We start from the raw sequence: 70,827 nt of genomic DNA on the forward strand, positions 1-70,827 counted from the left end.
AAAAAAAGTGACATCCAAGGAAGGTTTTATCCTCTTGAAGTACAATCTGGACTCATGTTAACCTCAAATTGATGATTTCAATATTTTAGGAACTTTGTGGAAAAAAAAATTAAAAAAATAAAAGAAATTAAAAAATATATATATATACTTAAAATAAAACAGGTAGTACCTCACTTAGAAAAAATTATTTCTTTGTGTTGCCTCAATTTACGTAACACTCTTTCCGTTTTAATTAATCACAAAAAAAAAATTAATCTATTGTTATATTCGGTATTAATTTGACTTTAAACTTCTCTGTTTACAACTCCCTCCTTATTTATAGCCGTAAATTTTTTAATGGCTTATTTTTCTCTTAAATTTTGTATCAAGTCAAACATCGTAACGACATTGTTTTTATAAAATAAATGTTCAAGGTTTTATTGTAGTTAGTATATATATATATTATAAATTTCTATATTGGGATTTTTGCCATTTTGCAGTATACAAGTATGGAAGAAAAAGAAGTTTCAGGTAGAGAGGATGTTAAAAACCCACTCTCCATATTTTTCAGAGATATAAGGTAAAGTTTTTTGCCATTTAATTTTATTTTTATCTTCTTGGTGAAAAAGTTTAAGATTTATCATTTAATTTAAAAGGTTTATATACACACTTTACATGTAAAGAAATTATAAAATTAATGTGTTCTTTTTCCTCATTTATATCCTTGTGTCGTACCAATAATATTGCTCAGACTCTTTAAAAAATGTTGCCGCACTCCTGACAATCCTCAGAAACTGCAATACTTTAGGAGGAATCGACACACATTCTATGGCTACAAGAAAAATTATAGGATTTTTCGTCGCTAACCCATAGATAAAATTCTTGTAACTAATAGATTTTTTTAGATAATCCATAGCTAATCCGTTGCTAAATGGGATTAGTCATGGATTATGGTGTTGTTATTGTTGTTTAGCTATAAAATTTTGTTCCATTGCTAATTCCTGATATTTTAGTAGCGATATTTAAAGAGTCTGAGTAGCATAGTCCTGTACGATATAGAAGAGAGGGCACAGTTAAATAATAGCAGGCAAATGTATAAATTTTTTGTATATTAATATATAGACATAATACATAAATCTGTCCTTTAACATTGCCTCATTTTATATTTACGTCATTCAGTTTTGAGCGTGCGCTAGTAGACATTTTAACTTGTATAAAATTGAACAACTACGCACATGTGTCCTATGTGGCATCCTACATGGCAGTTTACGTCCTACGTGGTGTCCTGTATTGTGCTACATATGACTAATGTGTCTATTTGTTCAACTTTATATAAGTTTTAGTGTTTATTTGTACACATCCAAAGTTAGAGGATATAAATATGAAATGAGGTTCAGTTAAAGGGCATATATATGTATTATGCCTGATACATAATATACATATTTTATACAAAAAAAAATGTATATTTAACTAAATGAATGTAATTATTTTCGATCGATCGGTCAAATGTGTAACTTTATCCCTTTTTTTTTTCCTTTGAGCAGATCAATTTTTAAATTGGATGAACTTGGACAAGAAATAGGAAGGATTGCTCTACCTGCTGCACTAGCTTTAACAGCAGATCCAATTGCATCTCTAGTTGATACAGCATTTATTGGCCATATAGGTATCAACTTCACAAAAGTTTATGTTTCTCTATTGTCTTGCGATTATAGGCGGAGCTGGGATTTTTAGTTCACGTGTTTCGACTTTTGGATTGCATTTTTGTTTCTCTCACTGGATTCTGAATAGATTATTTGTACAGATTAAACAAAAGAGTTAATGATCAAAAGTATCACTTTTTTACGAGTTTTCTATATGAACTATCAGATGTTCATTTTTTTCTATCTGAACTATCATCAACTATTTATCATAGGCATAATACATAAATGTGCCCTTTAACTTGACCACATTTTACGTTTATGTCCTTCAACTTTGGATATGCACGTAGACACTTAAATTTGTAGAAAGTAAAACAAGTAAACACACGAGTCCTACATGACACAATACACGTAGGACACCACGTAGGGACAAAAAATGACACGTAGGACATGTGTGTCTATTTATTCAACTTTATACAAGTTTAAGCGTCTACTTGGGCACACCCAAAGTTGAAGGATATAAATGTGAGTTGAAGCGAAGTTAAAGGACATATTTATGTATTATGTCATTTATCATAACACATCTTAACCATCAGTTATTCCCTTTTCCTACGTCATTTATGTAGAGGTGTGTTTGATAAACGTTTTTTGATGCCCTAGCTTAAGATTAAAAGTCCCACATTGGCAGAAACACACGAGAGATGTTGGTTATATAAGTAAGCAGACCTTACCAACTAGTGATGAGTTTTAAAGCCGTGCCGGCCTAGGTCCAAACCGGACAATATCACTATCGGATTGGGTTGTTACACATTTGCTGATAGTTAATCTAGGAAGTTCGTAGACCTGATATCTCAGGTATGAAACTCGAAATATCAAGATACTTGAGGTGTAGTTTTGACTCATCAACACAAATATAGAGTGAGCTAAAGTTACTGAATTCTGCCGAACACATTAGTAGTATTGTGGCACATAAGCTAGACTTATAAACTGAGGTGGATGTTGAGCAAAACAGGTTTAAGATCATCAAAAATAAACTCGAATTTGGTTCGAAACAGGTGCGATTGAGCAGGCTGCTGTAGGAGTTTCAATTGCTGTATTCAATCAAGCATCTAAGATTGCAATATTTCCCCTGGTCAGCGTAACAACTTCTTTTGTCGCGGAGGAAGATGCAATCACGAATGCAAACGAAGACCTTCAAGATGACAAGTGTATGGAGAAGAATGAAGGAGTTGATGCTGAAGCATTTGAGACCGATTCACCGTCAAAGAGTGAAAGCAAAAGCCTAATACCTAAAAATGGTATGTTTTGGAAAGTGAAAAATCAAACGCTTTTTAAGCAGTTATGTGTTTGGATAGAAGTGTTGAAACTGAAACTAAGTTAGCTATGTTACACACTCGAGAAATGATTTCACGTGCATGTTTCCGTTTCTGCTTTTTGATAATGACACTATGTTTTCAACTTCTCGTTTTTCCTTCAGATTCTACAGAGAGTGTATGCAAGTCCGAAAATCTAGTTACGAGCTTTGAAATAGTGCAATGTAAGCCTGAAAAGAGACACATTCCATCCGCGTCATCTGCATTGATCATTGGTGCTGTTCTTGGCATCATCCAAGCAGTATTTCTTATCGCTGGAGCAAAGCCGTTATTAAAATTCATGGGAGTCAAAACTGTAAGTTGATCTCTTCGTATACAGAGAGGGAAGAGTACGTAATTTCATACTCCCTCCGTCCCAATTCATGTCAAGACGTTTGACTGGACACGAAGTTTAAGAATCATTTGGAAACTTGTGGTTTAAAACAATTCGTAGATATTTGTGTGTCTATAAATGATCTCAGCAAGGGTAAAACGGGAAGGACAGAGTTGAATTGTTATGCTTTCTAGGACGAACTAAAAATGAAAGAGTGTCACATGAATTGGGACGGAATGAGTAATTTTTTTTTCCAATTTATATTCTTGTATCCTTCTTCCAACTCTTTGGTGTTATTTTCTTTTACTTTTTTTCATCTCGTTTTTTCAGATATAGGTGAGGCTCTCATAGTGTCAATTTCCGGTTGTATGTTGATCATTTTACAGGGCTCATCTATGTCGAAACCAGCACAAGATTACCTGAGATTGAGGTCACTTGGTGCACCAGCAGTTCTCCTCTCATTAGCTATGCAAGGTGTATTTCGAGGTTTTAAAGACACGAAAACTCCACTATTTGCTACTGGTAAGTAATTAGGGATGTGTGAGATGTGATACACATCGTGCTTTCAGATTCAAGCGTCTTAATCTTAATAAAAACAAACGAGGCCCTAAGTCTGAATTCGCCTTTTTCATTTCCTGTGTGTGTTTTGACATATCATACAGTGGCTGGAGACTTGGCAAATATAATTTTGGACCCTATATTCATGTTCGTTTTCCATCTCGGTGTCAGAGGTGCTGCAATCGCTCATGTAATTTCTCAGTGAGTAGATTCTAGTCTCTCCTCATGATAAATAGAAATCGCGAGGCAACAGTTTTACTGATTAAAGAGTTCGTGATACTTGGAAATTGATATTATAGGTACCTAATTTCAGTTATACTGTTTTGGAGACTATTGGAGAAGGTCGATGTCGTGCCTCCTAGTCTCAAGTATCTTCAATTTTCTCGATTTCTTACGAATGGTAAGTATTTTCTTGCTTTTGTAAACTACTATTTGTTGCCTCACTTGCTATTTTGCTGTCATATTTTCTTGCTACTATGTTTCGAATTCTTTTCCTGTCTGTCGAGCCGATGGTCTATTTGGAAACAACCTCTCTACTCCCGCAAAGGTAGGGGTCCTTTAGACAGATCCGACTTGGAAACAACCTCTCGACTCTCTATTGGAAAGATGTTTTCTGAAATGTTGAACCATGTCTGTTCATCAGATTTCGTTCTGTTTTTTCTGTCTAGAAAGGAATTTTCACTTGAATGCCAATTCTAAATGTATACCTTTCGTACTCGTATAGAAGTTAAACTGATTTTTACTTCTTTTTCTCTCCGAATTTCAGGCTTCCTGTTGTTAGTGAGGGTCATAGCGGTAACATTCTGCGTAACATTAGCTGCATCGTTGGCTGCAAGGTTAGGACCAACGCAAATGGCTGCATTTCAGGTCTGCTTGCAGATTTGGCTAGCTACATCTCTTCTAGCTGACGGATTAGCTGTCGCTGGGCAGGTAAGACGCGTAAAATGTAATCTCCCCCATCAATACTTTTCGGCTGTCTAAGCTAAAGAGACAGAGGAAAAGACAGAACGATTTCTAACCAGATCGATGTTATCACATGTTTTCGACAGTCAGACCTCTCTATAAAAATCATCTACTCGAACAACATTTCACTACAACAATCATGTTTGTTGTGGAACCGTTCTTTCATCTTATGTTATATTATAAGCTCGCGATAAAAGCATTTAACTGTAGCTGCCAAAAAAAAAACTGGACAAACGATGTTGTTATACAGACGTTTGACTGAACATTAGTACTTACATATTTGCCACCACGAGAAAGCATCAACGTTCATCATATTATGTGAACGAACTTCAACGTTCCTTTTCCCTTTTCAGGCGATACTCGCAAGTGCATTTGCTCAAAAGGACTTCAGTAGGTGTACTGCAACAGCATCAAGGGTGTTACAGGTACTAAAAAGGTTATTAAACAGCAGAGTACTCATATACGAGTAGCTATAGTAACGAACTAGTTCCTGAAAACGTGCAGTTGGGAGTAGTTCTAGGACTGGTACTAGCACTCGTTCTTGGAATTGGTTTACACTACGGAGCACGAGTATTTACAAAAGATGTCAATGTCCTAAACCTAATTGGCATTGGAATCCCGGTACACACCATCTATACACACGTCCTTGAAACATTACAAATCTTTTACAATAGAACGTGGTTCAGAACTTATAACCATTTCTTCCGATTTCAGTTTGTTGCAGCAACTCAACCGATCAATTGCCTGGCTTTTGTCTTCGATGGTGTAAACTTTGGCGCGTCTGACTTTGCATATTCTGCATACTCGATGGTAAGCTCACTCGAAACATTCATTTCTTGCTGTCAACACATAATAAACACACTATGCTCACAGTAGGTATGAACTTCCCTTTTACATTGTAAAATATAATAGTGTTGCCACATTAGTCTCATCTCTCAACCTATGTTGTTCTGACTCTTCAAAAATATCGAAGGGTGTGTGTCAGATGCTTCAAAAGTAGTGCATTTTTCGAAGATCTGACAACATTTTTGGAGAGTTTGAGCAACAGATAGGTGTCAACTGCATTTGAATCACTCACACTCGCACTTCAACTCAATAAATGTCCTCAAACCACCACCACTCCTACTCTCGTCTTCACACACAACCACGCGCTCATTTCCAAATAGAGAATTACTTTCTCGAAGAACTCTTTCCTCGTGATGTTTTGAGGATAATTTATTAAACGTTTATTGACATGAACACGTTTGGTTTCAGCTGACGGTGGCTCTTTTCAGCATTATATTCCTTCTCATTCTTTCATCGAGTTATGGATATATCGGAATTTGGGTAGCTCTAACCATCTATATGAGTTTAAGAGCTTTAGCTGGCTTCGGAAGGTAAGCATCCGAAAAACCAAGACTTGTAGATTGTTTGGTCAAGCTTCCAAAATCTGCTTTTAAAAAACAAATTGGATGATAACAGTTTGTGTTTGACTAATCAATTGAAGAACACTTTTGCAATAGGCATAATACATTAACATGTATTTTAACTTGGCTTTAGCGAGCAACTATGACCTTTAACTTTGGGTGTGCACAAGTAGACACTTAAATTCGTATAAAAATGAACAAATAGACACATTTGTCATACATGGCGTCCTACATGACAATTGTGTGTCCCATATGCCGTCCTATGTGTATTATGCCACGTACAGAACGTGTGTCTACTTGTTCAATTTTATACAAGTTTAATGTCTACTTGTGCACACCCAAAGTTGAAGGGCATAAATGTCGAAGCCAAGTTAAAGAAGGGCCTTTGCAATATTAACACAATAGTTTGTGTCTAACCTAGGGCTCCAAAAGTTCTTTACTTTTTTTTCCTAAAGGCTTAATCAAACACGTCAACTCTCTGAAATAACCGCTTTTTGTTAGAAAATCATCTTTCGCCTTTTTAGAAGATTGGTCAAACATGCTATTAAGGCGACCGTGGGATTTAGAAGCACAATTTGTTTATTTTTTGCTTCTTGGTTTGCAGGATAGGCACCGGGACAGGCCCTTGGAAGTTCCTCCGGAGCTGAAGATAGTTAATCTATATATATATATATATATATATATATATATATATATATATATATATATATATATATATATATATATATCCAGTGTAATTCTACATGTAGGATTGGGGCAAGGTAGATGGACGCAACCGTTAGCCCTACCTTTGTGGGAATATAGTAAATTTGTATAGTAACCTTAAATTCCTTATAAGGACCAAAAAAAGCATAAGAGGGACCTTATAGGGCAATTTTTGTTAAATGTTGTATCATAAAGTAGCATTATTTCATTTAATTCAATCAACACTTTGTAAATGTATAAATATGTCCCTATTATATTGTATTTTATTTGTCTCGATTTATTTAAACTTTTTTTTCAGTCATTCTCAAAAAGAAAATAATATATATCCCTGTCTAATAGTAATCTAACTTCACTATTTTTCATTTAATTTTACCTTTATTACAAAAAGATAGTGCACGAGTATTACATAACGATATGCTAATATCAAGGGTCGATACAACTTTAGGTTCACAGAAATTCAATAATTTTTTCTCAAATTCTATTAATTTATTAAAATATTTATAAATATTTGATTGCAAACTTGAGGGTCAGATCTTAATGTAGAAAGAAGCTCTCAAGTTGAGGCAGAGAAGAAAGCTTATGATTCTGTAACAATGAGAGCGGCTGAAGGAATCTACTTGGGTGACCCTATGAGGAAGTGTTGCTCAGTAAATTCAGCTTCAAACTTCCTGAATTATTATTGTATATTAACTTAAAAATTGTTGTATAGGAGGACAAGGTTGTAATTTAATCAAACACTTTATTTTGTTTGGGGTTTTCCCACGAATCTCGATGTAATGACCCAGAAGGCTTTTTTTTGAAAATTTAAATTATTTGTGTAACCGAAGTTATTTAATAAAGAATAATTGTAGATAATTGGATTAATTCATAGTTAGTGGGCAAAATTATCCATTTATTTAAAACTTTATACTATTAGGGTCAGGTATTAAAAGAATAAGTTAGTGGATTTTATCAGTTTTAATAAACTATTAATTTAGAAAAGAGAAAGAGAGTGTCAATCTGTTGAAAGAAAATAAGGAGAAACGAAACGAAAATTGACCTGTGGCGGCGTCGATCACGAGTGCAGGTATGTGCTTTTAATAAATGAAAAATTTGGATGGATTACCTGCATGAATACACAATATTATAATTATATATATAGGAATGTTAGTATATGATGGGTAGAAAGAGAAAGAAAACTTAATTACCTATTTTAGAATTATTAATTATTATTTTGTAACTATGTAGTTGTTGTTAAAAGAAAAATTAATCATGAGTAATGATTGTCTGGGAATATGAACCAATGTAAATGGAAAATATTGTAGGTAATTATTATTATTTTTTTGTAGATTTCTAATTGCCACATTATTAAATTAGAAATTTAATGATTTGTTTCGAGGGACGTATCGCGCGCCGTGACAGTTACTATTATCGAGAACGTGTCTTACGCCGCGATAGATGCATGGACAGATATGTCCCCCATGAGTCCCAGACTGAGAGACAGCGGGTGTGTATCGTTAGGGAAGACATGCATCACTATACTTGACATTGCATCTCATGGCATTACACACGTGTTTTGCTGATTTTGTTAGTGTTTCTCTGTGAAAATTGTGACTGTTGAATATTGAGTTGTTATTGAGAATATGTAAACTAATAGAGTGTGGTTATTGAGTTGTGTGTTTGGTAAACTGTGAGTTGTTTGTAGTGTGGAGGTTCATATAGGGTGTAAGGAGTACCCGTATTTTGTTCCCTTAACTTATGTTTAGAGGTTTGCTTGTTTGGTACCGCGTGGTATGGTACTTACCCCTTGCTTCTGTAAATTTTTGTAGGTTACGAGTCCGAATTTTCGTGATACATTCTATTCTCTTCGTTTTCGAGGCATCTTGTGGAGGATTGTGAGGTAGCTGCTTGTCATATCAGTGAACTTTCCTACTCCAGTTTATGACTTTGTTTTTACTTGAAAGACAACTTCATGTTAGACTCGTATTTTTATTTCAATTCTAGTATTTACATTAGAGGCTTGTGCACACGTGACTATCAGGTCTTGGGAATTGAATTAAGTTGAATTGTTTCCGTATTAGTAATCATTATCAGACTTTGATTTTAGATCTGCATTTTATCGAAATTATTGGGTTAGACTGACTTGTCTTGGTGGCATAAGACGAATGCCATCACGCCCATTTTTGGATCGTGACACTCGAGTGAAATCATATTTATTTATTTGATATTAACATCAAGCATGAATTAAAAAAATCTTCGATAGAGAGCTCACCTTTAACTTACCAATGAATTTTTAAAATTGAACATTAGGAAAAGATAATTAATGAAAGAACATACAACTGAAGAAGCAATTAGTAAAGTTTAAAAGGTTAACTTAAATTTAAATTTGTCAACTAATACAATTCAACAACAAAGAAATGATTGAAATACAACATTGTAGGGGATAATGCACAAGTACCCCTCAATTATATTTTATTAAAGTTATTTCTTTTAGTAAATTATAAATGTATACCTCACACTATAATTTCATTATATAATATAATTTTATTTTGGGATAATGCACAAGTACTCCTCAATCTATGTCCGAAATCTCAGAGACACAGTTATACTATACTAAGGTCCTATTACCCCCCTGAACTTATTTTATTAATAATTTTTTACCCCTTTTCGGCTTATGTGACACTATCTTGTGGGTCTAACACTTGTTGACTTTTTTTTAAGCTACGTAGGCTGAAAAGGGGCAGAAAATTACTTATAAAAAAACTTTAGGGGGGTAATAGAACCTTAGTATATTATAAGTGTGTCTATGAAATTTCGGGCATAGGTTGAAGGTGTACTTGTGCATTTTTCCTTTTATTTTTTAATATGTAACAATTAATTTGGCTACACGTGCAAAAAACGTGTCCAGAGACTATTATTCACATAAGATTGAAGAACAACAAGCAACTCCATAAAACATAAAAACAATCAAATCTAGCTAGGATTGAACATAGGAAATATTATTTACCATAAATTCAAGATAATAAAAAAAAAGTGGGAACAAACATTGCTATATAAATCAAAATGTTATAAGGCATTTAACTATTCAAATATTAAATTGTATCATTTTAATTAAATGTTAATAACATTTGAACTTCTTTTGATTAATTCCTAATGAAATATCTATATCTTTAAAATGATAATAATAGTGTTAATAATAGCTTAAATTAGCAAATCCAAAATCTTGTACATAAATTATTCAAAATTTAAAAGTGTGCAAAATGGAAAGACATAATTTCCTATTGTTTATTTTTTTTTCCCCTTTATTTGCTGTAATATTCATATTTTATAATTCATATCTAATTACATATTCAACCGGTACACTCTTAATATCTATAACTCTCTTCTTTTCATATTCACAATATCCAAATTTTTAATTTAAAACTTTATGATATTTTTTATATTCCTTCGTTTTTATCTATAGAAGCTCATCTATATTATTTCATGAAATTCCTACCCAAAGTTATCATTTTTATTCTATAGTTAAAGTAGATGAAAAAGACTCTTGAATTTTAATTGAATACGAGGCAAGGAGTCCATAAGAACACGAAAAAATATGTACTAATTTTGTATTTATTTTTTAATCATTATCAAGGTCTTAATGTATACATCACACTATAATTTTATTATACATTATAATTTTAAATTTTAAATTGTTAACAATATAATGTAACAATGAATATCGGTTACACGTGCAAAACCCGTGCTTAGAGAATAAGAAAAATTGTTTTACCATAAATTCAAAAAAATCAAAAAAGGGGGAATAAATATTACTAAATTAAAAAAAAAAAAATTAGGGGGGAAGCAAAAAGAAACTTAAAATGATCTGCATATACAAGTCTACATCTCTAGCATAAACATTAATACTTACTAGACTGAACTGAACTGCGAATATATATATATCAAAGTTAAAAGTTTAATTACGACTTTACTCTTACTATAGATCAAAATGTTATAAGCAATTAGTTATTTAATAGTTTAAATTACTCAACTTTTCATAACTTTTTTTCGTAATTCCTCTCATTATTAAAATAAATTATATGAATAAAGTATTCTTTTTTATGAGTCCTTTCCTCCATAGGGTTACCAAAATCTTTCAAATTTTACAAATTTTTATAAAGACATGCATGCTTTTATGAAAAGAGATGTAAATGATTTGAGGATACTTTGAGAGGAAAGTATCAGTTGTTGTTGTGAAAGATTTTCTCACATAAGGATTCATGTGATTGAAATTTTTTACACCTAAGTTGAATCATGTTTTAGGAGTTATTGTAAATAACTTTAGCTTGGGTTAGTTGCTAAATTGTGTCTCTCCATGGATGATGAAATGAATATGATTAATGACTATTTCGTGATATTTTACTTAGCACCAAGAGAATATTGATATAGATGCTTTTCCATTAGTAGAGGTCGGGTATCTAGGATAAATCTTTTTTTCTCTAACTACGTGCGTCGTAGGATGTCTTAGCTAGTGGATCCACATAAGCTAGACGTTTATGGTTCTTACCTTGTCAAGTAGGACATCTCTTTTCAGTATAGGATAGACACCAGATTTCATGTTTTATCTCACATGGTCTATGTCGGTTAATGGTAAACATCCCACAATAATGAACTATATTACTCTCAAAGTATCTCACTAAGGGTTTTAAATATGTTAAGCTTGCATTGATCATGATGATAACCTGTGTTTTCTAACCTTCTATCTTATGATTTAGCTTGGTCATTGCATTTCATTTATGCATTGCTATCATACTTAGTACATGCATGTACTAATGCATACTTGTGTATACATTATTTCACTAATGTAGTGTCTGGTGCTCCTACCTCGCATACTTGTGGTTAGTTGATATCCCTTGTTAAGTCGAAGATTGGTGAGTCCTCATGGTCCGAGGACCAAGTGACTTTTATAACTTTTCTTTCTTTTTTCAGTTTTCAAACATTGTATGTGGTGTATGAGTTACGTCTCCACCACTTTTTTTGATTTATTAGATGACTTATTGAGAGTATGTTAGACTTCCTCTTTGTATGACGTATGCTTAGTAAATTGTCTAGGGTGTCTCAGGGCTCTGTACGCCATATTACACATAAGGTATACTTTGAGTTGTGACAAAAGAGCAATACTAATAAGTTAAAATTAGAATGGATTAGGTTTTAAGCAAAAGCAGGGCACACATCTTACAAGATAATAGAAATAAATATTTCATTCTAACTTTAATTTTATCATCTTAACTCTCTAAAACAAGTGTTTGTAAGAAAATCAGAATCTCGAGCGAACTCATATTTATTAATTTGGTATTGAAAACAAGCATGAATTAAATAAAATCCACGAAAGAGAGCTCATCGTTAACTTGCCAATGAATTTTGAAAATGAACCTTTATAAAGGGTAATTAATGAAGAACATATAACTGAAGAAGCAATAGGCGAAGTTTATAAGGTAACTTAAATTTAAATTTGTAAATCTAACATATACAATTCAACATTCAAAGAAATATTTGAAATACAACCTTGTAGGTGGAAGAATTAAGTCATAGCATCCTTTTCTTCGTCGCCTTTTTGGTTTTCTCCACATTTTCTCTTACCACCAAAATCCTTTTTGCTACTTGAATCTTCTTTTTTCGAGCAGTGCATATTGGAATCTTCCAATGAATCTTTTCCCCTTGAAAGATTCCAATTATATTCATCTTCAACAAGTGACATCCTGGTAGTACACTGTCGAAATACATGAAAACTATATGAGACATACTCAAAATAAGTTTAGCAATTTCTCTTTTTGTTTTATCAAATATTTAAGTACGAAAATTACAGAAAGAGAAAATTGTTGTGTTCACCAACGATACTTAATGTTTAATGAAAGAAAATATAATAGATGTAAGGTGTGTATATGAATTACCTTATAGAGGTTGCTGATGGAACGGAACTTTGTACTCCTTGGTAGCCCCTGTGTGATGCGATAGTTTCCATTATTTTCATCTCTTGCCAACAGCTTTGAGCCACAATTGACGTCATTGTCGTTTGAAAAGTGATAAGACTTACTAGAAAGATTGTCTTCACTTGTGACTTTGTTGAGCTCAGGCTCACCTAAAGATCGTGCATAACCAAATGAGAGGGTGCGTAAAAGTTTAAAATCAAAATGAAATCAATACAACTTCAAATTTTTTTTTGAATCAAATCACGATTTATAATCAATATAAGTTTAGCATCTTAAGCTACTAGTACTCCACCCTATGCCATTTAGGTGGAGAGTTACTATAAAAAAAAGATATGTCATTCTTTTTTCATGGATAAGATAGGATAATGTGATCAATAATACAAAAAAATTAGAATTTTTCGCCATACAAAAAATTAACACAAGTGTCAAATTTTATGAGATGTAAAATTATTTCTCAAGTACCTATGATGTTTTGTTGTTGTTGGTCAGGTAGTTCCTTGTCGATAGAGTCCTCTTGATCCTTTCTTGTTTCACTTTCATCGCGTTCTTCAGTTATCTCCTTTTGTACTACAACCTATAAAATTCACTTTTTTTTCTTAGAAATAATTGTAAAAGAAACATTTATTGTGGAATACAATGAGCGAGCTCATCAAAAAAATTCATATTGACAAAAAATAAATTTATTTTCTCAAAATTAATAGTTTAAAGTTTATTTTTTACTTAAATAAAGTAAATATACATAAGTGATTATTAATCAATTACCTCACATAGGTTAACAAGGGATTGAAACATAATCCTCTCTGATATTCCCTTATTTAAATGGTCTTCTTCATCTTTATTCTCTTTTGGTGAAAGATTTGATCTATTATCACCAATGTTCTCAAACTCACCTGTTAATCATTAATAACCAATTCAAAAATAAAATAATTAATAGTATAAATAATCAATTGTAAGAATTTTAAATAAATTGATTATTTACGTACCATGAATAATATTTTGTTTTATTTTGTTAGGTACTATCTCCTCGGAGATATTTACTTGATCCTTTTCCATTTCACCTTCATTGTGTACTTTAGTTTTATGGTTCTCTAAAGTACTTGTATGCCTATATTCCTCTTCGGGTGGTGAGAGTCTCTTTGTATTCTGTAAAATAAAAGGAAATTTGATATATAAGCTAACCAAAATTAATAAGTATATACAAGATCGATGTACTGAAATCATTTTTCATTATAGTATAAAACACCTTGTATATGTCAATAATGGAGCGCGATTTTTTGCTTCTTGGCATCCCTTGCTTCAAGCGGTGATAGTTTTGATCTTTTTCATCGCTTATGGGAAGTTTTGGGCTATTATCAGTGTTGTTGTCCTTTTGAATATGATCGATATTATCCAAGATACAAGCGTTACTTGTTATAACGTTGTTCCCCAGTTCACCTGAAAATCATGCAAAACCAAATGAGAGGAAATGACACACATAGACAATACTAACGTTGTGAATACACGAATCTAAATTTTTTTTTAGCATTATTCTCCAATTTCCAAATCAAAAGAATTCAAAATAAAATTAATAAACGTCTAAAATTTCTTAGATACCATTGATGTCTGGTTGTTGATGTATCGCATTCTTGCAATTTCCCTCTTCATTATTGCTGAGTGACTGAAAATAAAAAGTTAATTATGTAATAGAATTAAAAGACCACGATCAATGAATCATTTAAATAAAAAATTCATGTCAAAAGAAAACAAAAAACTTATCTTGGTATTAAAAATGTTTATAGTTGAATAAAAAAAAGTAAAATTAAAAAAATTATGTTTGAGAGAAGAGAAATTCAAAAAAAGAAATAGATAAATAGAAAATATGAAAATTACCGTAATGATGAAGTCAATAATATTTAAACTATTCATTGTATTATCCGCCATCACCTGGTAGTCTGCATCTTTTCCCTCTTTGATAGAAAATTTAGAATTACTTCCTCTGTTCTCTTTCATTTGTTCAGTTTGCGTTTTGAACTCACCTAAAGAAATATATATATATTAATTAAATTAGTCAAAATATTTTTACAAAATGATAACTTCAAAATTTTAAATTCTATCATAGTACTCCAACTAATTTTAAAAATAATGAAGAATAATTAACACAAGGCAATTAAGATTTAGAATTAATTGCATACCCTCTTTGCCCTTTTTCTTAAATACAAAGAATAGAAATATCAATTAATTAATTATACATTCCCTCACAAAGTGAAATCTTTCCTCCATGCTAATAATTTCAAAGTTGAAAAATAATATTTTTGATCAATTCCAGATGTTTTTAAAAAATAAAAAATATCCCGATTTATTTTTTCTTTTAATAAAATTATAACATTATAATAATTGAAATAAATGGAGGGGGGGGTTCTTTTTTTCAATCCTTGGTATGTTTTACTTAAAATCGAAGAACAAGAAACTCCACGAGACATAAAACAATCAGATGTATCTAGGATTGACATAGAAAAATCATTTTTACCACAAATTCTAAGGAAAAAATGCTAAATTAATGAAATGCTAAATTATTGAAATAAATCACACATTTGTTAAAATGAAATGCAAATCCAAATCGGGATTTTTCTTTTTTTCAATCCTTGATATGTTTTACTTAAAATTGAAGAACAAGAAACTCCACAAGACATAAAACAATCAGATCTATCTAGGATTGACATAGAAAAATCATTTTTACCACAAATTCTAAGGAAAAAATGCTAAATTAATGGAATAAATTGCACATTTGTTAGAGATATATATATATATATAAAATAAGGGGCAAAAAAGGGAAAAAATAGATGAAAAGATGAGTTTTGAATAGTGATGTTTAACATTAACTGAGTTATACTAAATCTGTAATTTATTTATTTTACTTTTGACCAAATGACATTTTAAATTTTTTTATTAATAATGTTTCATATTAGGAGAGTCTGCAATAATTACATTTTGAAATTTTTTCCAAAAATGGCTAATTTTAATTAATTTGATATTATCTACTTTTCACACATTCAAACTAGTAGATAATACTCTCTTCAAAAAGTTGGTGAAATACAATCAAATTCAGGACTATTTAATTTAATATATTTTCATTAATTCTTATTTTGACCAAATGGATTCAAATATTCTCACAAAGTCAAATTAATTTAATACTCAATTTGAACAGTGAGGTTTACTATAAATTTAAGTTGACCAGTATTATTAATTTACTTTCAAAAAAAAAAAAAAAAGAAGACATTAGTAATTAAAGTTTTAAAATTCTATTCTACCTAATAAAAAATGGATTTTTGAATTAAATAAATAAATTAAGAAACTAATAAATCAATTTTTCATTATTTCGTATTTATATGTTTCTTTTATATCATTGAGTTATTCTCATGAACAACCAAGTTAGATATTCTACGCGGAGAAAAAAAATAGGACAGTCTAAATATTTTCTTTATCTCAATTTATGTAATATTTTTTATTTTTTACTCAGTCTTAAAAAATGATATTTTTGTCTATTTAGTAGTAAATATAACGTTATAAAACTTTGGGATGATGTACAAGTACCCCCTCAATCTATGCCCGAAATCTCAGAGACACACTTATACTATACTAAGGTCCTATTATCCCCCTGAACTTATTTTATTAATCATTTTCTATCCTTTTTCGGCCTACGTGGCACTATCTTGTCGGCCGAATACTGATTGACTTTTTCTTTTCAAACTAGTGTCGCGTAGACCGAAAACGGGTAGAAAATTACTTATATAATAAGTTCAGGGGGTAATAGGACCTTTGTATAGTATAAGTGTGTCTCTGGGATTTCGGACATAGGTTGAAGGGGTACGTGTGCATTTTCCCTAAAACTTTTTATTTACCTTTAGTAATGGGATTTCGGATATTTAATGAGATGATTTATCGCTACAAAAATTTCTTTGACTTACATTAAACTAAAAGTTTCAATAGTCTTCCTTTTCTCTTTTGAAATTCGTGACCAATCAACGCCTACGCATAAATAGAGACAAACAAAGCATATATAACGAATATCATGTTAAAAAAACCACAGATAGTATATACAATGTAAATTATATGAAAAATACATTGTACTGAATAATAGAATAAAGTAAAAAAGTATAAGTTGAAATAGACGAAAGACTTCTTTGTTGAACAATAGATGATTAAATACTATTTGAAACTGTAAAATTGACCAACTAAATTTAACTAGGTAGGCAAAACGTGTAATGAATTATATCATGAGCAACATATAACATATTTATGTATTACATAATACTTTTTCATAAATGGTGTTCTTAATGTATATTCCACTTTGTTGTTTTGATTACAGATTTCAACCGTTCGAGTATTTTCATTTATCCACTTATAATTTTATAATTAATAAAACATTAATTAGCATAAATCACCAAAATACTATCCAAAAGTCAATCTCTAACACTTCTATGTCAATACATCAATTTAATTTTACATCTATGTGCAAAACTTTAATATAAGTGCATATCCTACACCTAAAAGGTCCATAATTGAACCACGATTATCAATACTTTTCATATTCCCTTTCAGTTTGAAATGGAGTTGCAAAAAGTGAAAAGCTCTTCACATTAAAAAGTATGCTGACATTAGGTAATATAAATTTAATAATAAAATAATATGATAATTTTGAATTAATTAAATATTTATACAACATTATAACTTGGTGTAAAGGGTGAAATGGTAATCTAACTTTAGGTAATGTCTTATCTTTTTATGAATTTATTTTAGTTAGGGCTGTTTTGGGCTTAGTCATGTTTGTATGTTTTCCTTTTTTTTATATATCAAATGGGCTTTGCCCATCGGTTTTAACCACAAAAAAAATAACAAGTTTCTTGATCATTTTCTTTTTTTTTTAGGGGGGGGGGTTGTGTGGGTGGGTGGGAACAGGTCGAGATGCGACATCGATCACATCGGGTGGGGCCATTCTCCCAGAGCAGAGCTTGAAGCAAGAGTCAGAACATTAGGCGGGGTTCAACTATGAATTTCTTTTGGTTAGTATAACTTGATTTTCAACTAAAAAACCAATTTTTTTCTTTCGATCTTTGAAGTGATTTTTGAATTATTTTACTGCCAATTTCAAATCTTATCAATATGGATATCATTGAACTACTTTCATTTTTGATAGCTGAGGATCATTTCAGTGATTGTGTAGTGGACGAAGTGCTCTTATTGGATTGTTCAATGAAGTATCGACACTGAGGTAGGTTTTGGCTATCCCTCTCTTAGATTGAGATGAATAATTAACATGTTCTTAGGAAGTCAACCGTGAAATTAGTATCATTAGTCTTAGAAGTTGATAAATGTGTTGTGATGCATTCATCCTCATGCAACATATCATTGGTCGTGAAAATATGAGAAAATTGAGAAACACTATCTTTTTAAAAAGAAAATGTGACACCTTATTTATATCCTCAACCACGAGCTAAATGACAAGTTGATGAGATATTGAAATATCGTTGCTAGAGCCACCAACGTTCAAAATCTACAGGTTAGGTATAAATTCTGATTATGGTGTTTCAATATTGGGAGGAATGCTTCGCTTTTACTATACTCATTATCAATGGCAGATGGACAGATCTTGTAAGTTGTGGATAATGAAAGATTACGATGTAAAGGAACCTTGCACTGAGAATTTTACTCTAAAAGAGACTCGTTTTCATTCAATCGTACCAAAATAAAGGTCTGAGGATGGTAAATTACTACTTTGCTGCAAATTGGATGGTTATTCTGTATTTGGGACATCCAAAGGACCATTTGGATTATGGCCTCAAATTGATATGCGTCAAGACGGTGTGGTTTAAACAAGAAGCTTGATTTCTCCAAAATCACTTCTTTCGCGTTTGATTAATCATTTACGATCAAGAACATCAAATATGTCATCGATCAATTTCTTTTTCTAACGTCATTTTCTTTAAGTTTTGGTTTTATATTTAGTAAATACTAGACTTCATGAAGTTGTAATAGGGCCACTACTTGATACCCTATACACTTTTTAGACATGTTTGAAAATTGTGTTGCACTGTTCAATTCTGCTCGATTTTTTTAATCTCTCTTGATTTATTTTCTCTTTAATGTCATTTTATTTTATATGATTTTGACTTTTAATTTAGAAAATGTGGACAATTTACAATACCACTACTTTATAATCACAAAATACCTATTAATTTATGAAGAACAATAATGACAAGTTAAAATTAGAATGGATTAGGCTTTAAGTAAAAGTGGGGCACACATCTTATAGTAAATACAAATGCAATATTGGTGCTTTAAATTTAGAGGGGCACACATCTTAAAATACAAATGTCTCATTTAAATTTTTCGAAAAGTAAAATGTTTTTGTTCCATATTTGAAATATGCATTAATCGAACTCAGTAATTTATTGTGTAAAGTAAGATAAAATAATATGACTAAAATTTTGTATTTAAATTTCAACGAAGATAAAAAGCAACATTTTATTCAAATTAGTGTCACACGTATATTTTATATTATTTTTTTAATTTTATTTTTAAGCATTTTCAACTAAACATCATATATCTATCTTTATCAAATTTAGTTATATATATATATAAAGTCATATATGCTTTAAAAACTTGTGGGGGATTAGGTACATAGCTTTTGACAAATGTTATTTTTTTCTTGTGACAAATTTTTAATAGGGGATAAGAATCTAATATATATATATATATATATATATATATATATATATATATATATATATATATATATATAATATTACTTTTGAAGTTTTTTATTCTTTCTGTTGTTTGGATATTTATTTATGATTTTTGACACACTTCAATCGATCCTTTTAGATAAAACGGTTTGTTACATTGTATATAGTATTTTATCAAGTTTTATTTCTATTTTTTCGTTATTTCTTTATCTATACTATATTAAATTTTTTATTTCCTTAAGCTAAGGGTCGGCGAAAACATTTTACTTTACGCAAAATCAATTTTACTTTATAAATTAAAATAAGTTATTATTATAGCAAATTAAAATTCATCTCTCAATAAAAGTTTGAGACATTTTTTTTTACAAAAATATGCAAAATAGAAGTAAAAAATAAACCCTAGACTAGGTTAATCAATGATTGATAATTAATTTGTTGAGATAAACATAAGCTTATTTACACACCACTAAAATTAAAATGACAACTAACTAATTAAAATTCATTTCTAGAAGTTGTAAAATATTTTTAAAAAAATTATTTTTATGTGAAAAAAAAAGTTTTTTTTTTTTTGTTTTTTTTTTTCAAAAGTAGAGATTAGAAATTAGAAAAAGGCTATAGAAAGAAGCCAAAGACAAAGAAAGGGGAAATTGCAGGAGAGAAAACTTTTCTCTTTTCTCTCTGCAAAACAAAACAAAAAAAAAAGCTTTAATTCTCTCCTGTCAATGGCGGATTTTGTTTCATATATTCATAAAACCTTCCTATCATTTTCCTTTTATTTCTTTTTCTCTAGTTTTTAGTCTTTTTTCTCTTCTTTTTTACCCCTTTTTTGGTCTATAATTGGAAAAAAATCAACAATTTTCAGGTGGGGTTCTTTTTTTTTTGTCATATTTTTTTTTTACTTTCTGCTGCATTTTATTGTTATTGAGGTTTATAATGATGTGGGGTTGCTTTATTTTTACTCTTTAATTTGTTTTTATTTTTTCCAAAATTGTTGGAGATCTTTTGTATGAATCTGTGCTTATTGTTTTCTTGGAATTATTGAATAATTTGATTGTATAGCTTGGATTTGATTGTTGTAATGTTTAAAGATTCAATCTTTTTTGGTTTTTGTCTGATTTTTCAGGGTGTAAACAGCCGGTGCGGGTAAGTTTTTTTTCATTTTTCAGGTGGATTTGCTGCATTTGAGTGTTCTTTAAGCTTTCATTGCTTGTGTATTTCCTTAATTTGTTACCCCTTTTAAAAAAAGTTAATCTTTTACTGGAATGAAAAGTATTTGATTTTCACAGAATCTGAATAATTTCCAGGATTCTTGGAGATTTTGTATTCTTGGGAATTTTGAATTAACAGCTAGGATTTTGTTGTTGTATGAACAGTAGTATCATATATATTATTGACTTATCAAGGATTGTGTGTAAAAAAAATGGAGAAAAAGTACTTAGTTGTCTAAAGAATCAATTTTTTTTTCAGGAGTTGGTTGATCTTATAAAGTATCATGGGTAATTGCTGTGTAAAACCGGGTAAATCTGCCGAAAAAAAGAATAAAAAGAACAACAGCAAACCTAACCCTTTTTCAATTGATTATGGGGGGACTAAACATGCCTCTGGGAGTGGAAACAAGCTAGTTGTATTAAAAGAACCAACAGGGCAAAATATACATGATAAGTATGATTTGGGGCGTGAGCTCGGAAGAGGAGAATTTGGGGTTACTTATCTATGTACTGACTTGGAAGGAGGAGAAAAATATGCTTGCAAATCGATATCTAAAAAGAAGCTAAGGACTGCAGTGGATATTGATGATGTTAGGAGAGAGGTTGAGATCATGAAACATTTGCCTGTGCATCCGAATATTGTGACCTTGAAGGATACTTATGAGGATGATAATGCAGTGCACATTGTGATGGAATTGTGTGAGGGTGGGGAGTTGTTTGATCGAATCGTTGCTAGAGGCCACTATACAGAGAGAGCAGCTGCTGGAATTTTGAAGACTGTCGTGGAAGTCGTTCAGGTATAGTTTTTATCAGCTTCTTAGTTCTCAGTTACCTACTGCTTTTATTACCTTTTGCTTAGGTTATCTTATTATATCCATTATTTTCAGCATAGCTTCTTCATTACTGTATTTCCTTTTCATATTGTTTTTATATATGTCTTACTTAGGCTGAGGGTCCATTGGAAATAGCCTCTCTACCTTCACAAGGTAGGAGTAAGGCTGCGTACACACTACCCTTCCCACACCCCACTTGTGGGACTATACTAAGTATGTTGTTGTTTTAGTTCACAATTGATGCTTTTTGGTTTTTATGTAGTAACTTCTGGTGTTTCTTTTACTGAGTTCTTCAAAGCTTTTGTATGGGTTTTATATCATGACGGATGTATCCTGTATTGTTGTTTCGGGTTTTTATTAAAGAAGTCTGGCAATTTCAAGTTAAAAAGAAAATCATATCTTAAAAGAGAAGCCTAATCTTGAGCAGATAGCAATTTCAGGGTGAAATGTGAATATTCTTGGTGAAGTTGCATATGAACATATGAACTGGCTAACCATTATTCAATTCATTTCTAGTGTTGATCTTTGCAATCAATGGTTTCATTCTAGTGTACGTTCATGCTGTAGCATTTACCTTGATATCCTCATGGAATTTCCTTTACCGCCAAAATTATAATGAGAAGTGGTTATCTTTTTTAATAATGGTAAAGTATGAGAAGAGGTTTTCTTATGTTCTCAGTCTTTGCTAGTTCTATTTCTTTACTCGTTTTACTTAACTTTTTTAGTTTCTTGTGAACTGTAGTATTGCTCTATATCTTCTCACTCAAATTCATGTTCTAAATCTTAACCATTCTAGTGATATAAATGAAGTTAATTGGTGATATAGGATATCCCCCTCCAAAATCTAACAATCTTTCAACTCATCATAGTCTTGGGCAGATAGCTAGTTAGAACCGTAACAAATATTTAGGAAAGTAGATCATTCGAAATAGTTATCCTTGTGAAATATTATTCTTTATCTTCATTATTGACCATTGGTTTTCAAACTCTAGTACTCTTAAGTGGAAGACTCACTTCTTGTTTCTGTGGAGTATTAGCTATAGCGGCCTACAACAGAATTTGATTGTTGCACTCAAAGTTAAACAGAGTTCTACAGTTTAGGGAAATGATAATGGAATTTAAATTTAGTTTGTATACTGAAGTAAATATGGTTGACACTATCAGAAACAAGTGCTTTTTACTTCAAATATTGATCTTTATCCTCATTGCGAACCATTGATGTCCAAACTGTTTTAGATGGAAGAGCAATTTGTTGTTCATTTGAGTGGAATAGTCACCAACAACAGCTAATTAACTACGTATAGCTTAGAGAGATGCGAACCAATGGTAAATTTAAGTTGTCTCCTGAAGTAGTTACTGATTGTTCATGATAAAGGTCATTAAAGTTGAATTCTCTATTTAGTCAGCGTCCTTTTCTGCATCGACTATATAGTGGCCTGAATGACATTACAAAATATTTATGAGTTGGTAGGAATCTTTTTTTCATATGTGAATCATGAATGTGTTCACAAATGATCAATCAGAGAGTGATTATTGTATTATGTGGTGTTGATAACTTTTGAACTTTTCTTCATTTGGTTTGTGTTTAACTGTTATCTGAAAGGCTTGGTTGGTGGTACTAAAGCTATTGGATTAGCAGAAAACTTTATACATGTTTATGGTCATGTTTCGCTCTCCAGTCTCCGTTTTTATTTGTCAAAGGTCAGTTCATATATTTCCAATGGTTTTGCAGATGTGTCACAGGCAAGGGGTAATGCATCGTGATCTCAAACCTGAGAATTTTCTTTTTGGTAACAAGAAAGAAACAGCTCCACTGAAGGCTATTGACTTTGGGTTGTCTGTTTTCTTTAAACCTGGTAATGGAATTGGAAAAGAAACAGTGAGTTTAAGACTTTTATCATGCTAAACAAAGGTTTAACATTTTGATTATTTTAACAGGGGAACGCTTTAATGAGATAGTGGGAAGTCCTTATTACATGGCTCCTGAGGTCCTAAAGCGCAATTATGGACCAGAGGTCGATGTCTGGAGTGCTGGAGTTATACTTTACATTCTTCTATGCGGTGTTCCACCTTTCTGGGCAGGTCTGCTTATTTTATTTCTTCGTTTTTTATAACCATGGAACGAACCTCAATGCAGATATTTTCATGTGCAATTTTTGGAACTTGATAATTGATTAACTAAGATTGTGAATATGAAGTAGAACTTGATTCATGTTAGAATATGTCGTTGAAATATTAGATGATGAGGCAAGTGAGGTGAAAGACTGTCCCTGCTTTAATCAATGTAGATCATGTTCAATTATTTTGGTTTCTCTTAATGGTTCTTATGGGTTGGACTTTGCTAAATAACTTGCATAAATATGTTAACATATTCTTGATACTTCCCTTAAGTTCCTCTGAATATTTGCAGAGACTGAACAAGGAGTAGCCCAAGCGATTATTCGTTCTGTGATTGATTTCAAGAGGGATCCATGGCCTAAAGTTTCTGATAATGCAAAGGATCTTGTAAAGAAAATGCTTGATCCAGATCCAACTCGACGGCTCACAGCTCATCAAGTTCTTGGTAATGTTTGTGGAATATTGAGATATTGTACTTTATTCATTCGTTGTTTTACTCTCTCTCTCTCTCTCTATCTATCTATCTCTGATAAGTATTTTTTTCCGGGGCTTTGACTCTTGTGGTGCAGAGCATCCCTGGTTACATAATATAAAGAAAGCACCAAACGTCTCATTGGGTGAGACTGTTAAAGCAAGACTCAAGCAGTTTTCAGTAATGAACAAGCTCAAGAAAAAAGCTCTGACGGTAAGCACACACTTAGTCTGCAATCATATTTATAAGCTCTGGTTTCTTCACTGTCCACTAAAGATGAATTCATATGCTTTTCCTCATAGATCGAAATGAAGGAGAGAAGGTTGTGTCTTAATTATTTACTGCACTGCCTTGTGCTATTTAATAAAAACTTAATTCTCATCGTAAAAAATGAGAGGCGGTTCTCAAAATTTTGATCAAGTTTCGTTTTTTTATCTTGATATATGTACTTTCTTGTATTCCAAACAGGTTATAGCTGAGTTTTTGTCTGCGGAGGAAGTCGCTGGAATGAAGGAAGCATTTGAAATGATGGATACCGGAAAGAAGGGCAAGATAAACCTGAATGAACTTAAAGATGGCTTGCAGAAGCTTGGCCATCAAATCCCTGATGCTGATCTTCATATTCTCATGGAAGCGGTAAGCGGTCTCATGCCCTGCTTCTTGGCTCGATCAGATTTCTTATAGCTCTACCGGGGGTAACATAATATTTGAAAGTTAGCTGCTAAACTTTTCTGCCTCAAAGAGAAAACAGGTGCCTGAGATGATATGGCCATGTCTTACGTAGAACTGTAAATTACATCAATGGACATTATTTTAAAATGACCGAAAACTACATGGAATCCATGTGAACTTAGTAAAGAAAATATTCAATGGAAGTAAAGGATACCAAGTAGTTGGATTAAGGCTAGATTGTTGGTGGTACACTGACATTAGTGTCTCAATGTTTACTAAGAGTCTCAGTTTGATTAGAGATTTGCACGTAGATGCAGGGATAACCGTGAGATTAAGAAAATTTTAAGAAATTCACGGAGATGAAAAAGATCTGTAATACTCATATAGCTTAGGGCCAAGCCCAACTAGTTTGGGATCAAATCGTAGTTGTTGTTGATAAGAATTTAGCATTAGACTTTTGTCTGTCACCCTACTGTCAAAAAATTGATTGATTACAAAATATATTTTGTCAATATAAGTTGTAACATTTTTCTACCATTTCAATGTAGAAAAAAGGAAAATCTGTAGCAAAATTAGCTTGACATTTCGCTTGTCTTAGCATCCCTGGTTCAATGCTTATTATTATCCAGAAAGGAAAAAAAAACATTTCTCTTGATCCTTTTGCATCTTCGACCTGAAGGATGCTTATCTTTTTTATTATTTTATTTCCTTGAACTTTTGTTTTATGTTTTTCTTATTCTGTATCGGTTTTACAGGCTGACGTTGATGGAGATGGAAGTTTAAATTATCCAGAGTTTGTTGCTGTATCTATTCATCTTAGAAAGATGGCCAATGATGAACACCTGCACAAAGCATTTTCATTTTTCGACAAAAATCAGAGTGGTTTCATAGAAATCGAAGAGCTTCGTAGTGCTTTGAGGGATGAAGACGACAGCAACAGCGAGGAAGTCACCAATGCCATTATGCATGACGTTGATACAGACAAGGTCAGTATGTCCATTTATGTGCACGTACACCATTTAGTAACTTTTCGTTCTTTGGTTCATACTTCATAGTGCAAATATTATGCATCGATGCTAATGTTTACATCTTAATGAGTTCTCATTTTGAAGTTCCCTTCTGAACCCTCGTTTGAGTTTAGAGCTCAAATACTCCACCTAGTTGTGACTTATTGTATCTCTAAAGTCCGTCATGTTATATAAACGTATTATACTTTGATGGCATGCACACTTTCTAGCACATATGTGTTGCTAACGAAACTCTAGTGCTGTGACAAATGAAATACATGTATACATTGATGGCATCTGTTCTTCCCATCACATATGTACTACCGGTCATTACTCTCTAGTGCTGTGACATTATGCTCTCCCTGTTCGCTTCATGATTTACACGGTTGGTTAACCTGCTGCTCGTTACATGTCTGCTACAGAATTCAAGTTTTGTTAGCTGTTTTCCATCTCATCTCTAACAACATCCCCACTCATTTGTATTAGCTTCTTATCTGGAGTTTTGTGAGCTCAGTCTTGTATCGTCTTGTGTCAAAACGTGTGCAGGATGGTCGGATTAGTTATGAGGAATTTGCTGCGATGATGAAGGCTGGTACGGACTGGAGAAAAGCATCGAGACAGTATTCTCGTGAACGTTTTAACAGTCTAAGCTTAAAGTTGATGAGGGAAGGCTCATTACAAGTTGAAAACAAAGTCTAGATCATCAAAATCCAGAAGAAAGAAATGTTAAAAAGAGGAGAAAAATATATTTTTTTTTCTTTAATACATATATATCTTCTTTTTTTTTTTTTCCTTTTTATCATTGAGCATGAAATTTTTTATTTTATTTTTTCCACTCTAAGCTCCATATAGGCATATCCTTGGACTGTATGTGTAAATCTAACAAACTAGGTTTATTTTACTTGTAAATATATGGAATCAGAGATCATGAAAAAAAATATTATACTTTCTTCTTAGACATTATTTTAGTTGTTTTCACTAGGGGTGGGCGGGCTTTCGGGTCGTTCAGATTGGATATGAAAATTTTGGTTGGAATTGTCCGTTGAAGAAATTACAATCCGATTTCAATTTAAATATGATCGGATCGGATTGCATTTTTTGATTTAGGTTTCAACTTTTGAGTCTTTAATAGTTTGCTCCTTAGAATAAGGCCACTTTGTTCGTCATGTCATTTGATTTTACATCGGACCTAATCACATATTTTTAAGGTAAAACTACAATATATTTCTTAAAAGTTTATAATTACAGAAATCTCTCAAACGGAGACATTAATGAAGGGTCTATGGATACATTAATGACCAAAAAATTAAAGCGCTGATACATTAAAAATAGGGTCGGAACATTCGCTAATACATTTAAAAGAAGGTCAGATACATCAATAGAGGGTTGGATACATTAATTGAGGATTCGGATACATTAATAGCCAAAAAATCAAAGCGCCGGTACATTAAAAAGAGGGTTGGATACATGCGTTGATACATTAAAAAGAAGTCGGCGGATACATTAATAGAGGGTCGGATATATTAATGACATTTTTTACGCAAGAGAAAAATGAGGGATTTTGGAAATTTGTGAAACTTACAGGGGATAATGGTAATAAGTAAAACAAAATATGAGATTTCTGTAATTACTTTTTTTAAAAAAAATTGTAATTTTATGAATTATTGAATTGAAGACCTGAGATTGGTATTTATATTGAATCTGAAGTTAACAACAAGATTTTCTCTATACGTAAGATTCATACTCGAAATTTCTGATTAAAGAGCTAAGAAAATATAATTCTTTGGTAGCTTTAATAATCTTTAAAAGATTAAGTCAACTTCTAATTAATTTTATTTCTTCTATATTTCATTATTGAGCTACTTATTCATATAATTGATTTTATGAATTTTAAGTCTTTTTTTTTTTGTTTTTATTGGTAACTACCTACTCCAACAACTTTGTTGACAGATGAAAAGAGTTGTTTTCTTCCATTTCAAATATATTTTATTTTCTTTCACTATTATTAGCTCTTCTTAATGTAAAAATTATATAAAAAAATCATATATTTTACAATGTATTTTTTTCTATCATATTAAAATGTGAAAAATGTAATTTATAGTATTTTTCGTATAATTTTTAATATCTATTTTTTTTAAAAAAATATCAAATTAATGTAATCTAATTTTACTTTTGAAAATTTATTAAATTGACTTTTAAAAAACGCAACACAACAATTAAAAATGATTCGATGATAACAGAATCGAAAGGATGAATTCGTAAAGTATGTTAGACCAAAGCGGATAATATTTTGTCTTTCCTCTTACATGTACATTACTTCGGCTATAATCATATTCTTTAAAAATGTTGTTATATACATATATCGAATTTTTAAAAATACACTAAAAAAATTTGATACACACCTATCGATATTTTCAAAGAGTTCAAATAACATTGATAATAATAATTAGTACTTCAAATAACTTGGATATTCTTTCATCAAGAAAAAATTGCAATATCAATCCATTACATATATCCACAATAAAAACTTAGTCCTAATTTCTCATATCATCACTCACTCAATTTACTCAAAACGTTACGTGATCATTTGAGAAATCAAACTCGAAATATCTGGTACATTCTACATTCCTCTACCTAACAAAAAGAAACAACAAAAACTTACAAAATTATGCATTCAATTTCTCTTCTTTCCAACATCTATTTACCTTCTCAATAAATTCTTCAACTTTTCTTGTTAGCTCATCATCTTCTTCTTCTTCTTCCTCATCATCCCTCCTCTCATCGTCGTCGTCGTCGTCGTCGTTGTGGTTGTTGTCAATGTCCCTTGCAACCATTTTTATACTTGTGGTTGCTTCAATTGTATGTGTTAAACCATTGTTCTTGTTCAAAATAGAACAATTATTTTTCACAATATTACTCTTGGAAAGTGGAACAATTTTGTTGTCACTAATTTTTGAGCTACTATTATTATTAATTAGTAAAATAACAATGATCAAATTGCAAAAAATGAATGCAACAAAAGAATTAATGGAATTTTCTTGATTGAATAACTCAAATGTTGAACTCAACATGATTGTAGAAAACACAAAAAAATATATAGGATAACTAATAAAATCATAATTGTGATGGATTAGGATTTTAAGCCCCCTTTTTAAAGGCTAATTTCATTGACTTTTAAAAAAAAGTCATGTGCCAACTAAGCTTTTTTTTTTTAAACACATTTTTGATAATTTTGATGGTGAGGTGTGGTGTGAAAGCTAAGTTTATGACTTTTTTTTATATTTTAATTTTGTCAAAAAAGTTAATGTTGTTATTTTTTATTAAATATTTATCGAATTCTGTTTGTGAAATTTTACGAATAAATAATCTAGAGGAAGTTAGGGGATTCATCTGAACCTTCTCGACGATAAATTATAATGTGTATATAAAAAAAAAATTATTTATATATATAAATGTAAATTTAACTTATGTTTTCAAAAATTCATCACAATGATTATCTTACCTAATTATTTTAATAAAGAAAACAATTTTAAATGAGCATTGACATGTATTCACGTTGTGTTCGTATAAATCATGATTAATGTTAGTTAAGAGTTCTACCATCCATAAAAGTTTCAATTCTTTAATGATAAATTGATAATTAATTATACCCACATTGCTATAATTATTTCTTGAATCTTCTAACAATTATTGCTTCTTTTGTTTTTTATTTATCAACTTAAGCATTTTTCCATTATAATGCCAACAACTACAATTTTTAGGACTTAAAATCCAATAAGAAAGAAAAGAAATACTCCATTTGTCTCAATTTATGTAACAAATTTTAAGAATCGTAGAATTTAAATATATGTAAATTTTAAGTTTCTTGAAATGAAATTTATATATTTAGATCATTTACGTAAAAATACTCATGGTTCATGATAATTGGCAATTCAAAATATTTAACAGATATTAAAAATCAAGAATTTGGAAAAACTCGTTTATTTTTTGAAATCTGAATATTACTATACATAAATTGAGATGAAGAGAGTAATAAAGGGCGGCTTACAAAATTGTCAATCAGAGTTATATATAACAACTAATTTATTTTTTTTCATCTAAACTATAGTACAAAGTTTCTTGTTTGACATACAATTATTTTGACTTTGATAAAATATTCCTAATTTTTCTGCCCTCCAACCCTCATTAATCTTCTCAATAAAATCTTCAATCCTTTTTCTCAATTCATCCTCTTTTTCCTCATTATTTTCTTCAAAATTTTCCTTTTTTGTTTTTGCTAAATATATTTTTGTGTCATTTGTATCATGAGCACTTGTTTCTTCTACATTCTCGCCCTTGAAATTCGTGTCTTGATAAAGAGATTGTGTTGATGGTAATCGAGCAGCGTCGTTATATGCTTCACTTTTATTGTCTTGGTTTACCTCCTTGAGTACTTTTTTGGTCGATATAAAAATTGTATGCATTTCTTTTGATGTGGCACGTGTATCCATTTTTGTATCAATTTCTATATTTTCACTCTTGGAATTCGTCTCTCGATAATGAGACGAGTTAAAATCAGCAGTCTCGTGATATTGACAACTAGCATCAACGTAGTATGCTTCACTTTTTTTGTCTTGATTTATATCTCGGGGTATTTCTATGATCGGCGTATCGCTCGATATCGAAAATGTTTGCATTTCTTGTGATGTGACACATGTGTCCATTTTTCTAACTTGATAATCAAGATCATTCATACCTTTATAAAATTGTGTAGCCTTGGGATTGCCTTGTGCTTGTTTTCTCTTGGACATGTCATGATCAAGAATATTGTTGGTGTTATCATCTTGTGAACTAGATTGGAAGCCACTAAGTAGGATAATTGCTATGATAAAATTGCACAAACAAAATATAATGTGAGAATTAGAAGAAGCAATAAATATCAACTCAAATGTGGAGCTTAACATTATTGAAAATGATATTTCGAGTTTGAGCCTTGAGAATGGATGACTTTTTGACAAGAAGTGTTTTACACTTTGGTGGATAATTTCGATATAAATTTGAATTAGTTAATCTAGTAAATCTCGAATACCTGAAGACTGAACCAAAAAAAAAAAAAAAACTAAAACAAATAAGTTGCAAGAAGATATTGATAGGCTTGAGAAGATATTTAGGTGTTGATTTTAAGTAGAATGTGATGAAGTGAGGCTATTTAAAGGTTTGTTTTGATTCTCAAAATGTGCCAAAGAAGCTTTTGGACCAATATTTTTAGAAATAAAGTTAATGATATTTTAGTGTTATTTATGTAAAGCTTCCCTAGGAAGTAGTACTAAATTTGGGACAATTTTGAATAATTTATGTGTGTCTACACTATCTTCAAAGATTGTCCATGTGGGCATTCTTAAATTATTAGGGTGTGGTTGATAGGATGAAAAAATAATTTTTTTAAATAAAAATACAAGTAGAATTATAATTTATTTATTTATTGGGATAAAAAAAATATTATTTTAAAATATTTGTATAATTTAGATAGAAATTATGGGGTTCGAGGTAGGGGTAAAGCTTGTGTAGAGTGTACGGATTTTTGTAATTTCAATTGTTTTATTTATTATTTTAGAGTCTGGTATTTCTGTTGAGGTGTAATTTTTATTTAATATTTTTTTAATATCTGTGCAATTTTTCGTACTATATGTTTTAGATTTCGATCAAACTTTACTGGTGTTTAAGATTATAAAGTTCTGTTAAATCTAACCGAACAAATTCCATAAATATTTGATGGAGATTATAATTTTTAAATTCTGGTATTTTTTCTAAAGAATAAAAAATGCTCAATGCATATTTAAGTTCCTCAAATATAAGAGACTATTATTTTTTACATAAACAACTACTTGGGGTATAACTTTTGTCTGTTGGACTATATCATATAGAATTTCAAAAGCTTGAATTTTATATTATTATATGAATTTGAGATATGTATTACAAAGATTTTCACTTATTTCATTTTTTTCAATATTAGCTTGCTTATAAATATTGATGTCAAGAAGTTTATTGGCCTAAAAACTTGTCATATGATTGGCTACCAATAAAGAAATAAAACAATTCAAAATATGAATTAATTAAGTTAGGTCAAGAATTCTACCTTCCATAGAAGTTCAATTATTGAATGATACATGACATGGCCCAAAAAAATAAAGTTAATGATAAATTGATAATCAATTATACCCATCATTCTTATAGAAGAAAAAAAAAATCCTTTTTAACACTTTGTTTAGATCATTGTTACTAATTGTTTCATAATGTATTGTATTGTATTATACTCTATTGTATTGTATTGTATGGTAGATATAACGTTTAGCTAAATTGTATTGTTTGTTGTTGTTTAGTAACATTCTAATTGTTTGGTTTGATTGTATCGTACTGTATTGTAATTTATAAATTTACTTAAATATTCTTAATTATTCTAGGATAGAAGGTTTGACTAGGTTTAAATAATTAAGGCAAAGGGTAAAATAGTATTTTCAAATATTATGTAAAAATATAATTGAAAAAAGAAATTAAGTAACAATAGGAACACACCAAACTGGTTGTTCCATAAAATATGGATTTTCATTATTACGAAATAACGAAATTTAACATTACAGTACAATACACTTTAAGTAACAATCAATACAAACATTGTAGGTATAATAACGATACAATACAATACAATGGATAACAATGATCCAAACATAGTGTAAGTTTCTAAAATAAAATTTACACACTTAAAGTCAAAAATGACTGACCATACAAAATATTTAAATTATATAATAATTATTTGTTTTTTAAAATTCAAATAATGTCACGTAAATTAAGACTGAAAATATAATAAAGTGTTCCTTACAAAATTGCCAATCACAATTGAATAACAACTATTTTATCTTCTAATTTCTAGTGCAAATTAGCAATTATAAAGTTCATTGACTTTGATAACATGTTCCTAATTTTTCTGCCCTCCAACCCTTATTGATTTTCTCAATAAAATCTTCAATTCTTTTCCTTAATTCATCATCTTCTTTCTCATCACTTTTCTCAAAATTGTTGTCATATGTCTTTTTTCTTGGTTTTGCCAAATTTATTTTCGTATCAATTGTAATATTAACACTCGCTTCTTCTATATTTTCAAACTCGAAACTCGTGTCTTGATGAAGAGATTGTTTATCAATATCAGTCTCGTGATGTTGAAAATGAGTAGCATTATCGTATGCTTCATTTTTGTTGTCTTGATTTACCTCCTTGAGTACTTCTATGGTCGATATGTCATTCAATATCGAAAATGTATGTATCTCTTCTGATGTGACATGTGTGTCCATTTTTCTATCAATTGTACCACTAGCAATTGCTCCATCTACATTCTCAAACTTAAAACTCGTCTCTTGATGATGAGACTGTTTAGAATAAATAGACTCGTGATATTGAACACAAGCGATATTGTCGTATGCTTCATTTTTATTGATTTGATTTATATCCACGAGTACTTCTATGGTTGATGTGTCATTCATACCTTTGTGAAAATTTGTAGCCTTGGGATTGCCTTGTACTTCTTTTCTCTTGGACATGTCATGATCAAGAATATTGGTAGTGTTATCTTGTGAACTAGATTGAAAGCCACTTACAAGGAGAATAGCTATTATAAAATTGCAAAAACAAAATATAATGTGGGAATTGGAGGAAGCCATAAAGATCATCTCAAATGTGGAAGTCAACATATTTGAAAATGATATCTCGAGTTCGTGCCTACAGAACAAATAACTTTTTCGCTAGGAGTTTTTTATCCCTCGATTGACGGACCAAGCTTAATACAAATTTAGATTAGTCAATCTAGTGAATCTCGAATATCAGAAGACTAAGTTGCAAGAAGATATTATTATTGATAGAAATGAGAAGATGTTTAGGTGTTCAATTTATGTAGAATGTGATGAAGTGAGGCTTATTTAAAGGTTTGTTTTGACTCTTAAATTGTGTCAAAGAAGCTTTTTAGATAATGATATTTACTGTGTTAACTTTTGAAAAGCTTCCCTTAGAAGGACTATAAAAATGTATGATAATTTTTTAATAATAATTTATTTGTGTCTACACTCTACATTACCCCTCCATCCCCTATTAAAGAAAAGGTATACAAGTGGGACATTTTTAAATTATTAATGTGTGTTGTATGTTTTAATTGATGAGCACTTTTGTGAATATGTGGGAACAAAAAAAGTAATTCAAATTATGGGTCGAAAGTGTCAGATAAGACCATTTTATTATATGTTTACGTGTTCAATTGAAATATATGATAGTTTAAATATTTAAATAAAATTATCTGATAAATTTATGTAATTAATGATAGTTAATATTTTAAAAGATTAGTCAATTATAAAAAATTTATTTAGTAAAATCATTAAATTTAATTATAAATCAATAAAATCACTTTATTAATGCCTTTATATTAATAAAATTACGTATTTAAAATTATCATTATTTTTTTTTTAACATAACAAGATAAATTATTATGCCATAAGAGCTTCCAATTAGAGTGCTTAAAACCTCTCCCTACAGTAAAGTCATTAAATTTTGTTTTATATTAATAAATTCACTGTATATCTTTATATTAATAAAATTACTCAATTAAAATTATCATTAGATTTTTTTTACGTAACAAAATAAATTAATATTAATATTATGCCACAAGACCTTCTAATTGGAGTATTTTAACACTTCTTCCATGTTAGGATGAGTATATAGTTGACTTTCTATAACAAAAAACGAGTTTATTGATCATATTCAAAAACCTACATGTGGCAATCTTGTTAAATTCTTCACTTTTTACTTCGTGAGATCGTTTAAAATATCATTGATATTTCATCTTCAAAAATTTATTGATTTAAAAAATTTGTTAATCTTAATTGATCCGTTGTCAATGGTATCCCACAATTGGCTTAATCTTAGTTACCTTACTTATTCAACTAAAAAAAAAAAAAAAAAGATCATTGAGATGGATTCATGTTGTGATATCATAATTAAGAGAGTCAATTTTTGAAAATTTGTCAAAATGAACTTTACATATTTGAAAAATACAATAAAACTTGTCAAAAAGTAATAACAATTTACGATTTAAAATAGTTAAAAAAAAACATATAAAAATCGTAATTAAAAAGTTTGACTTTTTTTTAAATTCTAATGATCTCACGAAAATTGAGAGAGTGGATAATAAAGAGGTCCTAATTACAAAATTGGCAATCATAGTTATATATCATCTATTTTTTCCTTTCTAGATTCTAGTACAAGTTACTGAATTATAAACTAATTGACTTTTGATAACATGTTCCCAATTTTTCTGCCCTCCAACCCTTGTTGATTTTCTCAATAAAATCTTCAATTCTTTTCCTTAATTCATCATCTTCTTTCCCATCACTTCTCTCAAAATTGTAGTCATTTGTCTCTTTTCTTGTTTTTGCTAGATACATTTTTGTGTCAATTGTAATATTAGCATTCGTCTCTTCTGTATTTTCACACTTGAAATTCGTGTCTTGATGAAGAGATTGTTCACAATTGGCAGACTCATGATGTTGAAAATGAGCAGCATCGTCGTATGCTTCATTTTTATTGTCATGATTTACCTCCTTGAGTACTTCTGTTGTCGATATGTCACTTGATGCCGAAAATGTATGCATCTCTTTTGATGTGACATGTGTGTCCATTTCTCTATCACTCACATCTTCTACATTTTCACACTTGAAATTAGCAGATTCGTGATACTTAGAACGAACATCAACATTGTATGCTTCACTTCTGTTGTCTTGATTTATATCTCGGAGTACTTTTATGGTCGATGTGTTACTCGATATCAAAAATATTTGCATTTCTTGTGATGTAACACATGTGTCCATTTCTCTAACTTGATAATCAAGATCATTCTTATATTTTTGAAATTGTGTAGCTTTGGAACTCCCTTGTGCTTGTTTTCTCTTGGACATGTCATGACCAAGAACATTGGTAGTGTTATCATCTTGTGAACTAGATTGGAAGCCACTTACTAGGAGAATAACTATGATAAAATTGCAAAAACAAAATATAATATGAGAATTTGAAGAAACCATAAATATCATCTCAAATGTGGAACTCAACATAGTTGAAAACGATATATCCCAAACTCGAATCGTATGAAATGAATAACTATTCAATAAAAAATATTTTAATCGATGAATCTCGAATACCAGAAAATCTCGAAAAAACAAAAAAAAAAAGTTGCAAGAAGATATATTGAGAGAATATTTGAGGGTATTCAATTTAAGTAGAATGTGTGATGAAGTGAGGTTATTTATAGGTTTGTTTTAATTCTTATATTGTGCTAAAGAAGCTTTTAAACCATTAATTTAGATTATTATAATTATTGTGTTTTTACTTTTGAGAAGCTTCCCTAGGAAGGACTATAAAAAAATGTGGAATATTTTTTTTTTAATTATTTATGTGTGTCTACACTCTTATTACCCCATCCATCCCTAATTTATTTTTAAAAAAAATTCATGTGGGACATTTTTTGAATTATTAATGTGTTTACATTATAACTCGTCTGACCCGTTTATTTAAAAAATAATAATTTTTATTTAGTAATAGAAATTGTCCATTACATAGATATTGAGTCAATCATTTAAGTATATGTCATGATTTTAAATTGTAAAATCACATGCATGTTCAAATTAATGAGCACTTTGTGAGCATGTGAAAAAAAAAATTAAACTGATTTAGAAGTGTTAAATAGAAAGTTTTTTCAATATATTTATGTGTTGAATTAAAATATATAATAATTTAAATATTTAAATAAAATGATCAGATAAATTTAAGAGGTTATCGATTATTTAACCAAAATTTACATATGGTTCGTTTCTTTTTCTCAAGGACCTACATGTAGTAGTTGGTCGAGTATATATTATTGACTTTATTGTAACCAAAAACGAGTATAATTGAAGAACGTGTGTAGAAAACTAACCAAAAAAAATAATTCTAATTTAAAACTAAATATTATTATTTTAAAAAAAAATTATGGTAGGGGGTGGGAGGTTGGGGGAGGGGAGATATTGCTTTGGACCAACGGGTCACACGACAGGTACACTCATGTCACGGTCGATGCATCCAGACCTTGCCTGAGTTGTTGGCCTATGTCGCTAGCTAGATGTGTGCATGTCGCGTCAGATGCGTGCAGGCCTTGGCTAATGTTGTCTGCTATTGGCCGATGTTGTCAAACTATGAACTTGAAGGCGTTACTTCATTTGTCTCAATATATGTGATTAATTGTGATTTCAAAAGTTAATCAAGTTTTGTTTGACCAATTTTCTTTTATATACTCGTAATATTTAAATTATTAATTATTATCAACAATATTTTGACATAATTTTAAATACATAAATTTTATTTTTTAAAAAAACTTTAGGCTTATAAATTTAAATTTCGCGGTAAAAATTTCAAAACTTAACTTTTAAAATTCTAACTATATCATATAAATTAAAATAGAAGGAGTATAATATAGACACATTATTTAAAAAGGTACTCTCTCTCTATCTCTCTCTCAATCTATAGGTCATTGCTCAAATTTCGAGAGTCAAACAACTTAATTTTGATCGTGAGCTCAGACATAAAATCTTTTAAGTTTTTGAAATAATATTTACATATCTTAAAGTTATATAATGTTACTAGTCCCTCCATTTCAAAATGAATGATCTAGTTTGACTTGGAACGGAGTTTAAGAAAAGAAAGAAGACTTTTTAATCTTATGGTTCAAAATTAAAAAGTTATGTCAAATGTACCATAATACTCTTTAATCTTGTGATCTTAAACAAGTCATGTGGAAAATTAACCAAAAAAAGAAAGAAATCGTTTTTTTTGAAACAGACTAAAAAGAAAATAGGATCATTCTCTTTTAAATGAAGGAATATAAGTTACAGTAATTAATCACTTAAGATATTTTAAAAAATATTACAATAAAATAAAATTATATTTAAATTTTAAAATTCGAAAAGTTGCTACATAAATTGAGACGGAACTTCATGTGTTCACTCTGATCAATACTCAATTACCAAGTCAACTCACTGTTAGCTTTCCCTCCACACCTTATGCCTAAAAACTTCTTGGGCACATTTTTCAAAAAAAAAAAAACTTTAAATAGCCTCACTTCATCCCAATTTCTCAACATTGGTAAATCTTTGATCTTTCAAAGTCTTTTATACATTAAATCTTCGTCACTAATTCATCACTAAATTGTTTAAAATTAGATTATTTTAGTCGTTTATTGACTAAATTTTATCCATCGCTAAATCTAATTTTTTTTTTTTAAAAGTAGTGAAAAACCATTTTCTTACTTGAAAAGAGCAATTTCATCATAGCCATTCTCTTACTTGAAAGTTCCAAAACAAGTTCAAAAGAGAACAATATTTTACTATGGACTCTCAAATATCCAAGAAAAGGGCATCACTAGGCACTTCAAAACCAAAACATCTTGATTTTGAAGTAATAGAAATGGACACATGTGTCACATCACAAGAAATGCAAAAGGTTTCGATATCAAGGGACACATCGACTATAGAAGTACTCAAAGATGTAAATCTAAGACAACAGAAGTGTTCAATATTACGAGCCTGCTAATTTTAAACAGTCTCATCACCAGGACACGAGTTTCAAGAGTGAAAATGTAGAAGAGGCGATTGAGATAACAATGCGTTTGGCAAAAATGAAAAAGAAAGTTTCAATAGTTTTGAGAAAAGTGATGAAAAAGAAGAGGATGAATTGAGGAAAAGAATTGAAGATTTCATTGAGAGGATCAATAGGGGTTGGAGAGGAGAGAAGTTGAGTATGTGTTATCAAAGTCAATCACATGTATGATTGTCATCAATTTGTTTAGCTTATGTTAAAAAAATAAAAGAAGTAGGTGTTTGGACATCGATTTGATTGATAAAAAAGAAATTGACATAAATAGTCGTTCATCAAAGATGGTTAACTATGTATGTGTCATTTATAGAGATATCAAAATGAGTTGGCCCAACCCAATCGGACTAGAGAGTTAAATGGGTTGGAGCGCGTTGACCCTTTAATTAAAGGGCCTATAAAATAGCAGCTCAACCCAGCCTAAGCGGGTCATGGGTTGACCCTTCCACAAAAAAAATAAACATTATTACTCTCTTAGAAGGGGTATCAACGTTGACGTCTATGAACACGACATCAATTCATATAAAAAACACATTTATGAATCACACTTCGGTGAATACTTACAAAAAACACATTTATGAATCACACTTTGGTGAATACTTACAAAAATATATAATAACCAACGTAAGATTTAACAAATAAATGTTGATAATTCCACCATTTCTCCCACAAAAAACTAGTTGATTTAAAAGATTTCCAGCAACACAAGGCAACCCAAATACTTAACAAATCTAAATTACTAAATATTACATGACCCACTAATTAAAGTTTTACGACTCCGCTTCTTCCGATCACATTTGAATCAACATGTGATATTGTTTCGTTAAGAAGTTCATCTTCATCTATAATTCACCATACAAGATATTGCAAAATTTTGTTTTTTTTTTCTTCAAAATATTTATTTATCAAATCTTGACAAATAAAACACTACTAAAAATATATATTAAAATATTTTCAAAAATTAATAGCCCGCGGGCTGACCTATGTGGCTTGCGAGCTGGACTTATGAGGCAAAGGGGCCAAACGGGGCGGGCTTAAAAGCCTCATTCCTAAATCGGCCAAAAAAAATTAAGCCCAACCCCACTTATTTCAAGGGTTGGGCTGGCCTCGCGGGCCAAGCCCATTTTGACGTCTCTAGCCATTTATGAGTGCAAATACTAGAATGATAATACTAGTATTACATTGAATTTGATGTAAAAGAATACAGAGGTTTCTGCAGAACTAGTGTGAGTATTATTGTGAGGATGGACAAGCAGACACCACGACGATGAATCCAGTATATCGCCCGGAATATTACCAGTGAAACAAGTAAATAAGTAATCAAAATGGTTCCTATAAGTATAATCATCCCACAAAATCTGTTGACTCGTGTGTTTGTTAGACATGAACCATAAAATCTTTTATCTATGGTAGAAAAAGTTCTAATGTGGTTTCGGTTTATAACCATCAACAGCAAAGTTTCTTGTAGCAACAGGGAGAGCTAATCGAATGCCATCAAGTTCAGGTTTTGCAATTACCTGACAACCTAGACGTGACCTGAAGACGATGAATGTATGAGAATGAGAAGATTCATAGATCATGGGAACTGCTAAATAGTAGAAAGCAAGAGACTTACGTATCGGTGAGAGCAAAAGCAAGATCCAACATATCATTTTCTTCATCTGTTGGATCTTCTAGCTTGTTGTAATACTCCATATCCTGTGAAACGCCACAAGAATAGATAAGAAATACAGCGTATTTATTAGATCAAAACAAGCAAGATGGTATTGAGTAGCTCAGTAGCTCCCAGCCAGGCGGAAAAAAGAAGCCAATGACATTATCCCGATCACAATTACTTACCATAACAATCACATGACATGTGGAACAGGCAAGCGAAGCTTCACATGCTCCTGCATCAAAGGCCATACAGTTTTAGTCAAGTTAAGCAAAGCATTTGGTTGTCGTGCTTAGAAATGTTAACACCACAAGAGTATCTAGAAGTGTTCTAACAACGTTTTTTTATTTATCTGACGGTGTCCTAAACCACAATAAGTAGGCATGCATGTGTCAATCATGTAATTTTGCCTAGATGTATGCATCTGTGGCTATGGAGTATCTAATACTGAAGTCGAAACTGGAAGAGTATCGTGAACATACAAACTTTCATTTAAGACGGTCTTAATAAAATCGTCCCATGTGCATATCTTCAACCACCATCTCTCCAGGAAACAGTAAAGATATGTTACAAACTTCCTCTCTTACCATCACCATCCCCGCTTCAGTAGTATCTCTAGTATGAAGACGGTGCCTTCTGGAACTCATAGAGCCCAACCATACCACTAACTTCGAAACAATTTTGGGAATTCCAACACATTATGTTCGAATATGTAAGGGAACACTACGTTCTTTTCCATTGTTCTCTTGGAACTTCTTGGATAGGTAGGACTGCAAGATGATGTTAGATGAAAATTCTAACATATCCAATAAATGCCTCCCAACTGACTGGAACTAGTACCAAGATTCACTAAATCGCCTTATCATAATTAAAATATCAGCAAACTTAAGTAGTTGACGATTTATAAGATCCGTTCAATATATATGAACCAAGACACCTCAACAAAGCTGACCTTCAAGTTCAATGTCATTTTCATGTGCAGCTTCTAACATAGACATTCCAACAGGGACCTTGATATGGTTCTCTTCACCATCCTTGTCAACAAAAGTTACAGATATTCTGCAAATCACAAAGAGACCATAGAAAAGTAAGTTTGTGGTAACTAAATCAGTGTGGCATAATCTCAGACATTCCATCAGCTAAATTGTAGAGGCTAACTATGATAAGCTAATGATGGATGAAATCAAGGAGATAGCACAAAGTTCAAAAATTACCATCATAATTCATATAGAAAAAGGTTATTAAATATCTGATACATAATCTATATGAGGAAGTGCAATAGATGTCAGACATAAGTTTAAGGAGGAAATGTTGGATTGTAACAAAAACTTCCCCTGGTGACTTCATGCATTGGACATAGAAAAGCAAATGAGATATTTGTCCAAAATTTTAGGTAGTTTTTAGAAAATAATAGATATAGATAAGTAGGAGTGAACGTGAATTAGTTTCATGATCCTAGAGCGGGAAAGAACAAATCTGATTTTTCGAGGATCAATTCTGATCCAGTTAGAATTAAATAAAAATACCGAACACATACCTAGCATCTCAATCTATAGAAGTTGATTTAGAGAAGGGCCTACTTTATAAATATTCTGTGAACTCTTCTTTCCGTCCATATAAACGCTCATGGCACCACTTACTGCTAGGTTGGAAAATTTCTATACTGCTAGGTTGGTAAATTTCTATGGTTTTACTTCCAATGGAACTTGTAAAAAAAGGTATCATATAAGAGTGTACTCTAATAAGATCTGGCCCAAACTAGATCTGGATCAATTCAGAAGAAAAAAAAAAAGATAAAGTAGTTGAAAAGATCAAAGCTTGTCTAATCTACTCTAAACTAGACATTTTCCAAAAAGAACCTAATAGTAGACCTTTGAAACCTAAATTCCATTCAAGACTTCCCCTTTAACAAGTAGATCACCAATTTAATTATGTCATTACTGTAAAGTACAATTGTAACCAGCAACATAATCTCATCTTCCCCCTACAGAAACATAAGTACACTCATTCAAGAGGAAAAGCGTAAGAGAAAAGAGAATGGAGTAAGCAATTCATGCAAGAACTTACTTTTGCATTTCCTCATTTCCTGCAGTAGTACAAAATTGTTCATGCCTCTGAAGCACAAATCAAAGTTCAGCGCATCAAAAGAGGTGAAAAAAATCATACTTTAAAGCAGAGAGAGAAACACAAACCAACAAAATGGGGTGCTAAAGAGAGTTGTCGAACACAAGTAATTAATCAACGAATTCTAGAACAATACTAATTATTAGATTCATCTAGCAAAGCTACTGACCAGGCCCTGTGTAGAAGAATATCGCAACAAGTCTGTGTATGATGTCCTCGGGATACAAGCTAATGGGGCTGCAATTCATCAATAAAGAAAAGGTCATTCGGATAATGAATATAACTCCCATCAACTTTAAGATAGCAGTACACTGATTAATTGTAGAACTAATACTTTGATAAATCAACACAACAGACAGGATGTCTAGAAATAAAAAGTAAAAACTGTGTGAAATTGAATCTTGAAATAAAAAATGAAAAAGAAAACTATGTAGAAATTGTGTTTGGTGAACCAGATTCATCTATCAGGTCATGCAATTGCTGTGTAAAAGAGTTGTTCCATGCATCCAAAGAATAGTTTCTTTTAAAAAAATGTTTTATGCTCTTTGCATTATTCTCACTGTTTTGGAACAATGTCCTCTTTCTTTTGACCAATATTATCTAAAAGGGGCAGAATGGTATAGTTCTCAGATTCTTTTTCTTATTGGCTACATTATTTAATTCTCTCCAAAAAATTTGTAACTTGTATTAGTATGCCTCTTGATATTATTTAACTCAACTTTGGATTTGCATTTCATCTTAATTTTGGATCTTGTCTAATTTTAAGTATGGATGTACATCCACATACTAAATCATCTTGATTGTTGGGCTTCAACCCTACTTGATTTGGAACGGTCTCTCGTTATTTCATTTTGCTTTGATGTGATTGCACAATGTATGTGTTGGTTACAATTTACAATTTGCAAAAGATTTCTTATATACCAGTCTTGGTTTAGCAAATTCTGTACGATGGACAAAAGTAGGTTTTATACATCACCATATTTTTCTCTATCCTTGTGATTTCTTTCTCCCTTTAAAATTCATCAAAGAAAAAAAAAACTTGTCCATTCCCTCCTATCCTTTTGTCCTTTTCCATAAAATTCATAGGAATATAACCAAATCCCAAAAAGAAAAAGCCACAAATATTGAGTTCATTGCACAACTTGTACTGAGGCTTTCATCCGTAAATACTAGCCAGCAGTTGTACTTTTTCTGCTTAAGCAATGGGATATGACTGATCAAGTTACCGCCCTCTATGTGGAACTGAAGATGAGTCAGTGGACCATTTGTTTTCAGCTGCAATTTGGGAAAAGCTCTAATCTTGGCAAGGCTGTCACAGGGAATGCAATGGATTGGGCAAGTGAGGCTGCATGGATGGTGGTAGCAGGGACTGTGTTATTTCATTTGTCTAGAGAGAAACAATAGGGTGTTCCAAGGCAAACACAAAACAAAGTCTCCTGAGGTTCTTCTAAGGCTTATCATTCAAGATGTTACGGTGAGGGTGTGTATGCAACCAAAACTTGCAGGAATAATGAAGCATTTAGATTGATATTCTCAGTGTTTTGCACTTCTCTTTTTATATAACCGTAATGTCCAGGTCAACTTGTACACACCTCGACTAATTTCAGGAGATACATGTCACCTCCCACCAACAAACGGGTACCAAATAACTCCGTTCACCAACGCTAAATGGGAAAGAATCACCAAGTTTTTTTGAACCCGAGACTCAGGATTCTCACCTCATTAGTCATGCCTCTAACCACTAGGACACACCCTTGGATGCAATGTTTTGCATTTTTGAGTGACAGTGTAGAAGTTTTTTCCTTTTGTTTCTATACCTAATTCTGGACCTTGGTACATTATCCATATGCCAATTTCTCTCCATTTTTTAAGCTTTATACAAAACTTTACTTTTTGCTAATTAAGTCTTCATCACCCAAAAAAAATAAAAATTGACAGCAATTCTGCTACTCTTATACAATTCCCTCTACCCATCAACAAGAAAAAACACATATTTACTGAAAAATCAACATGAAATTGCAGATACATATAAGTCTAATAAAACATACCACTGATATAATTCAAAGGAAACAAATTCCTAACTCGATTCGATATCTCCGTGCAATAACCTCTACAACCAATTTTCAGCAATAACTCGCATGTCTGTAATTGCAGCAAAAATTCTTCAGTACTAAAACGAATCAATTTTTTTGCGTATAAAAACACCTTAACATAAATCTTAAAATTTATGCAAAATAGTCCTGCAGAACAACTTACAGAGCGTGAAACATAGCCGGTGAGCCGGTGGGCAAGTCGGAGATTTTGGAAGCCCACCATTTGTGGTCGCCGGAGAAAACTGAAGGCGCAATGAGTCTACGATTCAGGGGTTACTAGTAAAGTATTATTATTTCCACAAAAACCCACCTAAAACCCCTTTTGACAAATATTACGTAATTTTTAACTTGACTTCATATGATATTTTATCGTATAAGATATAATAAATTTATGAAAACTGATACAATTAAATTTAAGCAAAAAAATGTAAAATGATAAATTGTTAGTTTTATTTCTAAATTATTGATATTCATAAAAATACATCTCTTACTTTAATTAATTTAACTTAAAAATATTTTTGATCTGTCATATGACATAATAAATGGTCTCAAACTCTTGTATGATTATGAAACTCTAAGTAAAATATCGAAAGAAGCGTTGAAGATAGTTTTAAATATGTTTTGGACGATAAAAGGCGACAAGGATGCGCGTTTTTTTGAAATGTGATACCAATTAATACCAAAACCAAGGTATTTAATTGCGTATGTAAATTATTATATTCTCAATGTCAATAACATATTAGCAAATATTTTAATTCAAAAATTGCATAGATGGTACATACCAAAAGTCGAGAACTTGAATGAGAAAAAAAACAGAACAAAAGTCAAAATAGAGGTAGAAGTGACTGTAAAGTACGAAGAAGAAGAAGAAAAAAAATGAGAAAGACAATATGAAGAAGAAATATGTATTGGTTGGACTTTAGAGTAGCCAGAAAAGTTTGGCTGATCGTTAAGTCAAATCAAAAACCCTAAAAGTATTTTTAACTTTTGAAACCCTAAATTGGTTGCATTTTCTTTTAAAGATAACAAAAGGTGACGCCTCTCTTGCCTCTAGCCTTTTGTATCCATGGACGTCTCCTTTTGGAGATCGCTTCACCACAAAGCTAAAAGGCAATGGAGGGTTGCCTTGTCTCGCCACTTGCAACTGGCGATAAGGTGATCACCTTTTACAACACTGGTTCTAAACAAGCAAGAATTTTGGGGATATATCTCACTGATATTGCAAAATTGAAAATGTATTTAGGTCCAGTTAGTCAAGTAAAAGATTATCCTTAAATCTGTCACCCGTTCAGAAACTACTCGAATAATTCACATCGAATTTATGAATGTTTTTAGTACTTCTCTCAACTATATCTACTAAAGATAATTATAATCTAAACTAATACATAAAATTGCTCTTTAATTTGATTTCAATACGAATCAACATTTTCAACTTCGAATGCGTATAAATAAATATCAAAATTTATATAAAATGAAAGAAACAAATACATATATCTAACGTAACATCTAACATGACAATTAACGTAATACGTAATCATTTATACTATCATTTATTGACTATAAAAGTTGCGATTCGTAAATTTTACCCCAAAAGTTTCCCGGTATAACAAAATTTAGGCCCAATTGCAACAAATTAGCTTCGTTCCCGGTATAAGCCTTTATATATATCTACTGTGTGTCTGTGTGAGAGAGAAAACACGGCGATGAAGAAACCCGGCGGAGCGGAGAAGAAGAAGGTGAGACGATCTCCCGGTGTCGCATCTAACGGCTCGAATAGCATTTCTTCTACGGTAACTTTCACCGGAAAACATCATACATTCATTAAAAATTGTGTTCAATTTGAAATTTCTCGTGTTTTCTGAAAGGATCTATGTGTGTTTTTGTATTGCCTTAGTTTTGATTGTTGAGATTTAGTTTAGTTTTTTTTTTGGTAAAATGTTGTGCCCTATTTTTTTTTGAGAATGATGATTTTTTTTATTAGGAGGTTATGGTTTATGGAAATGTGAAGGTATGTTTGATAAATTTGGTAATGATTTTGTTGATTGTTATGTATAGGTGATTTTGCTAATAACTATTGCTAAATTATGCTAGCTATTTAATGTAGTTTCTGAATTTGCTGAATTTGTGCTATAGGATGCAAAGAGACTCCAGTTTTAGGTAATAGTTGTTTTCTGGAGGAGATCTAATTGGTAATTTTGAGCCTAGGGTTTATTCGGAACAACATTTCTACTTCCTAAGTTAGGTAGAGGTAAGTTCTGTGTAAATTGTGCTCACGTGCGGTTTAAGAAAAATGAAGTGTCCAATTCAGTTTGTGCTCACCTAATGAAATCCTCGGGCAGCTGCTACAGCGCACTTGCATATTTGAGAAAATCTGTCCACTAAACTGGAGCAGATGGGTTCTCACAGATGTACATTGGAAGACATGGAATAAAAAGAAGTGCAAATCATCTATTATCATTACTAGATAACTCGACACCAGATTCTAGGAAAATTTAAGGTTCTACATTATGAAGTGATTTTGTCTGAGTTTGATTCCTAACCTATTTCCAAAAACTGTTTCTCTCAATGGAACTAGTATCTTTTCCGTTTGCACTTAAATCTTTGCTCCTCTATATATTTGTATATTAGGATTTTCTTTGGAGAAAGCCTGAAAGGTAGAGTCGTCAAAATGGACTGGCCCTTGAGGCCAGCTTAACCCATCCCGCTATTTATTAATCACATTTAGAACTGACCCATTCTGCTATTCTAATCAGGTTGGGTTAAGATTTATTAAACACATTTGAAACTGAGGTTATAAGCCCAGCCCCAATCAGCCGTCCTGTGGGTGAAAAGGCTATTTAATTTAAATTAAAAATTGTGAAAAAGAATTAGTAAAAACTAGGATTGATTACCGAATAAATCTTAATATCTTACATAATACTTTACTCATTTAGTATTAGACCCCTCATATTAAAATTAGTAATCACCTAGCATAAAAGATGCATCTAGCGTAAAAATATTGGTACACTTGTTGCTACTCAAAATTGATTGCACGACTATACCAAAAATGAAATGGGTAATATATTTAAAGTGAATTTAAGTATTATTAATTTTTGAAATGAAGTTATTTGATGATGTTTAACTAATCAAATTTCCATATTATGTAAAAAAGATAAAGATGTTAATTAAGAAAACTGATCCATTATTTGCTTATTTCCGAATCGATGTTTGGTTAAGTTAGTGCCAGCTACTATCTTTGTACATCTTCTCTGCTTGTTTTGTCCCAAATATATGCCGTCCTTTTTTGGACGTTATATGTCTATAAATTGGTCGTAATGTAGGTTTTGTTACCTAATACTATAGGTTTAAATATGAAGAGGTTGTATTTTTATAACTTTTTAAAGCTGGGTTTCAGCAAATTCTCAATAGTATCTGTCGAATCAACATATTTATAAATATCTAAGATGTAAGATTTCTAGTTCACATACATGATATGTGTTTTCTAATAATCTTCTGGCATAATCCAGTTTAAGGGACTGAGTATATGAATAGTTTTATTCTCCATTTTGTGATTGGATTGCAGAACAATTCAATTAATGGGAGAGACTCTAAACCATGTTGAAACCATAAAAAAGAAAGCTGAACAAGAAAAGGAAAAGTAAAACTCTACGTTGTTCAAATCCTCGAAAAAATGCACCTGTACTCATGTTGGATTCTCCAGAAATGCATTACTTTTGAAGGATCCGAGCAACACAGGAAAAAGGATAGAGTTTTGAAGCAAGAAGCAGAAAGAAGGGCTTCTGAGGGATCTCATAGAAATCCTACAGGAATGTGTTAGGATATTTTGGGGCTGTCTTCTATTGTACAAAGCTAGAGGCGTGGTCTTCTCCTTTTTTGAGAAAGAGAATATGCATCTTTTGAACATCTCCTCCCCCTCTTCTTTTCTCCCTGTTGAACATTTCCCTTCCCTCTTGTATCACTGGAAAAAAACCTCAATTATGCTGTGAAAGATTTGATTTTCAGTTAAAAGAGCTGTAGAAGGGCCAGTTTGCCAATGTTTATGAATGAGAATACATTTACTTGATTAAAAAAAAAACTTAATTATCTTTGGCTACTCTGAATGGAGATTTGCTAAACTAGGATTAGCGGCTGATGAGAAAAAAAGTAAATATGCTGAGGCTGTAAAGCTGTATTGAATCAGGTGAACATTTTTTCTTTCTCATATCAGTTGCTGCTTAGTTATTCTTAGGGGCTGAATGCTGACACGTAGAAAAATCAAGACGATTTTATATAGGAAGATTGAGAGCTTGCATCTGAGCTAACTGTTTGTTGCATGTTACCCTTTAGCTGGTACTTGTTTGTTGAATTCATTAAGATGTTATTGTCCTCTAACTTTCCAGTTTGTGATCGTGTGGTTTTGTAATTTTTTGGTGACGATGTCTTTTGTAAATTGTTTTATCCATTTTTTGTTTACTTTTATTTTCAGAAACAAGGGGCGAAGGACGTCTTCCAGCTGTTTGCCGAGAAAGCAAGAGATCATAAAGGCTTAGTTTCACGTTGGGCTGTCCTGCAGGAAACACGGGTAGAGTATTTCAGGGGAAAAGATTTTGTCGCTTTTGTGAGAAATCATTCAGAACTTAAAGACATACTAGAGTCAGATAAAGGTTTGGAGCCTGAAGATATTGCCAACATTCTGCTTCAAAAGAATCTTTTAGTCCGCTGTGATCGTGTGGTGAAAATTGTTCGACCTGGGAAGAAAAAACTATCTTCTTGGCCAGCACATTTAGAGATATACCATGTGAGTATCTTTCTTGATTCAGTCAACTATTGGGGATGTTAAAAAGTTCCTGACTTTATGTTTAATTTTATCTTTACTTATCTGTGGCTCTGCTCACACATGTATTTATGGTCCTATCATATCTGTGACCAGTGAGTATGACATAGATGTGGATCCTCCATATATTTCAAAATACAGTGGGAACTTCCTAAAAGTTGTGCATGCTATGGGGGTTAGTGCATCTGTTATTTACACCACCTGAGACCTTATTACATATTTTGGTCTTTCCATGGGTTTACGATGCTTTGATCCTAACTTGAACTTTGCATATGGACTTAGAGAATGGATGAATGGTAGGGTTACTGGGTTAACTCTTTTGCTAGAAGAATCACAAAATGATATGGATGAATGGTATGGTTTTGAAATATTTATATGCATTTCTCTAACAGTATTTGCTTGGATCCCTATCAATGGAAGCTTAGTTTCAATGTGATTGGCGGGTCCAACTGGTACACTTCCTGAGATAGTAACAGATTTCATTAATATAAAAGAGAAGTTCTTAGCACAAAGATAGTGCTAAGAGATAAACCATAGTCGCGAGCTTCCAAATGAATAAAACAAAACAAAAACCAAGTCTTTTTCAGCTACAAGGATCCAATGAGATCAACTAGGGACTTCACATCTTGTACTAAAGCTTCTTTACACCAAAAAACAAAAATATACAATTCAATTTAATCTTCTGTTCAGAATTTGCTGAATCTTCAAAATTTTTAGAGTTCCTTCCACTCAAATTTTTCACCAAATGCAGGCTGTATCTTTAAGCGTTATTTTTACATCTACAACAAATTTCCACATTTTGACTTTTTTTGGGTAACCTGAAATTAATAATTTTCCATAGTTTGCTTTCAGCTTTTGATGTTAAGTTTCTTCAATTGATATCTGCAGGATCAAGTATTTTCTGAAAATGATGCCTTTTTTGCATGGGCATTTGTGAAAAGAAGACCCCTGTGGCAAACACTTCTCTCATTTTTCTGGCCGGTGTTAACACTAGCAATTTGCTTGTTTCCTGTTTATCCCCATTGGGCCAAATTGCTTGTACTATACACGTGTGCTGGTCTCCTCCTTCTCATACTTAGTCTGCTATTCAGTAAGTATCTGTTGCTTGTTACCCTTTTTTTTTCTCACACTTGTTATTCAGTTTTATTTTATTCATATATAGAGTTGTATCATGCATTGTGATGTGGCTACTCTAAAACTTGAAAGCATTACAGCAATTGGATAAAATACTGTGGCTTGTGAGGGATTCGTCTTATGATTTAGCAAGTTGATAGGTTTCTTCAATCATCTAATACGCTGTTGGCTTCACACTTATCATGTCAGCATCACGTTTTTGAACACATATTAGCTAATTTTATATATCATAGCTGACTACTAAAGCAATGATGCTTGGGCTTGCGTGAGATTAGAGGCTTTAGGTACTATGTACAATTCATACATATATATAGTGAAGAACATAAACTGCAAGTTATTGTTCCCCACATGTTTCTAATTTGGAAAACATTCCAAACTTCTTTTCTTTTCTTTTGCGTTCTTCTTTAGGCTTGAAGTAATTATGTTCAACATAATTCTATGAAGTGAGGACAAGGTTGCTTATCACTCATTTGGTTTTATTAAACAATGTTAACCTCTAAGAGGCAGGAAAGAAGAATTTCACACCCTTGTCAGTGAGTTACAGTGGTGTATGAGACCTCCATGTTTTTCTCTTGATCTATAAGAAGCATTTAAGCTGGACAAATGGATGTCATTTTTTCAATAACTAGGATTTTTGAATGCCTGCACACTTCCGTTAGTTCACAATACTGTTTACTATCGTTGGAACTCTGCAATAGGCCGATAGCTTCTTTTCGCTTTGTGTCTATGACAGCTCTGTGGGAAGTGCTAACCATATTCTGTTATCCTTCACTTGAATCATCCAAATCCCTAAGTGGCACTCATCAACAAATTTTATTAAAGTATTTCTGCTTTAAGTGGTGTCTAATATTTCCTTTATTTGTGCAAAATATGCCTGTTGTAAAACGGTAATTCTGGATGCTCGTCAAATTTGTCATGTATATTTTTGAGTCTGCTATTGAGCATAAATCACCATTACAAAGAACAATTTTGTGCTTGCAGTAAGAGCTTTGATCTTTGGTGCTATTTGGGTACTTTTTGGGAAGCGTGTATGGTTTTTCCCCAACATTCTGGCCGAGGAAGCAACACTGCAAGATTTGTTCCAAGTTTGGCCTCAGAAGGATGAAGGCGAGCGACCTAAGTGGACAGCAAGGCTTTTCTACGCGATAGTAGCTGTGGTTGTTATTTTGCTCCTGAGGCATCATGCTCCTGACGAGGCTGCAAGAGCCAGGTTTGCTCTCTTGCTCTTTAATCTCTTAAGCTTGATGTCGTATCTTCAAAAAAGAAACGAATTTCAGTAGCAAATAATCTGCAATTTTGTGAATCAATAACCTAAAATCCCAAGAGCCAGTAATTCGGTGGCATCTTCTCTCATTCTGAGAAAGAATTCCTTTATTATAAACTGTTGCAGGTATCAGAAACGAGTTTCCAACATTATCGATGATGTGCTCGAGTGGTCTCCAAGACAGGCTCTATCAGGGATGATGGATACCGTTGTCAATGTCACCAACTCAAATGATAACGCAACTGATGATAGCAAAACTGGCAGTGAAAGAGTTCATTTCACAGACGATTTAGACGAAGAAACCGATCTGAAAGAAGAGAGTGAGGATGTTTTTGGAAGCTTAGAAGATAGTGATCATCAGCAACATGACCTGTAATTTATATAAATGTTGAAACATATGCTTCAAAATTATTATTTTACTTATTATGTATCAAGTTTTCATCCTCTTTGTTAATTCTCTTTTGTGGTTGAACTTTATTTTGGGGCATTTCATTGCCAACTGCTGAATTTGAGAACCAAGGGTGAGTTCCCTGTGAAAAAGAGAAAAAAAGGGTTTTTGATATAACTCTCGGTTTTGTTATTTAAAGCTGATATAACTCTCGTTATTATTAAAATGGCTTATAAAGTTTGAGGGATATTATTATAGTCTATGTGGTCTAATAAAATATTAGGATATTTCTGTCTTGTTTTATTGTGAAATTTTTTAAAAAATAAATTTATTTTTGAAATAACTAAGATATTTGAAAATTGGAGTTAGGTTGACCATGAATGCAATTGTGAGATGTTTTTTGATTTGTTGTGAGTAATTTTGAGTGAGAAAAGTGAAAATATATTTTTAGTTTTGTAATTTTTCGAATTCTTCCGGTTCTTAGAATTCAACTTAGATTAAATGTTGAACTCGTATAGTTAAAGGAAATTTTTTTAGGGTCAAACATTTATTTTAATTTTCAATTAATCAGACAACATATAGTAGTTAATTTTGGAAAAAATGCATAAGTATCCTCAATTTATGTTCGAAATAATTTGTTACATAATTTTTTTATCTTTTTTTGATCTACGTGACACTATCTTCTGGGTCTACAACGTGCTGATATTTTCTCAAGTTATCTGCTTGATAGTATCACGTATGTCGAAAAGAAGTAGAAAATTATTTGGTAAAATAAGTTAGGAAATTAATATGACCTTAGTTATGGTATAAATGTGTTTCTAAAATCTCGGATATAGATTATGAACAATTATGCATTTTCCTATTAATTTTTATTTAATGAATATTAGAGATAAAATTAAATACCACAACTTAAAAAAAAATTAAAATAATTTTGAATGGAAAAAAAACTCAAATTTTTTTGTTATTTCGGCAGAAACACATTCTATATGAATTTATCTCAATTTAATTTAATTATGAGAAAAAAGAACAAATATATTTCAGAACTATCTTAAATGGTATGCAGATACCCTTCATCATATTTTTGGGTGATCCGGATTCCGACGTCAAAAATGCCAAATTTTTTCGTGGACGTCCGTCAAGACCTTGTCTATGCATACGGTTGGCCATCACGGCTTGTCCGACCCATTTGGAAGGTCAAACGAGCCCCGAAACGAGCATACCCCTCATTTCGACGATTTTCGTGTGCTATAGCACACCATTTTTTGGGTGATCCGGATTCCGACGTCAAAAATGCCAAATTTTTTCGTGGACGTCCGTCAAGACCTTGTCTATGCATACGGTTGGCCATCACGGCTTGTCCTACCCATTTGGAAGGTCAAACGAGCCCCGAAGCGAGCATACCCCTCATTTCGACGATTTTCGTGTGCTATAGCACACCATTTTTTGGGTGATCCGGATTTCGACGTCAAAAATGCCAAATTTTTTCGTGGACGTCCGTCAAGACCTTGTCTATGCATACGGTTGGCCATCACGGCTTGTCCGACCCATTTGGAAGGTCAAACGAGCCTCGAAGCGAGCATACCCCTCATTTCGACGATTTTCGTGTGCTATAACACACCATTTTTTGGGTGATCCGGATTCCGATGTCAAAAATGCCAAATTTTTTCGTGAACGTCCGTCAAGACCTTGTCTATGCATACGGTTGGCCATCACAGCTTGTCCGACCCATTTGGAAGGTCAAACGAACCCCGAAGCGAGCATACCCCTCATTTCAACGATTTTCATGTGCTATAGCACACCATTTTTTGGGTGATCCGGATTCCGACGTCAAAAATGCCAAATTTTTTCGTGGACGTCCGTCAAGACCTTGTCTATGCATACGGTTGGCCATCACGGCTTGTCCGACCCATTTGGAAGGTCAAACGAGTCCCGAAGCGAGCATACCCCTCATTTCGACGATTTTCGTGTGCTATAGCACACCATTTTTTGGTGATCTGAATTCCGACGTCAAAAATGCCAAATTTTTTCGTGGACGTCCGTCAAGACCTTGTCTATGCATACGGTTGGCCATCACGGCTTTTTCAACCCATTTGGAAGGTCAAAAGAGCCCCAAAATGAGCATACCCCTCATTTCAACGATTTTCGTGTGCTATAGCACACCATTTTTTGGCTGATCCAGATTCCGACGTCAAAAATGCCAAATTTTTTTGTGGACGTCCGTCAAGACCTTGTCTATGCATACGGTTGGCCATCACGGCTTGTCCGACCCATTTGCAAGGTCAAACGAGCCCCAAAGCGAGCATACCCCTCATTTCGACGATTTTCGTGTGCTATAGCACACCATTTTTTGGGTAATCCGAATTCCGACGTCAAAAATGCCAAATTTTTTCGTGGACGTCCGTCAAGACCTTGTCTACGCATACGGTTGGCAATCACGGCTTGTCCGACCCATTTGTAAGGTCAAACGAGCCCTGAAGCGAGCATACCCCTCATTTCGATGATTTTCGTGTGCTATAGCACACCATTTTTTGGGTGATCCGGATTCCAACGTCAAAAATGCCAATTTTTTTCGTGGACATCCGTCAAGACCTTTTCTATGCATACGGTTGGCCATCACGGCTTTTTCGACCCATTTGGAAGGTCAAACGAGCCCCGAAGCGAGCATACCCCTCATTTCGAAAATTTTCGTGTACTATAGCACACCATTTTTTGGGTGATCCGAATTCGGATGTCAAAAATTCTAAATTTTTTCACGGACGTCCGTCAAAACCTTGTCTATGCATACGGTTGGCCATCACGGCTTGTCCGACCCATTTGGAAGGTCAAACGAGCCCCGAAGCGATCATATCCCTCATTTCGACGATTTTCGTGTGCTATAGCACACCATTTTTTGGGTGATCCGGATTCCGACGTCAAAAATGCCAAATGTTTTTGTGGACGTCCGTCAAGACCTTGTCTATGCATACGGTTGGCAATCACGGCTTGTCCGATCCATTTGGAAGGTCAAACAAGCCCCGAAGCGAGCATACCCCTCATTTCGACGATTTTCGTGTGCTATAGCACACTATTTTTTGGGTGATCCGGATTCCGACGTCAAAAATGCCAAATTTTTTTCATGGACATTCGTCAAGACCTTGTCTGCATACGGTTTGCCATCACCGCTTGTGCGACCCATTTGGAAGGTCAAACGAGCCCCGAAGCGAGCATACCCCTCATTTCGATGATTTTCGTCTGCTATAGCACATCATTTTTTGGGTGATCCGGATTACGACGTCAAAAATGCCAAATTTTTTCGTGGACGTCCGTCAAGACCTTGTCTATGCATACGGTTGGCCATCACGACTTGTCCTACCCATTTGGAAGGTTAAACGAGCCCCGAAGCGAGCATATCCCTCATTTCGATGATTTTCGTGTGTTATATCACACCATTTTTTGGGTGATTCGGATTTCGACGTAAAAAATGCCAAATTTTTTCGTGGACGTCCGTCAAGACCTTGTCTATGCATACGGTTGTCCATCACGGCTTGTCCGGCCCATTTGGAAGGTCAAACGAGCCCCGAAGCGAGATTGCCCCTCATTTCGACGATTTTCGTGTGCTATAACACACCATTTTTTGGGTGATCCGGATTTCGACGTCAAAAATGCCATATTTTTTCGTGGACGTCCGTCAAGACCTTGTCTATACATACGGTTTACCATCACCGCTTGTCTGACCCATTTGGAAGGACAAACGAGCCCCGAAGCGAGCATACCCCTCATTTCGACGATTTTCGTGTGCTATAGCACACCGTTTCTTGGGTGAACCGGATTCCGACGTCAAAAATTCCAAATTTTTTCGTGGACGTCAGTCAAGACCTTGTCTATGCATACGGTCGGACATCACGGCTTGTTTGACCCATTTGGAAGGTCAAACGAGCCCCGAAGCAAGCATACCCCTCATTTCGACGATTTTCGTGTGCTATAGCACACCATCTTTTGGGTGATCCGGATTCCGACGTAAAAAATGCCAAATTTTTTCGTGGACATCCTTCAAGACCTTTTCTATGCATACGGTTGGCCATCACGGCTTGTCCGAACCATTTGGAAGGTCAAACGAGCCCCGAAGCGAGCATACCCCTCATTTTGACGATTTTTGTGTGCTATAGCACACCATTTTTTGGATGATCCGGATTTTGACGTCAAAAATGCCAAATTTTTTCATGGACATCTGTGAAGACCTTTTCTATGTATAAGGTAGTCCATCACGGCTTGTACGACCCATTTGGAAGGTCAAAAAAGCCCTGAAGCGAGCATACCCCTCATTTCGATGATTTTCGTGTGCTATAGCACACCATTTTTTGGGTGATCCAGATTCCGACGTCAAAAATGCCAAATTTTTTCGTGGACGTCCGTCAAGACCTTGTCTATGCATACGGTTGGCCATCACGGCTTATCCGACCCATTTGGAAGGTCAAACGAGCCCCGAAGCGAGCATACCCCTCATTTCGACGATTTTCGTGTGCTATTGCACACCATTTATTGGGTGATCCGGATTCCGACGTCAAAAATGCCAAATTTTTTTCGTGGACGTTCGTCAAGACCTTGTCTGCATACGGTTTGCCATCACCGCTTGTCCGACCCATTTAGGAGGTCAAACGAGCCCCGAAGCGAGCATACCCCTCATTTCGATGATTTTCGTGTGCTATAGCACACCATTTTTTGGGTGATCCGGATTACGACGTCAAAAATGCAAAATTTTTTCGTGAACGTCCGTCAAGACCTTGTCTATGCATACGATTAGCCAGCACGGCTTGTCCGACCCATTTGGAAGGTCAAACGAGCCCCGAAGCGAGCATACCCCTCATTTCGACGATTTTCGTGTGCTATAGCGCACCATTTTTTGGGTGATCCGAATTCTGACGTCAAAAATGCCAAACTTTCGTGGACATCCGTCAAGACCCTGTATATGCATACGGTTGGCCATCACGGCTTGTCCGACCCTCTTGGAAGGTCAAACGAGCCCCGAAGCGAGCATACCCCTCATTTCGACGATTTTCGTATGCTATAGCACACTATTTTTTGAGTGATCCGGATTCCAATGTCAAAAATGCAAAATTTTTTCGTGGACGTCTGTCAAGACCTTGTGTATGAATACGGGTTGTCATCACGGCTTGTACGACCTATTTGGAAGGTCAAACGAGCCCCAAAGCGAGCATACCCCTCATTTCGACGATTTTCGTGTGCTATAGCACACCATTTTTTTGGTGATCCGGATTCCGACGTCAGAAATGCCAAATGTTTTCGTGGACGTCCGTCAAGACCTTGTGTTTGAATAATGTGGGTATCACGGCTTGTCCGACCCATTTGGAAGGTCAAACGAGCCCCAAAGCGAGCATACCCCTCATTTCGACGATTTTCGTGTGCTATAGCACACCATTTTTTGGGTGATCCGGATTCCGACGTCAAGAATGCCAAATTTTTTCGTGGACGTCCGTCAAGACCTTGTCTATGCATACGGTTGGCCATCATGGCTTGTCCGACCCATTTGGAAGGTCAAACGAGCCCCGAAGCAAGCATACCCCTCATTTCGATGATTTTCGTGTGCTATAGCACACCATTTTTTGGGTGATCCGGATTAGACGTAAAAAATGCCAAATTTTTTAGTGGACGTCCGTCAAGACCTTGTTTATGCATACGGTTGGCCATCACGACTTGTCCGACCCATTTGTAAGGTCAAACGAGCCCCGAAGCGAGCATACCCCTCATTTCGATGATTTTCATGTGTTATAGCACATCATTTTTTAGGTTATCCGGACTCCGACGTCAAAAATGCCAAATTTTTCCGTGGACGTCCGTCAAGACCTTGTCTATGCATACGGTTGGCCAACACGGCTTGTCCGACCCATTTGGATTGTCAAACGAGCCCCGAAGCGAGCATACCCCTCATTTCGATGATTTTCATGTGTTATAGCATACCATTTTTTAGGTGATCCGGATTCCGACGTTAAAAATGCCAAATTTTTTCGTGGACGTCCGTCAAGACCTTGTCTATGCATACGGTTGGCCATCACGGCTTGTCCGACCCATTTGGATTGTCAAACAAGCCCCGAAGCGAGCATACCTCTTATTTCGACGATTTTCGTGTGCTATAGCAAACCAATTTTTGGGTGATCTGGATTACGACGTCAAAAATGCCAAATTTTTCCATGGACGTCTGTCAAGACCTTGTCTATGCATACGGTTGGCCATCACGGCTTGTCCGACCCATTTGGATTGTCAAACGAGCCCCGAAGCGAGCATACCCCTTATTTCGACGATTTTCGTGTGCTATAGCACACCATTTTTTGGGTGATCCGAATTCCGACGTCAAAAATGCCAAATTTTTTCGTGGACATTCGTCAAGACCTTGTCTATGCATACGGTTGGCCATCACAGATTGTCCGACCCATTTGGAATATCAAACGAGCCCCGAAGCGAGCATACCCCTCATTTAGACAATTTTCGTGTGCTATAGCACACCATTTTTTGGGTGATCCGAATTTCGACGTCAAAAATGCCAAATTTTTTCGTGGACATCCGTCAAGACCTTGTCTATGCATACGTTTGTCCATTACGGCTTGTTCGACCCATTTGGAAGGTAAAACGAGCCCCGAAGCGAGCATACCCCTAAATTCGACAATTTTCGTGTGCTATAGCACACCATTTTTTGGGTGATCCGGATTCTGACTTAAAAAATGCCAAATTTTTTCGTGGACGCCCGTCAAGACCTTGTCTATGCATACGGTTTGCCATTACGGCTTGTCCGACCCATTTGGAAGGTCAAACGAGCCCCGAAGCGAGCATACCTCTCATTTTGACGATTTTCGTGTGCTATAGCACACCATTTTTTTGGTGATCCGGATTCCGACGTCAAAAATGCCAAATTTTTTCATGGACGTCCTTAACACCTTGTCTATGCATACGGTTGGCCATCACGGCTTTTTTGACCCATTTGGAAGGTCAAACGAGCCCCGAAGCGAGCATACCCCTCATTTCGACGATTTTCGTGTGCTATAGCACACCATTTTTTGAGTGATCCAGATTCCGACGTCAAAAATGCCAAATTTTTTCGTGGACGTCCTTCAAGACATTTTCTATGCATACGGGATGCCATCACGGATTGTACGACCCATTTGGAAGGTCAAACGAGCTCCGAAGGGAGCATACCCCTCATTTCGTAGATTTTCGTGTGCTATAGCACACCATTTTTTGGATGATCCGGATTCCGACGTCAAAAATGCCAAATTTTTTCGTGGACGTCCGTCAAGACCTTGTCTATGCATACGGTTGGCCATCACGGCTTGTCCGACCCATTTGGAAGGTCAAACGAGCTCCGAAGCGAGCATACCCCTCATTTCGATGATTTTCATGTGCTATAGCACATCATTTTTCGGGTGATCCGGATTCCGACGTCAAAAATGCCAAATTTTTTCGTGGACGTCCGCCAAGACCTTGTCTATGCGTATATCCGTTAATATAAAAAAAAATTATGCTCTAATTTTTGCTAGAAAAAGACATCAATATCTCAAAAATATAATGAAAGGTAATTCGAAGTTATATTTGTTATTTCTCTCTTTTATTACTCTCTAATACGGAAAGCAAATTATAACCCAAAAGGAAAAAAAGAGTTTCCGGCCGATAGTCCCTTTTATCAGTGTAGGAGTTCCGGCGTATATACAGTCCCTCTATAGCTCTCTCCGATGAGGTAAAGTGTCAATTCTATATCATTATTCTGCTGAATTTGTCTAATTTTTTTGTTGTTGGAGAAGAAAGCTGGTTTTGATAGTGACACTAATGAATCAAATCCATTGGGAACTGATTATTTTGCAATATTTCATTTCCTTACTGTATTTTGTTTTTACTCATCTGAGGTCTATCGGAAACAATAGGAGAGGGCTATGTAGACACCATCTTCCCCAAATCCCACTTGAGTATGTTGTTTTCATGGGGTTTTCTTTACTTTTTCTGTGTTGCTCCAAAATTTTGGAGAAGTACTCTATTAAATCTGATGAAGGTGTTGAAAGAAATCAATTTTTGAATTTGTTAAAAACATAACACAGTGAAAACAACAGATTCATATAGTGAAAAATATAAGAAAGTTGTTATTTTACATAGGGTAAAAACCCCGCTCCTGTGCAATAGTTCACAAACCACATGAGTAACTCAGCTCGGCCCAGAAGGCAAAGCACATAGGAGACTAACCCGCATTAGGCAAGCTTGGTGCGACGAGTTTGATCCAGAAGGCAAACCCCAGTGCGACGAGCTAGACCCAGAAGGCAAACCCCTTGCTTTCGTTGACAAGGGGTTTCAAACTTGAGACCTCCAACATGGAAGTCCCAAGCTCAAACCGTTGGGCCACCCCGAAGGGTGTGGCATCTGTTTTAATTTGATTGACCTATTTTACTTTTTAGTTCGTTTAAAAAAAGAATGACCTAAGCAACTTTTTATTTTCAACTTTTCGTAGGATAGGTTTAAAACGACAAGATTAAATGACATTTTAGTACATTTGATAGTTTTTTAGTTTTAGACCAAAATATTTAGAAGTTATTTTAACTTTCTTAGACATCGTGCCTAGTGAGTCAGGTCAGTCAACTTGAAACTGAGAGAGTAATGAGTATTAGAAAGAAATGATTTGCGTCGAACAAAATGGATATAGGGGATTCATATAGTCGAATACAACTAGTTCGATATTAAGACAAAGTTGATTAGTTTACTGGCTCATTGATGATTGGTTCAATTGCTTATGCTTTATTCATTCTCACTAAGAGACCTGTTTTTGAGGTATGTATACCTTCCACCGCTCTCTTAGCTTTGCATGCGAATTCAGGCCTGTGACTGACTCCCTTATTGATTCTAGTGATTAATCACTGTGGTTATCCATATAAATAATGCTCTTCCACTTCTTTGAAAGGTTTTGCTTACTGTGTTTCATTGCAATTGGACGTCCTCCTTTGTCAAGAAACTTAACAGGATTGTGTCCCACTCATGCACATTGTATAAAAATTCTTCTAGGAATTTGTTTAATATACATTCTCCTTTTATATTTAAGTAATTTGATTCATTCTGTGTTATTTGGCAGATGGAATCGTATGAATCAAAGCAGTCCTCAAGTTGCAGGTTAGAATGCTTTAGTTGAACTTGTAGTCTGGAGTCACATGAGTCGAAACACTACCTCAAGTCACCAACTGGACCAGAACTATGTTTGCTACTCGTGGTGCTCATCGATTCTCCAAAAAGCTTCAGCCTTTTCAGGGGTTTCCTCTCAAGAGCTGTTGTTGGTTTAGCAGAACTATAATTAACCATGTACGTTCCTTTACGCAATCCAAACAAAGGAGACCTGTACAACGAGTTAATAGATTGCCGAGCAAGTCTACCAAATCTGTTCCGAAGCAAGACATAGATCTCCCTAAAGTTTTCATGAGGGATACAGTAACAAGAATATCACATATGCTGAGATTTTCAACTTGGGATTCTGCTCAAGAGCAGTTGATGGAACTTCCCATAAAATGGGATTCCTACACAGTTAATCAAGTTCTCAAGACCCATCCTCCTATGGAGAAAGCCTGGTTGTTTTTCAGTTGGGCCTCTAAGTTGAAAGGCTTTAAGCATGACCAGTTTACCTACACGACTATGTTGGATATATTTGGGGAAGCTGGGAGGATTTCATCCATGAACTATATCTTTCAGCAGATGCAAGACAAAGAAATCAAGATAGATGCAGTGACGTATACATCCCTTCTTCACTGGCTTTCCGACCATGGGGACATTAATGAGTCAATTAAATTATGGCAGGATATGAAAGATAAAGGATGTGCTCCTAATGTTGTTTGCTACACTGCATACATGAAAGGTTTGTTTGATCATAATCGAGTTAAGGAAGGAGCCAAGATATACAAGGAGATGCTTCAATCTGGTTGTTCTCCCAACTGCCACACATACACTGTCCTTATGGAGCATCTTGCTAAATCTGGTGAGTGATTGGCTTGTTCCTTTTTATTATAGTTGGGAACTTTGAAGTAGCTCAAGTATTTTACTTAAGAAAGAACTAGCTCAAAATTTCCTTCTTACATGCAAAATGCTTATAACAGTTCATAAAGTTATGTGAACCACTTCTTAAGAAGGCACCATTTTTTAAAAAAAGTGTCCATCAAACTTGTGCATAATTAAGCTTATCCAACATTTCCCTTAGTTGTGAATAGTTGGTGTTCTTATCTTCTGAAGTCTGTAAAGCACAAGTACATGGATTTGTCTATGGCTACATCAGTTCAAATATGGTACTTTAAGTTATATGAACTTATGAAGGATCCATACAGCATATTCTGAAGCTACTCTCATATCCTCCTTGAGCTATAAAGTGTGGGGAACTGACCCAGTTTGGACTCGTGGTGTGAGCAGAGACGCTAGGTAGTGTTTTGCAAGACATTTGTTGCTTGAGTAGTGGCCATATTCAATCAGTGATATAGCTTTCTTTTGTTAGGAGAGTGGTGCTTAGGTTAAACTGGTTTAAGAGTGACAGATGACTAAGAGAGACATTGGTATCAGAATGTATGTTGTCCATGTAATATTTGTTGCAACTGAAGAGGCTAAGAACCTTGTCACTACGTTGTAAACTTGGAGAGAAGATAAAAATCTAAGAAACATTTGTACACTCGAAGGTATATATAGAAATTAGTTCAGGACGGTCTTATTATGGACAAGAACCTAATTGCATCATCTAAAGCACCATCAGTTGAGAAAGTCAAACCAAGGCCAAGCCAACAAAAATATGTTCTGCAGACTTCTGATTTGCTTTTTTTTTTAATTGTTCAAATGTGAAAGTAAGTGAACACTCTGCATACTGTTTTTCATATAAAGGAGTGCTAAGATTTTCTTGTCAAGCATTTTTGACTTTCTAAAATATGTTGTAGCTTATTACAGACCTTTATCTGTGCCTAGGAATTAACACAAACACCTAGAAATTCTTCCTTGGTAAAAGAGTTGTGTGACTTCAAACTAGTAGGATATAACATATTGACATTATTTGTCGGGGATGTTGGTCGACCCATTTTTCTAATCAAAGTGTTTGATGTTTTTAACTGATGGTGACAACTTTCTTTGCGGTTTGTTTTTTACTTTTACTTTTGCCTAATGGAAGCTGATTATAATTTTAACCCAGAAAAAAGGAAAAAAAATGAAACGAAAATTCCTCCTTTATGTGGTAGATGTGTTTGTTTCGCTTCTACCATTAAATTGTCTATAGATAACACTTCCTTCATATGACACCATTTTATTTGTATGAATTGTCTGGAAAACTGTTGCCCTGTATTATACTATGCGTGAATGCAATTTTAAAGACCATATAGTGTCAAAACTTAAAATGGAAGCTTCAATATTTTTGACTTGTAGAAAACTTTGCCAAAAATTGAATTGTAATAATTTGGCATTCTAAGTTCTCTTTGCTATCTATAAAATTAAGTAATTATGATCTTGAATTTTAGACCATTGTCACTTCGAATTTTGACAACTATATTATGATTCCGTGCTATTAAGAATCTCATCTGTAGATGTACCATAATTGGTTTTCAGGAAAATTTGATGGAGTTCTCGAGATTTTCAGTAAAATGCAAGATGCAGGGGTCCAACCAGATAAAGCTACATGCAACATCTTAGTGGGAAAATGCTGCAAAGCTGGGGAAACACAGGCAATGATGAAAATTCTTCACTACATGAAGGAGAATTTTCTTGTTCTGCGTTATTCTGTCTATCAAGAGGCTTTCCAGACGTTGAAGATGGCTGGGGTGAGTGACCGGCTGCTTAGGGATGTTAACCGTCATTTGTCCTTACAAAATTTCAACCAAGATCAGATTGACGAATCTGATGGAATTGCTGAAAGTAGTTGCTTTACTTTGGATGATAGGATGGTTTTGTACTTATTGAATAAAAAAAGTCTTCTTGCTGTTGATTACCTACTAGATGGCTTGATGAATAAGCGTCTCAAATTGTATCCTGGAATAGTTTCAACTGTAGTTGAGGTAAACTGTAGCTGTGGTAGAGTAAATGGCGCCTTTTTGGCCTTCAAAGTCAGTATGAAATTGGGCATAACCATTGACAGAATTACGTACCTCACCATGGTTGGAGAACTTATTAGAGCAAATTCCTTGTCAAGGGTTGTGGACATTGTTGAAGTAATGGTTGGGGCAGGCCTGTCATTAGGGTCAGAATTAACTGCTCTTCTGATTCATCGGCTTGGCTGCACTAGAGAGCCTGCTTCTGCTGAAAAGTTATTTAGCATCTTACCTGATCAGCAGAAGAGTATTGCTGTATATACTGCTCTAATAAACACCTACTTCACCTTTGGGAATGCTGATAAAGGGCTTGAAATATTCGAGACCATGAGAAAGCAAGGGATAAATCTGGCATTAAGTACTTATTGTGTCCTATTGAATGGTCTTGAAAGAAATGGATTATTCGATAAACTACAATCTTATAGGAAAGAAAAAAAAAGATTTGAATCTGAAAGCTGCAGTAGGGAAATGTCAATGGAGGAAACAATCTGCGATCTTCTTTTTGCTGGAAATTTTGACAGTTGAGATGCTAGATATGGGTATCTGGAAACTTTTCATGATTGTGGAGTATTTGGAGTACAAATTAGTTGTTGGTACGTTGCTTGTGCTGTCTATTGTGTGTTTGAATTTATAGAAATGGGGTTTGCTTTGTATGGAATCCCGCATACTGAAACAGAATGCGGGATAGGTAATCTCGTATGGATCATATTAAAACGTTCTCTCTTTGACAAGTTCAGCTTATCTTTAGAAGCTGTAGCAGCTGGAATGATTGGTCAAATGGGGCTTGACAGCTCGATTATTCTCCTGCAACATTATGGCCTTAAAGAGGTTTATTTTCTAACTCTACTTCTTGAATATGGTGGAAATAAGTTAATAGGAATGTAGTTTGACTAATATATTGCTTATTAACTCTTTTAATTGTTTTATATTTATGTGCCTCTAAATTCTAGAATAGTTAATACTAAGGGCTGTCCTGCAGGAAACACGGGTAGAGTATTTCAGGGGAAAAGATTTTGTCGCTTTTGTGAGAAATCATTCAGAACTTAAAGACATACTAGAGTCAGATAAAGGTTTGGAGCCTGAAGATATTGCCAAAACGCTGCTTCAAAGAATCTTTAGTCCGCGGTGAACGTGTGGTGAAAACTGTTCGACCTGGGAAGAAAAAACTATCTCCTTGGCCAGCACATTTAGAGATATACCATGTGAGTATCTTTCTTGATTCAGTCAACTATTGGGGATGTTAAAAAGTTCCTGACTTTATGTTTAATTTTATCTTTACTAGTCTGTGGTTCTGCTGAGACATATATTTATGGTCCTATCATATCCGTGACCAATGAGTATGACATAGATGTGGATCCTCTATACATTTCAAAATACAGTGAGAACATCCTAAAAATTGTACATGCTATGTGGGTGAGTGTATCTGTTATTTACACCACCTGAGACCTTATTACATAGTTTGGTGTTTCCATGGATTTATTATGCTTTGATCCTAACTTGAACTTTGCATATGGACTTAGAGAATGGATGAATGGTAGGGTTACTGAGCTAACTCTTGTGCTAGAAGAACCACAAAAAGAATAGTCTGTTATTCAGTTAAGTATCTGTTTCTTGTTACCCTTTTTTCCTCACACTTGTTATTCAATTAATTTTTTTGTATAGAGTTGTATCATGCACTGTGATGTGGCTACTCTAAAACTTGAAAGCATTACAGCTCTTGGCTAAAATATTGTGACATAAGAGGGATTCGTCTTATAATATAGCAAGTTGATGGGTTTCTTCAATCATCAAATACACTGTTGGCTTCACACTTATCATGTCCGTATCACGATTTTGAATACATATTAGCTAAGTTTATATATATAGCTTACTACTAAAGCAACGATGTTTGTGCTTGCAGTAAGAGCTTTAATCATTGGTGCTATTTGGGTACTTTCCTGAAATCGTGTATGGTTTTTCCCCAACATTCTGGCCGAGGAAGCAACACTGCAAGATTTGTTCCAAGTTTGGCCTCAGAAGGATGAAGTCGAGAGACCTAAGTGGACAGCAATGCTTTTCTACGCAATAGTAGCCGTGGTTGTTATTTTGCTCTTGATGAGGCTGCACGAACCAGGTTTGCTTGCTTGTATATAACAAAAACCAAGCCGCATATTTTGAGCTTTCATGAAACCAAATCCCTATGAAGCTAGATGCCGAATCTCCAAAAAGACGAACTTCAGTAGCAGATAATCTGCAATTTTGTGTCATATTTTGAGAATCAATAACCTAAAATCCCAAGAGCCAGTAATTCGGAGGCATCTTCTCTCATTCTATGAATACAATTCTCTCTTTCTATGGCGCTGAGAAAGAATTCCTTTATTATCAACTGTTGCAGGTATCAGAAACGAGTTTCCAACATTATCGATGATGTGCTCGAGTGGTCTCCTAGACAGGATCTGTCAGGGATGAAGGGATACCGTTGTCAATGTTACCGACTCAAATGATAATGCAACTGATGATAGCAAAACTGGCAGTGAAAAAAGTGTTTTCGCAGACGACTTAGACGAAGAAACCGATCTGAAAGAAGAGAGTGAGTATGTTATTGGAAACTTAAAAGATTGTGTAATTTATATAAATGTTGAAACATAAGCTTCAAGAGTTAATTTTTTTCTTATTTTGTATCAAGTTTTATCCTCTTTGTTAATTCTCTCTGTGGTGAGGTATATTGCAATACTCAAATCTCTTCATTCTCTCCTTTTCCTTTAAAGGTTAGAGTTTAATAATTTATCAATTTTTTAGCGAGCGGATTTTACCTCTTTATGGGCTATATCCCTTGCTTGTCCCCCATATCCCTTTCGGTAAGGGTTGTCGTTGTCTCTAGGAATCTTCTTCTGAATTCTTTAATTTTTTTTGTATTTTATGTTTATTGATTGTTAGTTATTACTTGAATTTGGGATTTTTTATTTTAGGATTAGTTTGAATTTGAGATTATAGGACTAGTTTAAATTTGAGATATTTAAGGACTAGGTTGAACTAAGGTGTTTAAGGACTTTATTTGAAATTGGAATTTTAGGACTAGTTTGATTTCGAGATTTTAGGACTAGCTAGTTTGAATTAGAACATTTTAGGACTAGCTAGTTTGAATTTAGGTATTTTAGGACTTGTTTGTATTTGGAATCTCAGGACTGGTTTGAATTAGGGTATTTCTTGAGTTTGATATTGAAGAAATACTCTAATTCAAACTAGTCTTAAGATCCCAAATTCAAACAAATCCTACATACGTTGACTCAAGCTAGCTAGTCCTAAAATACTCTAATTCAAACTGACTAGAAATTTCAAAATCGAATTTGTCCTAAAATTCCAAATTCAAACAAGTCCTAAAATACCTTAACTTAAACTAGTCCTAAAATTTCGAATTCAAACTAGTCCTAAAATTTCGAATTCAAACTAGTCCTATAATCTCGAATTCAAACTAATCCTAAAGTTCAAACTAGTCCTAAAACATCCTATTTCAACTATTCCTAAAATTACATATTCAAACTAATCCTAAAATCAAAATTCCAAATTCAAACAATAACTAACAGTCGATCATTCAAACTAACAATCAATAAACACAAATTTAATAAACTAACTAACAAAATCAATATTACTCGGATTGAAAAAACAATTGACGAATTATCAAACCTTAACCTTTAAAGGAGAAGAAGATAATGAAGAGCGGGGAGCAGGCAGCGGTGGCGCGACTGGTTTAGGAGAGAATGAGGGGAAGAAAAATGAGAAGAATACAATCTAATTTTCCCAAACATTTTATAAAAAGCGGCAGACAACGTCTATTTCTTCGTCGTTTTTTTTTAAAAAAATGTTTGATCAATATTTTGACTAAAAACGACGGATAAACGACACTGTCAGTCACTTTTTAAAAATGTTTGACCAATTATTTGACCAAAGTAGATTAATCAAGATAACCCAAAAAGATAAATCTGCAATTAGATGATAATGTTAAATTATGAACTATAGAAACATCTTCACTTATAAATTGCCAATAGAAAATTTATATCATGAGGATACAAATTTAAAATTACTCTTATCTATTTCATATAAAAAAATTATACCAAGAAAAAAAAATATAAGAAAAATCAATACTTGAAAATCTAAATATATGATGAATTTTGCAATATCTACCTAAAAATAAGAAGAAAAAAATCACACTACAATAAACCTTCACTATGTTGATGTCTTCACTTATGGTAATGGTAGATATATATACTACAATTTTTGTGTTGACCGGGCGGAGAAGTGAATTTATTTTGGGTAATTTCATAACTTGATTATTAAATAAAAGTATTCAGAATACGATAAATATAATTTTTTAAAGTTAAAGATATTTCAATAAAAAAATGATTAGTGGTAGACATACTATAATTTTGCATTGACCAGACGTAGAAGTGGATTCACTTTGGGTGATTTCGTAACTTGGTTACCAAATAAAAGTATTCTGAATGCGATAAATGTGATTTTTCAAAGTCAAAGATATTTTAATAAAAGTATCATTATTTGTAGATATATTATAACTTTTGCATTGGCCGGACGGAGAAGCGGATTCACTTTGGGTAATTTCATAACTTGATTTAAAAAAAAGGTATTTTTGAGTGACATGTAATTTTCGCAAGTCAAAGATATTTCGATAAAATTATGATTATTGGTATATATATATATATATATATATTACTTTTTCGTTGACTGGACAGAGAAATAAATTCACTTTGGGTAATTTCATAACTTGATTAAAAAAAAGTATTTCAAATGCGACAAATGTGATTTTCTAAAGTCAAAGATATTTCAATAAAATTATGATTATTGTTAGATATGTATATATAACTTTTGCATCGACCGGACAGAGAAGTGGATTCACTTTGGGTAATTTCATAACTTGATTATTAAAAAAAAGGTATTTCGAATGCGATAAATGTGATTTTTTAAAATCAAAGATATTTCAATAAAAAAAATTGATTAGTGGTAGATATACTATATATTTTGCGTTGACCGGATGTAGAAGTGGATTCATTTTGGGCAATTTTGTAACTTGATTACTAAAAAAAAGTATTTTGAATGCGATAAATACGATTTTCTAAAGTCAAAGATATTTTAATAAAATTGTGATTAGTGGTAGATATACTATTACTTTTACATTGGCGGACAAGTAGATTCACTTTGGATAATTTCGTAACTTGATTATCAAAAAAGTGTATTTCAAATGCGACAAATATGATTTTCTAAAATCAAAGATATTTCAATAAAAAAATATGATTAATGGTAGATATATATACTTTTTTTTTTTTTTGCATTAGTTGGAAGGAGAAGTGAATTCACTTTGAGTAATTTCACAACTTTGTTACCAGAAAACGTATCGAACGCGATAAATGTGATTTTCTAAAATCAAAGATATTTCTATAAAAATAATTTTATCTTATAACCAAAAAATAAATAATCATTTTATTAGTAAACATTAGTAAGGTTTTGTACCGTCAAGTTTTTTGTTTCAATTTCCAAACTATCAGGTGTTAACTTTTCATACCTGAACACACCTCAACTATCAGTTTATCGAAAGATTTGGTGATGGTTGGCGATAAACACACCTCAAATGTTTATCGAAACACACATCTGAACAAAATACAGACTACTTGCAGATGGTAGCATATCAGCAGACCATATGAACTTCAACATCACTAACAATGTGCACACAAACTTGATAGTAAACGGTGATGTTCAGACCAACTTGTACGAATTTCGTCACAATGTGTTGTACTTGGATCAACAAATTCACAAGAAATAGGACATTACAACCACTGTCATCGAATTAAACGACAAATTCGAAGTTTCACAGAATCAAGATCCTAAAATACAGCAATACAAAGGAAATGTTTGACAAGTATATGATCTACCTACAACTTTTCATACCTAGAACTTTACAGTTTAGACTAAACAGCTAGCCATATGCTCACTGAATTCTTCCTTTTCAACTCTAGTCCTAGTCCTTTTTTTATGTACAGAAAGGAAGAATCGAATCTACTAGGCGCATGACCCCTCTTTTCCATAACATTGAAATAAAAAGCCAAGGATGAATTGCCACCAGGCTTGGACCAGAGGTACTAAAAGGTGTTATGTGATGTTTCTACCATCGCTGGCCGGAAGAACCTCCTTCCCCTACCTGAGCAGACTGAGCCTGATATTTCGATTCCTGAAAGCTGATTTGTTTTCCATAACCATTACCATTCGAGTAAGAATTCTGATGCTCAGCCAAACTTCTATCCTTGTGCCACTCTGGAACATCAGCAGCATTGGACAGTAAAGGTTCAGAACCTGATGAATGCACAGACTGCAAAGGAACAGCAGAACCAGAACCATCTCCCTTTGAAGTACCAGCATCTGACTTTTTTGCAAAACGCCCTCCAGAAGCTCTTGCCCTTTTCAAGGCATGCTGATGTCTCGACTCGTGAAGATATGGCTGTATTACGAGGAAGACAGAAAGTATCAACAACTGAGGATGAGTAAGCAGAATAAACCGAGCATATGTTGCATATCATCAGCATAACATTCGTGCAAAATCATGTCAGCCAATCCTGTGACTTCACAATAAAAATATAGCAGTGGAGAAACTGATATTGGTTATTAATAGCCCAAACATTGGCATAAGGAACTCCTTTCA

General features: G+C 33.3%; 7 protein-coding genes and 1 long non-coding RNA gene across 19 annotated transcripts in view; 5 read left to right on the forward strand and 3 right to left on the reverse strand.

Annotated features, from left to right (window-relative positions):
- The first annotated feature begins 251 nt into the window (after window positions 1-251).
- On the forward strand, window positions 252-7,223 carry LOC101266441 (protein DETOXIFICATION 42-like). The gene is made up of 14 exons (XM_069296181.1): window positions 252-270; window positions 480-559; window positions 1,524-1,645; window positions 2,675-2,917; window positions 3,097-3,287; window positions 3,692-3,827; window positions 3,968-4,064; window positions 4,163-4,263; window positions 4,630-4,793; window positions 5,180-5,251; window positions 5,331-5,447; window positions 5,541-5,636; window positions 6,081-6,202; window positions 6,837-7,223. The coding sequence occupies exons 2-14, from the start codon at window positions 489-491 to the stop codon at window positions 6,877-6,879; spliced, it is 1,575 nt and encodes a 524-aa protein (XP_069152282.1). The 5' UTR covers window positions 252-270; window positions 480-488; the 3' UTR covers window positions 6,880-7,223.
- A 4,600-nt stretch (window positions 7,224-11,823) lies between these two features.
- LOC104646330 (uncharacterized) lies at window positions 11,824-15,127 on the reverse strand. The gene is made up of 8 exons (XM_019213003.3): window positions 14,755-15,127; window positions 14,479-14,542; window positions 14,129-14,319; window positions 13,869-14,028; window positions 13,648-13,775; window positions 13,348-13,459; window positions 12,847-13,034; window positions 11,824-12,665 (listed from the first exon to the last, which is right to left on the reverse strand). Exons 1-8 carry the CDS (start codon window positions 14,872-14,874, stop codon window positions 12,477-12,479), a joined length of 1,152 nt encoding a protein of 383 aa, XP_019068548.2. The 5' UTR covers window positions 14,875-15,127; the 3' UTR covers window positions 11,824-12,476.
- A 2,640-nt stretch (window positions 15,128-17,767) lies between these two features.
- On the forward strand, window positions 17,768-18,979 carry LOC112940697 (uncharacterized). Its single transcript, XR_003244976.2, has 3 exons — window positions 17,768-17,924; window positions 18,059-18,133; window positions 18,501-18,979. It is a non-coding gene; the product is annotated as an uncharacterized lncRNA (long non-coding RNA).
- Window positions 18,980-20,220: 1,241 nt separating this feature from the next.
- Window positions 20,221-26,875, forward strand: LOC101265949 (calcium-dependent protein kinase 8). 2 transcript variants are annotated; one of them, XM_004228472.5, is made up of 9 exons: window positions 20,221-20,469; window positions 21,075-21,612; window positions 23,381-23,504; window positions 23,587-23,730; window positions 24,059-24,211; window positions 24,336-24,451; window positions 24,707-24,874; window positions 25,666-25,896; window positions 26,464-26,875. In XM_004228472.5, exons 2-9 carry the CDS (start codon window positions 21,100-21,102, stop codon window positions 26,614-26,616), a joined length of 1,602 nt encoding a protein of 533 aa, XP_004228520.2. In that variant the 5' UTR covers window positions 20,221-20,469; window positions 21,075-21,099; the 3' UTR covers window positions 26,617-26,875. The 2 variants fall into 2 exon arrangements, with proteins under 2 accessions (XP_004228520.2, XP_010315159.2); XM_010316857.4 differs by having other exon boundaries at window positions 20,241-20,750.
- A 12,893-nt stretch (window positions 26,876-39,768) lies between these two features.
- LOC101265666 (uncharacterized) lies at window positions 39,769-44,837 on the reverse strand. 2 transcript variants are annotated; one of them, XM_004228471.5, is made up of 8 exons: window positions 44,645-44,837; window positions 44,437-44,530; window positions 42,558-42,625; window positions 42,332-42,378; window positions 41,217-41,323; window positions 40,450-40,499; window positions 40,226-40,308; window positions 39,769-40,146 (listed from the first exon to the last, which is right to left on the reverse strand). In XM_004228471.5, exons 1-8 carry the CDS (start codon window positions 44,702-44,704, stop codon window positions 40,032-40,034), a joined length of 624 nt encoding a protein of 207 aa, XP_004228519.2. In that variant the 5' UTR covers window positions 44,705-44,837; the 3' UTR covers window positions 39,769-40,031. The 2 variants fall into 2 exon arrangements, with proteins under 2 accessions (XP_004228519.2, XP_069152365.1); XM_069296264.1 differs by having other exon boundaries at window positions 39,769-40,149; window positions 40,229-40,308; window positions 44,645-44,814.
- A 1,165-nt stretch (window positions 44,838-46,002) lies between these two features.
- Window positions 46,003-52,257, forward strand: LOC101265358 (translocation protein sec62). The gene is made up of 5 exons (XM_004228470.5): window positions 46,003-46,271; window positions 48,947-49,258; window positions 50,183-50,384; window positions 51,410-51,638; window positions 51,819-52,257. Exons 1-5 carry the CDS (start codon window positions 46,185-46,187, stop codon window positions 52,066-52,068), a joined length of 1,080 nt encoding a protein of 359 aa, XP_004228518.1. The 5' UTR covers window positions 46,003-46,184; the 3' UTR covers window positions 52,069-52,257.
- Window positions 52,258-59,648: 7,391 nt separating this feature from the next.
- LOC101265055 (pentatricopeptide repeat-containing protein At2g01390) lies at window positions 59,649-66,868 on the forward strand. Of its 10 annotated transcripts, XM_010316835.4 has the most exons (10): window positions 59,649-59,803; window positions 61,178-62,068; window positions 63,664-64,735; window positions 64,880-64,970; window positions 65,122-65,344; window positions 65,425-65,555; window positions 65,663-65,737; window positions 65,857-65,960; window positions 66,043-66,255; window positions 66,517-66,868. In XM_010316835.4, the coding sequence occupies exons 2-3, from the start codon at window positions 61,297-61,299 to the stop codon at window positions 64,665-64,667; spliced, it is 1,776 nt and encodes a 591-aa protein (XP_010315137.2). In that variant the 5' UTR covers window positions 59,649-59,803; window positions 61,178-61,296; the 3' UTR covers window positions 64,668-64,735; window positions 64,880-64,970; window positions 65,122-65,344; window positions 65,425-65,555; window positions 65,663-65,737; window positions 65,857-65,960; window positions 66,043-66,255; window positions 66,517-66,868. The 10 variants fall into 10 exon arrangements, with proteins under 10 accessions (XP_010315137.2, XP_069152386.1, XP_010315134.2 ...); XM_069296285.1 differs by lacking the exon at window positions 65,425-65,555; XM_010316832.4 differs by lacking the exon at window positions 64,880-64,970.
- A 3,029-nt stretch (window positions 66,869-69,897) lies between these two features.
- The window catches only part of LOC101264750 (nuclear transcription factor Y subunit A-1), a 5,280-nt gene continuing 4,350 nt past the window's right edge, over window positions 69,898-70,827 (reverse strand). The window contains exon 6 of the mRNA XM_004228468.5: window positions 69,898-70,626. Coding sequence (XP_004228516.2) covers window positions 70,294-70,626 — 333 coding nt within the window. The 3' untranslated portion in view covers window positions 69,898-70,293. The remainder of the gene's footprint in view (window positions 70,627-70,827) is intronic.

Source organism: Solanum lycopersicum, chromosome 1, assembly GCF_036512215.1.
Source record: "Solanum lycopersicum chromosome 1, SLM_r2.1".
NCBI classification, from domain to species: Eukaryota; Viridiplantae; Streptophyta; class Magnoliopsida; order Solanales; family Solanaceae; genus Solanum; species Solanum lycopersicum.

Bases quoted from the DNA above. Each gene is read 5' to 3' on its own strand.
- LOC101266441 (XM_069296181.1), top strand. From the start codon at position 489: ATGGAAGAAAAAGAAGTTTCAGGTAGAGAGGATGTTAAAAACCCACTC. The intron at 4,264-4,629 runs GTAAGTATTTTC...TCCGAATTTCAG, and splicing joins TTCTCGATTTCTTACGAATG to GCTTCCTGTTGTTAGTGAGG. The intron at 4,794-5,179 runs GTAAGACGCGTA...TTCCCTTTTCAG, and splicing joins GATTAGCTGTCGCTGGGCAG to GCGATACTCGCAAGTGCATT.
- LOC104646330 (XM_019213003.3), bottom strand. From the start codon at position 14,874: ATGAAAGAGAACAGAGGAAGTAATTCTAAATTTTCTATCAAAGAGGGA. The intron at 13,035-13,347 runs GTACTTGAGAAA...CACGATCTTTAG, and splicing joins ACAACAACAAAACATCATAG to GTGAGCCTGAGCTCAACAAA. The intron at 12,666-12,846 runs GTAATTCATATA...GTATTTCGACAG, and splicing joins CCATCAGCAACCTCTATAAG to TGTACTACCAGGATGTCACT.
- LOC101265949 (XM_004228472.5), top strand. From the start codon at position 21,100: ATGGGTAATTGCTGTGTAAAACCGGGTAAATCTGCCGAAAAAAAGAAT. The intron at 24,212-24,335 runs GTAATGTTTGTG...CTTGTGGTGCAG, and splicing joins CACAGCTCATCAAGTTCTTG to AGCATCCCTGGTTACATAAT. The intron at 24,452-24,706 runs GTAAGCACACAC...TATTCCAAACAG, and splicing joins TCAAGAAAAAAGCTCTGACG to GTTATAGCTGAGTTTTTGTC.
- LOC101265666 (XM_004228471.5), bottom strand. From the start codon at position 44,704: ATGGTGGGCTTCCAAAATCTCCGACTTGCCCACCGGCTCACCGGCTAT. The intron at 40,309-40,449 runs GTAAGTAATTGT...GGCGTTTCACAG, and splicing joins CATGTCATGTGATTGTTATG to GATATGGAGTATTACAACAA. The intron at 40,147-40,225 runs GTAAGTCTCTTG...CATCGTCTTCAG, and splicing joins GCTTTTGCTCTCACCGATAC to GTCACGTCTAGGTTGTCAGG.
- LOC101265358 (XM_004228470.5), top strand. From the start codon at position 46,185: ATGAAGAAACCCGGCGGAGCGGAGAAGAAGAAGGTGAGACGATCTCCC. The intron at 46,272-48,946 runs GTAACTTTCACC...TTTTATTTTCAG, and splicing joins CGAATAGCATTTCTTCTACG to AAACAAGGGGCGAAGGACGT. The intron at 49,259-50,182 runs GTGAGTATCTTT...TGATATCTGCAG, and splicing joins CACATTTAGAGATATACCAT to GATCAAGTATTTTCTGAAAA.
- LOC101265055 (XM_019213945.3), top strand. From the start codon at position 61,297: ATGTTTGCTACTCGTGGTGCTCATCGATTCTCCAAAAAGCTTCAGCCT. The intron at 62,069-63,663 runs GTGAGTGATTGG...ATTGGTTTTCAG, and splicing joins GGAGCATCTTGCTAAATCTG to GAAAATTTGATGGAGTTCTC.